Source organism: Vigna umbellata, chromosome 3 (assembly GCF_029865625.1).
Source record: "Vigna umbellata cultivar VRB3 chromosome 3, Vumbellata_1.0, whole genome shotgun sequence".
In the NCBI taxonomy this organism is placed as follows: Eukaryota; Viridiplantae; Streptophyta; class Magnoliopsida; order Fabales; family Fabaceae; genus Vigna; species Vigna umbellata.
The window spans coordinates 33,909,603-33,970,550 of NC_142167.1; the positions used below are offsets into that span (position 1 = coordinate 33,909,603).

General features: G+C 37.6%; 2 protein-coding genes and 1 long non-coding RNA gene across 11 annotated transcripts; 1 reads left to right on the forward strand and 2 right to left on the reverse strand.

Moving 5' to 3' along the window:
* Positions 1 to 27,763: 27,763 nt before the first annotated feature.
* Positions 27,764 to 38,585, forward strand: LOC148202325 (exosome complex component RRP41 homolog). Its single transcript, XM_088109594.1, has 11 exons — positions 27,764 to 28,290; positions 35,397 to 35,443; positions 35,529 to 35,589; positions 35,758 to 35,793; positions 35,884 to 35,951; positions 36,733 to 36,811; positions 36,897 to 36,933; positions 37,053 to 37,169; positions 37,294 to 37,379; positions 38,348 to 38,437; positions 38,538 to 38,585. The coding sequence occupies exons 1-11, from the start codon at positions 28,237 to 28,239 to the stop codon at positions 38,583 to 38,585; spliced, it is 723 nt and encodes a 240-aa protein (XP_087965720.1). The 5' UTR covers positions 27,764 to 28,236.
* Positions 30,581 to 34,870, reverse strand: LOC148202326 (uncharacterized). Its single transcript, XR_015785038.1, has 2 exons — positions 34,035 to 34,870; positions 30,581 to 31,620 (listed from the first exon to the last, which is right to left on the reverse strand). It is a non-coding gene; the product is annotated as an uncharacterized LOC148202326 (long non-coding RNA).
* Positions 38,586 to 50,113: 11,528 nt separating the features above from the next.
* LOC148202327 (putative glucose-6-phosphate 1-epimerase) lies at positions 50,114 to 60,141 on the reverse strand. 9 transcript variants are annotated; one of them, XM_088109984.1, is made up of 11 exons: positions 59,859 to 60,141; positions 59,668 to 59,756; positions 54,036 to 54,131; positions 53,284 to 53,497; positions 53,025 to 53,099; positions 52,503 to 52,559; positions 52,257 to 52,420; positions 51,964 to 52,098; positions 51,244 to 51,346; positions 50,920 to 51,019; positions 50,114 to 50,804 (listed from the first exon to the last, which is right to left on the reverse strand). In XM_088109984.1, exons 4-11 carry the CDS (start codon positions 53,392 to 53,394, stop codon positions 50,596 to 50,598), a joined length of 954 nt encoding a protein of 317 aa, XP_087966110.1. In that variant the 5' UTR covers positions 53,395 to 53,497; positions 54,036 to 54,131; positions 59,668 to 59,756; positions 59,859 to 60,141; the 3' UTR covers positions 50,114 to 50,595. The 9 variants fall into 9 exon arrangements, with proteins under 9 accessions (XP_087966110.1, XP_087966106.1, XP_087966105.1 ...); XM_088109980.1 differs by having other exon boundaries at positions 53,284 to 53,721; XM_088109979.1 differs by having other exon boundaries at positions 53,284 to 53,786.
* Positions 60,142 to 60,948: the final 807 nt, after the last annotated feature.

Consider the following 60,948-nt stretch of genomic DNA (forward strand, 5'->3'; position numbering starts at 1 on the left):
TTAGCTAGGACTTACAAACGAAATATTTAGATTTTAATATGCAAGACAGAAAATAAACATGTATGCATGAATTGATCAATGGCAAAGACAAAAGATAAACACTTTCAAGGAAATATATGAATGAATATGTTGTTGGGGGTCAATTTCATCTCATCCACTCTCATACATTTTAGGAATTCAACATTCAAATCATCATTGTTAATGCCACTCTCTAAAGTACCATTCTAGATGGCTTCTCCCTAATCACGAGTTCATACAATTCCTAGCATTCCTAATGATCAGTTCATAAGTTCAGGAGCTTAACGACAACCAATATAATATTGGGAGAAATTCTAGACTTCCCCGTACGTGCCCGTATCGACAAAACCAATGATCATGCATTGAATGAGTTAAACTATGCATGCATTAAGCAAAGAGGAAAAACCCTAACTAATGATGAAAGAAAGCATAAATCTTAGATTAAGATGCAAGCATAAATTCCATATATGAGAGCTTCAAGAGATTACATTGATTCCCCAACAAACATACAAGGTTTAGTTCACCATATTCATGGTGAACCTAGATGAACAATGAAAGAATGAAAGAATAAACCCTATAAAGGTGAAGAGGTAGCCTGAGCATCCAAGATCCTCCTTCAAAGGGGTGAAAGAGAGAGTGTTTGCCTCGTTTCTGCCAAAGATACCAATCCTAGGACGTTCTAAGGCTTATATACTATTCTAAAATTACAAAAGATTAAAGCCCAAGCCCATAAGTGTGCCGCTCAGCGGTAAAGTACCGCTCAGCGGTGACTGCGCGTCACGTTTCTTCCCCTCAGCGGCCATTTTGCCCCTCAGCGGACCTCCCGTGATCTCCTGAGTGCCGCTCAGCGGTAAATTGCCGCTGAGCGGTGCTTTCGACTTCTCCTTTTGCACTCTTTGCTCCTTTTTCTGATTCCATCTCTCTCCTTCTTCACTTCTTTCACTAAATTCACCTCAAAACCTGCACAAAAACACTGAAATCAAGCATAAACCTGTCCAGCTCTCTTATTTCTGAAAATATGGATAAAAGGCATGATTTCAAGCTAGTTTCTAAGTCTAAAGGTTGCTTTTAGTATCAATTTTAAGCATGAAAATAACAGTTTTTCAACTGTTATCACAACCCCAAACTTAGAACTTTGCTTGTCCTCAAGCAAACAAAATGTAACTCCATCTCCAACCAATTCATATGATGGTTCACTCATTCAAAAATCCTCTTTTTCAAGATAAGTAACAACTTCACTCAAACTTATGACCAAGAGTTCATTCAAGATGTGCACATGCTTTAGTGTTCACAAAGTCATTTAAATTCCAACAAATGCTATTTTTCATGAATGATCAATCAATTAAGCATGGATGTTCATGTGCTCATGGAATATTTCCTCACCAGGTAAAGTGTTTCACTCACACACAAGTGTATAAGAGGTAAAGTGTTTCACTCATTCACTCTACTATCACAATGTCACATGAATCAACTTTGCCTTTCATTTTACCACAATCAAATACATTCACAAGCATGCATCATCACAAGGACTTTTCAATGGCTTATAACGTGGCTGGGCTAACAAGAAAATTGGTTTTTCTGGATCACAAAATCCTTGAGTTAAGAGAATCATAACAACACAATCATCTTATTCATTCCCAACTTTCTTTTGCCTTTGCATTTGCATTGAGCTTTGCTTCTTTTTTCTTTTCTTTTTCTTTTTCTTTACATATTCTTACTTTTTAGCTCTTAGCTCAATGCTTTTCATGTTTTCCCAACAACCCCAAACTTGAACATTTAACAGTACCACAAAAGATCTTCTACTTAACTCAAGGTAAAGATTTTCAATCAAAGGTTTTCAGTGTATGTTCAAGGCTAAGGGTTCAAAGGATAGAACACAAAGTGTTCTCTTTTAGTGGGCTAACTTTATGTATTTGGCCAATAAAAAGGGTTTCAACAACACGGCCTTGATCATATGATGCAAAACAAGCAATTGATTCAATCATGGAAAACCTGGGCAAAATCATTCATGCTTTCAAAGTAATAGCATTCAATCATACCAAAAACTCTGGAGCTCAAAACCTCACATATAAGCTCATTCACATTTGACATGCACATCATGCTTAATTTCACAATCACAATCATGATACCCTGCATTTGTTCACAAAGCTTGTGAATCACCTGTATAAGAATTTTAATATGCACATCATCTCAACATCAATCAATCAATAAGCATCATCAAGCATTACTTATCACACAATCACAGTTAATAGCAAACCATCATAACAAACCAGGTGTTCAATAGAGTACATCAAACCCTAATCTAAAAACAAAAACAAATAAGTTCAGAAAACTTAAACCACAAAAGCATAAGCATATGATAGCATTCATCAGTAAATGCTATCTCAGCTCCTCATCAATCTGAGCTGTCCTCTGTATCTTCCTTCTTCTTGGATCTTATAGTCTTGATTCTTTTTGCCCGATGAGGAGGCCATCCCTGCATCAAACATAATTCACAAAACCAAAAGATACATTGTTAAGCATTAGTAAACCACAATGAAGAAATCAGCCCCTTCAATGATGCTCTCTCCCAACCCCAAACTTAGATGGAAAACTAGTGAGCAAGTGAGTGGAAGGGAGATTTTCTAAAGAGGGATGAGGGAAAAATTGTAGAGAACCTTTGAAAAGGTATGCAGGAGTGTGTGTGCAGAGAAGAGCCTGAAAATAAAAACCAAAATGCAGCTTAGGGGGTATAAAAATACCCTAATGGGCTCGGATCCCGCTAAGGGGAAACTAAAGCCCATCTGCGAGAGTACCGCTCAGCGGTAAGTTGCCGCTCAGCGGCACTTTCGTGATGTGCTCTTCTCCTTCTTTTCTTATCCTACGTGCCTCCTAGACATGCCCCTCACTGGTTCCCTGCAATTCAATGTTTAAAATACTTATGCAAACCCTAACTAAAATAAAACAAACAAAAACAATCAATCAACTGGGTTGCCTCCCAGGTAGCGCTTGTTTAACGTCACGAGCCTGACCCAAAATCCACCAACATCCATCAGTAGGTGTTTCAAACTTACCAACACCCATCAGTAGGTGTTACAGACTTACCAGCACCCATCAGTAGGTGTTACAAACTTAGTAACCTTCAGTAGATACTTAACCACCTAGCATCCTTCAGTAGATGCTATCTCCAACAAAATAGTTACAAAAATAATGTCCACAAATTAAAAGTTACAAAACCAAATCAAAAGTTTTTAAATCCACTGGGTTGCCTCCCAGCAAGCGCTCTTTTAACGTCATTAGCTTGACCCAGTAAGCTCAAGTTCCTTCTTCTTTTTCTTCTTTCTACTGAACTTCTTCAGAAATTTGATCAAACCGGGAACCTGTTGCAGTGTCTCAATCATAGGAACTTTAATCTCCAATTTCTTGAAGATTTCCATAAAGCGCTCAAATTCCTTCTTCCTATGATACTTCTTTGGATGAGGAAGAGGTTTTTCATATGGTTCTTTCTTTTTTTCTCTCGTCCTCTTTTTCTTTTCTCTCACTTTCTTTTTTTCTTTTCTTTTTCTACTCACTTTCTCAATCTTCACACAAATTTTCTCTTCTCTCTCTTTTCTCTCTTCTTTTTCCAACTCAACTTTTTCAACATTTACACTCACTAGCACTTCACACTCTTCCCTGGGGTTAACCTCAGTATTAGCCCCACAATTTCTACTTGACCTTTCTTCCACCTGTTTGGTGATCTGCCCCATCTGAGTCTCCAAATTTTTGATAGCAGCTTCAGTGCTCTTTTGGGTAGACTCAGTTTTCTGTATGAAATTGTTGAGAGTTTCCTCCATCCTCATGGACCTTTCATTAAGCATAGATAATTGTTGCCATAAGGTGGGTTGCTGCTGCTGCTTATTATATTGACCCGCTTGCCCAGTTTGCCCTTGACCAATGCTTGGGTGCGGTTTCCACCCCTGATTGTAGCTCCCTTGACGATATTGATTGGTCATGTAGTTTACATCCTCTATTGCTTCTACTGAAAAGGCACATTGACCATTGATATGGTCGCCTCCACATAATTCGCACAACTGGGATTGTACCTGTGCAGCAGTCTTCAACTCTTTGGGTAGTTGTGCAAGTATCTTTGTGAGATTCTCCAATTGTTGAGTTAGTATCTTGTTCTGAGCTAGCAAGGCATCATTGGATTGCAACTGCAGAACTCCTTTTTGTTGAATAGGAGCTCCTCTTTCACTGTTTAGCTCATTATCATTAGTAGCCATGTTTTCAATTATTTCTGTGGCTTCCTCTGAAGTTTTCCATTTGATATTTCCTCCTGCTGAGGCGTCAAGCATTATCTTGGTTTGTAAACCAAGACCTTCAAGGAAGATTAGGACTACTTCCACTTCGTCAAATCCATGCGTGGGAATCTTTCTTAATAGGCTTTTATATCTGTCCCATGCATGACCTAGTGATTCCTCCATGCCTTGCCTGAAAGATGAGATCTCTTGCTTTCCTTTGTTGACCTTGGAAGAATTGAGTGCCCATATAGTTAAATTCTTGATCGAATTGCATCCTGCATGCATTAGGCACAAAACTCTAGAAAATATTTGTTAGCGAAAAAAGATAGAGGAGAAGATATAGATTCAAAAGATAAAAGATTCAGAAGATAAGATAGAATAAGATAGAATAAAATAAAATCTAACCTAATCTAAAAGATAAAATAAAATCTAACCTAATCTAAAAGATAAAATAAGATAAAATAAAATCTAATCTAATAAAATCAAATCTAATCTAATCTAATCAAATAAGATAAAAAAAAAACAAAAAAAAAATAAAAACATAAATTCAAGATTAAAGTCAAAGATAATCAATAATCACACAAATTAACCAGTTAAACCACGAGTCCCCGGCAACGGCGCCAAAAACTTGATGGACAAATTTATGATCACCAAAATATGATGTCACAAACTTGTTTCACAATCGGCAAGTATGACCGAATCGTTCAAGTAATAAACTTGGTAAGACCAAGTATCGTTCTTCCCAAAGGACTCACGGCCTAGTTTAGTTATGTGATTTGTTGATTAGCTAGGACTTACAAACGAAATATTTAGATTTTAATATGCAAGACAGAAAATAAACATGTATGCATGAATTGATCAATGGCAAAGACAAAAGATAAACACTTTCAAGGAAATATATGAATGAATATGTTGTTGGGGGTCAATTTCATCTCATCCACTCTCATACATTTTAGGAATTCAACATTCAAATCATCATTGTTAATGCCACTCTCTAAAGTACCTTTCTAGAAGGCTTCTCCCTAATCACGAGTTCATACAATTCCTAGCATTCCTAATGATCAGTTCATAAGTTCAGGAGCTTAACGACAACCAACATAATATTGGGAGAAATTCCCCGGATCTAGACTTCCCCGTACGTTCCCGTATCGACAAAACCAATAATCATGCATCGAATGAGTTAAACAATGCAAGCATTAAGCAAAGAGGAAAAACCCTAACTAATGATGAAAGAAAGCATAAGTCTTAATTAAAAGATGCAAGCATAAATTCCATATATGAGAGCTTCAAGAGATTACCTTGATTCCCCAACAAACATACAAGGTTTAGTTCACCATATTCATGGTGAACCTAGATGAACAATGAAAGAATGAAAGAATAAACCCAATAAAGGTGAAGAGGTAGCCTGAGCATCCAAGATCCTCCTTCAAAGGGGTGGAAGAGAGAGTGTTTGCCTCGTTTCTGCCAAAGATACAAACCCTAGGACGTCCTAAAGCTTATATACTATTCTAAAATTACAAAGAATCTAAGCCCAAGCCCATAAGTGTGCCGCTCAGCGGTAAAGTACCGCTCAGCGGTGAGTGCGCGTCTCTTTTCTTCCCCTCAGCGGCCATTTTGCCCCTCAGCGGACCTCCCGTGACCTCCTGAGTGCCGCTCAGCGGTAAAATGCCGCTGAGCGGTGCCTTCGGCTTCTCCTTTTTGCACTCTTTGATTCCTTTTCTGATTCCATCTCTCTCATTCTTCACTTCTTTCACTAAATTCACCTTAAAACCTGTACAAAAACACTGAAATCAAGCATAAACCTGTCCAGCTCTCTTATTTCTGAAAATATGGATAAAAGTATGATTTCAAGCTAGTTTCTAAGTCTAAAGGTTGCTTTTAGTGTCAATTTTAAGCATGAAAATAACAGTTTTTCAACTGTTATCACAACCCCAAACTTAAAACTTTGCTTGTCCTCAAGCAAACAAAATGTAACTCAATCTCCAACCAATTCATATGATGGTTCACTCATTCAAAAGTCCTCTTTTTCAAGATAAGTAATAACTTCACTCAAACTTATGACCAAGAGTTCATTCAAGATGTGCACATGCTTTAGTGTTCACAAAGTCATTTAAATTCCAACAAATGCTATTTTTCATGAATGATCAATCAATTAAGCATGGATGTTCATGTGCTTATGGAATATTTCCTCACTAGATAAAGTGTTTCACTCAACACACAAGTGTATAAGAGGTAAAGTGTTTCACTCATTCACTCTACTATCACAATGTCACATGAATCAACTTTGCCTTTCATTTTACCACAATCAAAAACATTCACAAGCATGCCTCATCACAAGGACTTTTCAATGGCTTATAATGTGGCTGGGCTAACAAGAAAATTGGTTTTTCTGGATCACAAAATCCTTGAGTTAAGAGAATCATAATAACACAATCATCTTATTCATTCCCAACTTTCTTTTGCCTTTGCATTTGCATTGAGCTTTACTTCTTTTTCTTTTCTTTTCTTTTTCTTTGCATATTCTTACTTTTTTAGCTTTTAGCTCAATGCTTTTCCTTTTTCATGTTTTCCCAACAACCCCAAACTTGAACATTTAACAATACCACACAAGATCTTCTACTTAACTCAAGGTAAAGATTTTCAATCAAGGGTTTTCAGTGTATGTTCAAGGCTAAAGGTTCAAAGGATAGAACACAAAGTGTTCTCTTTTAGTGGGCTAACTTTATGAGTTTGGCCAATAAAAAGGGTTCCAACAAACGGCCTTGATCACATGATGCAAAACAAGCAATTGATTCAATCATAGAAAACCTGGGCAAAGTCATTCATGCTTTCAAAGTAATAGCATTCAACAATAACAACTCTGGAGCTCAAAACCTCACATATAAGCTCATTCACATTTGACATACACATCCTGCTTAATTTCACAATCACAATCATGATATCATGCATTTGTTCACAAATCTTGTGAATCACCTGTATAAGCATTTTAATGTGCACATCATCTCAACATCAATCAATCAATAAGCATCATCAAGCATTACTTATCACACAATCACAGTTAATAGCAAACCATCATAACAAACCAGGTGTTCAATAGAGTACATCAACCCTAATCTAAAAACAAAAACAAATAAGTTCAGAAAACTTAAACCACAAAAGCATAATCATATGATAGCATTCATCAGTAAATGCTATCTCAGCTCCTCATCAGTCTGAGCTGTCCTCTGTATCTTCCTCTTCCTCCTCATCTTCTTCATCATCAAATGCATCCTCCTCCTCAGCTTCATCTTCTTCCATATCTCTAGCTGAAGCTTCAGCTGCTCCAGCTCCTCCTCCATGTACTGGTTCTTCTGGCCAAGCTACTACATTATGGAATTCATCCATAGTCCACCTGTGAGCTGGAGGTGTATCATACATCCCCACTATCATCTCAGCAGTGGCCACCTGCCCTCTGTGGATGGACTGCAACTGAGCACCTATAAGAGACATATACATGTCCCTCATCTGGAATGGTTCTGCTTCATGTGTATCAGCAGATGTCTGGCTCTATGCTGGCCCTCTCTCTCTACGAGCTCGGCGTGGTGGAACTGGCTGAGCTACATCCTCACCTCCACAGTACTGTCTGTAATAGGCCTCATCAATAGCTTTTCTTGGCCTCTCAAATGGTGGAGCAGAAGTGTCCACCCCAGCTAGCTTGCAAAGGTGAGTGATCAAAGAAGGATGTCCTAGTGGTGCTTTGTTGTTTGAGGTGTTAGCACATACACTAATTTCATCAGCTATCACCTGTCCAATATTAACATTCAAATTTCTGATAGCACAGTAGATGAATAGTGCCCTGCTGAGAGTAATATCTGACACATGTGAACATGACTGAATGTTGGCATGAGAAAACGCCATCCAATACTTTGCAAGAGGAGTCAAATCTGTCCTCCTAATGTTAACCACTGAGCCAGATCTATTCCTTTGGAAGTGTCCTCCAGGTATACACAGTACTCTCTCCACATCCTCAAAATCAGCACCTTCCTCCATGCAAAGAGCAAACTTGCATTGCTCACCAGCCCACACAGTATCCAGGAAATTGTTGATAGAATCAGGATCATACCTGATAGCATGGCCTCTGACATAGCCCAAATAATTCTCAGCTGGATAATCACCAATCTTCTTTGCATTGGTGTAGAATTCCTTTACCACAGATATGTTGGCAGGTGCAGGATAAGTGGCTAGCTTTCCCCAATCATTCCCTAACACTTGCTCTCCAAATTGAGGAGCAAAGTTAGGTATCATTCCAACCTTTCTCTCCATCAGAAGTCTCCTGTCCTGAACCACCCTAAAGTGCTTCTCATGTTTCCTAGAGAGGAACCTGCTAGAGTGGGGTTGCTCTGGTTCCTTTTCCTTTCTCTTGGTTGCCATGGTTTTCAATCTTTTTCCTGATGAGGATGCCATTCCTACATTCAAAACACAAACAAAACCACAGAACATGATATTAATCATTAGTAGAACACAGAACACAACTCCTTTCGAAGCTAAACCACCGCTGAGGGCCAGAATTTCCCCTCAGCGCCACCAGTGCCACATTCCAACACGCAAAAATTCAGAAAAACCAAATCTGGCAGAGTGCCGCTCAGCGGCAGTTTACCCCTCAGCGGTAACTCTGCAGATTTTTGAAAAACCTGTTTTAAAGCTGTCCTAACTCCACCCAAATGCAATTTTCAGTTTTCCAGTTCATAATCATGCAGTTTAATCGGTTCAAACATCAAATATATCATCAAATCATGCATAGAAATCAAAACCCCTAAATATTCATGCTTTGACAATCACATTCAAATTCAAGAACCCTAGAATGAACAAAATGCATTTTACTTACTTGGGTGGAGATACTAGATGCAATGAGAATGCTTCCAAGCTAGAATGCTCTCTTCCAACCCCAAACTTTGATGGCACACTAGTGAAAAAGTGAGTGGAAGAGATATTTTCTTAAGAGGGAAGAGTGAAAAGATGTGGAAAACCTTGGAGAAGGTATGTGAAAGTGTTTATGCAGAGAAAAGCCTGAAAGTATAAGACTTTGCGCAGCTTAGGGTTTAAAAATACCCTAACGGGCTCGGGTCCCGCTAAGGGGAACTAAAGCCCAATCTGCGAGAGTACCGCTCAGCGGCACTTTCGTGATGTGCTCCTCTCCTTCTTTTCTTAACCTACGTGCCTTCCTAGACATACCCTTCACTGGTTCCCTGCAATTCAATGTTAAAAATGCTTATGCAAACCCTAACTAAAATAAACAAACAGAAACAATCAATCAACTGGGTTGCCTCCCAGGTAGCGCTTGTTTAACGTCACGAGCCTGACCCAAAATCCACCAACACCCATCAGTAGGTGTTAAAAACTTACCAACACCCATCAGTAGGTGCAAAATTTTTCTCACCAACACCCATCAGTGGTGTTACACACTTAGTATCCTTCAGTAGATACTTAACCACCTAGCATCCTTCAGTAGATGCTATATCCAACAAAATATTTACAAAATAATGTCCACAAATTAAAAGTTACAAAACCAAATCAAAAGTTTTTAAATCCACTGGGTTGCCTCCCAGCAAGCGCTCTTTTAACGTCATTAGCTTGACCCAGTAAAGCTCAAGTTCCTTCTTCTTTTTCTTCTTTCTACTGAACTTCTTCAGAAATTTGATCAAACCAGGAACCTGTTGCAGTGTCTCAATCATAGGAACTTTAATCTCCAATTTCTTGAAGATTTCCATAAAGCACTTAAATTTCTTTTCCTTCCTATGATTCTTCTTTAGATGAGGATGGGATTTTTCATACGATTCCTTCTTCTTTCCTCTCATCTTCTTTTTCTTATGCTTCCTCTCCCCAAATTTTCTCTTTTTCTTTTCTCTTATTTTTTTCTTCCCTTCTCTTTTTCTTCTCAACTTCTTTATTTTCACACAAATTTTCTTCCTCTCTTCTCTCTCAACCACTTCTTTTTCTTTTTCATCATCTTTATCTTTCTCACTCAACTCTTCTTTTTCTTTTCTCTCTATCTTTTCCTCATCGCCCCCTATTTTTTTCTCATCAAGAATCTTGTCACTTTCAGTGATAATGGCTTGCCCTTCCTCCTTAGGGTTAACTTCAGTATTAACCTCATCATTCAATCTCTGACTAATGGAATGAAGCTGCATCTCCATCCTTTTACATGATTCTTCAATGCTTTTCTGAGTAGCGTCAGAATTTTTCAAAAATTGTTGAAGGGTGTCATCCAAACTTCCTGATAGAAAGGTTTGTTGCTGTTGCTTGTTAAATTGCCCAGTTTGTCCAACTTGCCCACTTTGTTCCTGACCAATACTTGGGTGTGGTTTCCACCCTTGATTGTAGCTCCCTTGACGGTACTGATTGGTCATGTAGTTTACATCCTCTACGGCTTCAACTGGAAAGGCACATTGACCATTGATATGGTCACCTCCACACAACTCGCACAACTGGGATTGTACCTGTGCAACAGTCTTTAACTCTTGTGGCAATTGTTCAAGTATCTTTGAGAGATTCTCCAATTGTTGAGTTATTAACTTGTTCTGAGCTATCAAGGCATCATTGGATTGCAACTGTAGAACTCCTTTTTGTTGAATAGGAGCTCCTCTTTCACTGTTCCACTTATTGTTATTAGTAGTCATATTTTCAATTATTTCTGTGGCTTCCTCTGGAGTCTTCCATTTGATATTGCCTCCAGCTGAGGCGTCCAGCATCATCTTGGTTTGTGAACCAAGTCCTCCAAGGAAGATTAGGACTACTTCTCCTTCATTAAATCCATGTGTGGGAGTCTTTCGTAATAGGCTTTTATACCTGTCCCATGCATGCCCCAGTGATTCTTCCATGCCTTGTCTAAATGAAGAGATCTCTTGCTTCCCTTTGTTGATTTTAAAGCTTTGTTGCTGCCATTGTTGTTGTGGTTGGTTCTCAAATTGTCCGGCAGCTTGCCAAAATTGGCTTTGATCCATGCTTGAGTGAGGTTCCCACCATTGGTTGAGATTACTTTGGTAGAATTGAGTGCCCATATAGTTAAATTCTTGACCAAATTGCATCCTGCAAACATTAGGCACAAAACCCTAAAAAATATTTGTTAGCACAAAAAGATATAAGAGAAGATATATATTCAGAAGATAAAAGATTCAGAAGATACAATAAAATAAGATAGAATAAAATAAAATAAAATCAAATCTAATCTAATAAAATCAAATCAAATCAAATCTAATCTAATCTAATAAGATAAAATAAAAACAGAAAAAATAAAAACTGAAATTCAAAATTAAAGTCAAAGATAATCAATAATCACACAAATTAACCAGTTAAACCACGAGTCCCCGGCAACGGCGCCAAAAACTTGATGGACAAATTTATGATCACCAAAATATGATGTCACAAACTTGTTTCACAATCGGCAAGTATGACCGAATCGTTCAAGTAATAAACTTGGTAAGACCAAGTATCGTTCTTCCCAAAGGACTTACGGCCTAGTTTAGTTATGTGGTTTGTTGATTAGCTAAGACTTAAGAACGAAATATTTGGAGTTTAATATGCAAGACAGAAAATAAACATGTATGCATGAGTTTTTGATCAATGGCAAAAGCAAAAGATAAACACTTTCAATGAAATATATGAATGAATATGTTGTTGGGGTTTCAATTTCATCTTATCCACTCTCATATATTTTAGGAATTCAACATTCAAATCATCATTGTTAATGCCACTCTCTAAAGTACCTTTCTAGAAGGCTTCTCCCTAATCACGAGTTCATACAATTCCTAGCATTCCTAATGATCAGTTCATAAGTTCAGGAGCTTAACGACAACCAACATAATATTGGGAGAAATTCCCCGGATCTAGACTTCCCCGTACGTTCCCGTATCGACAAAACCAATAATCATGCATCGAATGAGTTAAACAATGCAAGCATTAAGCAAAGAGGAAAAACCCTAACTAATGATGAAAGAAAGCATAAGTCTTAATTAAAAGATGCAAGCATAAATTCCATATATGAGAGCTTCAAGAGATTACCTTGATTCCCCAACAAACATACAAGGTTTAGTTCACCATATTCATGGTGAACCTAGATGAACAATGAAAGAATGAAAGAATAAACCCAATAAAGGTGAAGAGGTAGCCTGAGCATCCAAGATCCTCCTTCAAAGGGGTGGAAGAGAGAGTGTTTGCCTCGTTTCTGCCAAAGATACAAACCCTAGGACGTCCTAAAGCTTATATACTATTCTAAAATTACAAAGAATCTAAGCCCAAGCCCATAAGTGTGCCGCTCAGCGGTGAGTGCGCGTCTCTTTTCTTCCCCTCAGCGGCCATTTTGCCCCTCAGCGGACCTCCCGTGACCTCCTGAGTGCCGCTCAGCGGTAAAATGCCGCTGAGCGGTGCCTTCGGCTTCTCCTTTTTGCACTCTTTGATTCCTTTTCTGATTCCATCTCTCTCATTCTTCACTTCTTTCACTAAATTCACCTTAAAACCTGTACAAAAACACTGAAATCAAGCATAAACCTGTCCAGCTCTCTTATTTCTGAAAATATGGATAAAAGTATGATTTCAAGCTAGTTTCTAAGTCTAAAGGTTGCTTTTAGTGTCAATTTTAAGCATGAAAATAACAGTTTTTCAACTGTTATCACACCTCAATTGACAAATCTTCTCTAACTTGCACATTGTCAACTTCAAGCACATGAGAAGGATCAAACATGTATTTTCTCAGTTGAGATACATGGAATACTGGATGCAAGTTTGCTAACTGAGGTGGCATAGCCATCTCATACGCTACTGGTCCTATACGTCGTAGGATCTGGTAAGGACCAAGATATCTAGGAGATAGTTTCCTAGCACGAATAGCTCTTCCTACTCCGGTAGTAGGAGTCACTCGGAGGAATACATGATCCCCAACTGCAAATTCTAACGGCCGGCGCCTCCGATCAGCATAGGACTTCTGCCTATTCTGTGATGCCCGCATCCTCTCTTGTATAAGCTTCACCTTCTCCGTAGTCTGCTGAACTATCTCTGGTCCCGTGAAAATTGCTTCTCCATCCTGAAACCAGCAAAGAGGTGTCCTGCAGCGCCTTCCATATAACGCTTCAAACGGTGTCATGCCGATACTCGCCTGATAGCTGTTGTTGTAAGTGAACTCAACCAGTGGCAATATCTCATCCCATACCCCTAGGTGATCCAAAATGCAAGTCCTCAACAAATCTTCAAGCGATTGGATCGTCCGCTCAGACTGTCCATCCGTTTGGGGATGATATGCCGAGCTCATCTGGAGTCTGCTTCCCATCTCATTCTGAAGGGTTTGCCAAAACCTGGATGTGAACCTCGGATCTCTATCTGATACAATACTCGAAGGCACTCCATGTAACCTCACTATCTCCTTAACATACAGTTGCGCCAACTTTGCCATAGACATTCTCAAATCAATTGCCAAGAAGTGGGCACTCTTGGTCAATCGGTCCACTATTACCCATATTGCATCATGTCTTCGGACAATGCGTGGCAAATGGGTAACAAAGTCCATAGCGATGCTATCCCATTTCCATTCTGGAATTTCCAATGGCTGCAACAAACCCCCCGGTCTCTGATGCTCTATCTTCGCTTTCTGACAAGTTAAACAAGAGGCGACGAACTGAGCTACATCTCTCTTCATACCAGACCACCAAAAAGACTCCTTGAGGTCTTGATACATTTTAGTCATGCCAGGATGCATGCTAAAACGGCTTTTATGACCCTCCTCAAGGATTAACCTCTTCATTTCTGAATTGCTAGGGATACATACTCTGCCTTTGAACCTTAAGATACCATCAGTCCCCAATGCAAAATCTTTTCCTTGTTCCGTCCCAATCAAACTGGATGACGTTTGGAGCTCAACATCCTTCGACTGCTCTTCTTTAATACGCTTCAATAAGTCATTGGACACCACCAAATTACTGCATCTGATGCTGTCAGCTTCAAATTCTACCTGCAACCTCAAATCTCTGAAGCTTTTTACTAACTCAAGCTCTCTGATCATTAAGGCTGAAATATGCACTGACTTCCTGCTCAAAGCATCCGCCACCACATTTGCCTTCCCAGGGTGATAAAGGAGATCAAAGTCATAATCTTTAAGAAACTCCATCCATCGCCTTTGCCTCATATTAAGCTCCTTCTGATCAAAGAGGTATTTCAGACTCTTATGATCACTAAACACCTGAAATTTCGCGCCATACAGGTAGTGTCTCCAAATCTTCAAAGCAAATACCACAGTTGCCAACTCCAAATCATGAGTGGGATAATTCTTCTCATGAACCTTGAGTTTTCTTGATGCATATGCCACTACCTTCTTCTCCTGCATCAGTACACACCCTAATCCCTGATGAGAGGCATCACAAAAAACTTCAAAAGGTTTACCCGTGTCAGGGATAACCAAAACTGGTGCACTAGTCAACCTGTTCTTTAACTCTTGGAAGCTAGTCTCACAGCGATCTGTCCAAACAAAAGGTTGATCCTTCCTAGTCAGTTGTGTCAACGGCGCCACAATCCGTGAAAAGCTTTCAATAAAACGGCGATAGTAGCCCGCTAGGCCCACAAAGCTCCTGACTTCTGTAACAGTCTTAGGTCTCTCCCACTGAAGTACTGCTTGCACCTTAGTGGGATCAACAACAATTCCTCCAGCTGAAATCACATGTCCAAGAAAAGGAACTTCTTTCATCCAAAACTCACACTTGGACAGCTTGGCATACAATCTTCTTTCTCTCAGCACTTCAAGTACTGCCCTAAGGTGATCTTCATGTTCTTCCCGAGTTTTAGAATAGACAAGTATGTCATCTATAAAAACTACCACGAACTTGTCCAAGAAGGGTCTGAAAATTCGATTCATATAGTCCATGAATATAGCTGGAGCATTAGTCACACCAAAAGGCATAACGACATACTCATAGTGGCCATATCTGGACCTGAATGCCGTCTTCTGCACATCATCGGCCTTTACTAAAATTTGATGGTAACCCGACCTCAAATCAATCTTGGAGAATACTGTAGCTCCGTGTAATTGATCCATCAGATCATCGATCCTCGGCAATGGATACTTGTTCTTGATCGTCAACTTATTCAACTGTCGATAGTCAACGCACAACCTTGAGCTACCATCCTTTTTCTTTACTAGTAACACGGGCGCACCCCACGGCGAAGCACTTGGCCGAATAAACTGTTTCTCTAACAATTCTTCAATCTGTTTCTTCAACTCAGCCAGCTCAGCTGGAGCCATCCAATAAGGAGCCATGGATACTGGTCCTACTCCCGCGACCAGATCAATAGAGAACTCCACCTCTCGCGGAGGAGGTAAACCAGGAACTTCTTCAGGGAAAACATCCATGAAGTCATTCACAACCAGAAGGTCTACACTTTGGTTCCCAAGTGCTGAAGAGTTTAAATTAGAATTCCCGACCATATGAAACATGATTAGGAAGCAATTGGCACTCTCGAAGATGTCTTGCTTCAATACACCGAGCGATAACGACAAGTCTTCATCTTCTTTGGGAAATATTAGCTTCTTACCACAACAATCTAAAAGAATACGATTGGCTGCTAACCAATCCATTCCCAGAATTACCTCTAGCCCCTGCAGAGGTAAGCAAATAAGGTTCACTCTGAACCTGCGTCCCTCCACCTCAATAGGACATCTGGAGCACACATCAGATGTTCTAACTAACCCAGCTGCTGGTGTAGACACCACCAGATCACACGGAAGCTCTCTAACAACTAAACCAAGCCTCTCCACACAAGCCTTAGACACAAAAGAATGTGTCGCCCCCGAATCAAACAACGTTACACACGAAGCTCCAAATAACAAGCAACTGCTGACAATTAAATTACCTGTACTGGTTGCCTCAGCCCCAGTCAATGCATAAACTCTCCCGGCTGCCTGAGGTCTGTGTCCACCCCTCTGAATAGATGTGCCAGCTTGGCGTGGCTGTGGTCCTACCCTCCTAGTAGTAGGACAGTCTCTGGCATAGTGTCCCTCTTGCCTGCAGATATTACACCTCCTGTACCCTTCTAACTGAGGGCAAGAACTCTGGAGGTGTGGTCCACCACACTTGAAGCATCTAACAGAACTGGCAAAGCTGGATTGCCCCGATGACTGCGAGGAAGAACTCCTAGACCTGAAGGAAGGAGGTCTAGAGAAAGGGGTCCTTCTAGAACTGGAGTCTCCCCGGGATATCACAGGTCCACCAACCCTAAGTGGTTGGCTTTGTTGTCTCTGAGGTCCCTCTGGTTCTCCCTTAGTCTTTTCCATATCACGGGCCATCTCTACCAAGGCGGAGAATTCTCTGATGCGCAATCCTTTCACCAGTAACTTTATATCCTTCCTCAAGCCATTCTCAAACTTGCGACACTGCCATTCTTCATCTATTGACATAGTGTTGAAGCGAAGCAAGTGTTTAAAACGATTTGCATACTCCGATACTAATCTGTTGCCCTGAGTCAACTCGAGAAACTCTACCTCTTTAGCAAACCTGACACTATCTGGGAAATATTTGTTGGAACAATCGGTACCGTTATAGAGTTGCGCAGCGGAATAAAATATTCGGAAAGCGTGTTACGGTCACAAATCAAGTTTTGATGGTTCGTTTTAGAAAAACAATTTTCTTAGAGAAAATTAATCAAACAGTTAACATGCGTAAAAGGTAAAGAGTATAGAGAGTAGAAAAATTGATACACTGGATTTTTATCCTGGTTCGAATCAAAAGATTCTACGTCCAGTCGTTAATCACTATAAATAGTGATTAACCTTTTTCACTAAAAATGGTTTCACAGATTACAACAAATAGTGAATAAAGCAGATAAATAAACCTTCCTTCGACGAACGAACAGGAAGAAGAACACTCTGCCAACTCAAAGAGAAACGCTCCGAATATCGACAAACGAAACGCGAGCTTCTCCTATTCACGAGACCAGGCAGAGCACCTTGCTAACTCGAAGAGAGCTTGCTCCGACTATCGACACACGACACACGAGCCTCTCCTGTTCACGAGACCAAGCAAGGGAACTTGAACTATAGCTTCTGAGAACTTCCTCTGACAAACAGTATTCTACAAGAGCTTCTGTTCAACAACGTTACCTTCTGATTTCTCCAAATCAAAATATATAGCCAAGTACACTGAATGCCAAAGGACAGCTCCCAACTGCCATGAATAATCGATTATTGTAAGTGATAATCGATTATTCAAGTCCGTTACAGGTTTTCAAAAATGTGATAATCGATTATATGAAGTGATAATCGATTATTCAAGTATGACTTGTGATAATCGATTATTGCTTAATCATAATCGATTATTGCAGGTTAAAAATGCAAGTTTTACAAGGTTTACAAGAATTTCCTACTACATTTAATTTCTACAACTTGCTTTTAACTAATTCTAATATCTTCTTCAACTAAAACTTCTTGTAGCATCATCAAAACAAATTTCTTCAAGATTTACCAATACTCCTTATTGGTAACAAGTTGAATATATGAAGTTGAACAAATTGGGATATGAGAGTGCATGAAACATAGTTGGTGCTTGATAAGTTGAAATTTGTGTTGTCAAAATTAGTTTTTGAACTGATTGTGCTAGCTGAAATGCTTTCTTGTTAAACCTGGAGATAGATTTTTTGAGCTTAGAAGAGAGTTAGGAGTGTCAGACATATCTTAGAATCAAAATCTATGCAAATTTTTGCATTTTTCGTAAACTTAACGCTTCATAATCGATTATCACTAAGTTATAATCGATTATTCATGCATCAAATTCAATTCTGGAAAATCTTGAGCAGATAATCGATTATCATTATGCATAATCGATTATCATGCAATTCTGGGCAGTAATTATTGAACTGATAATCGATTATCTCGAGCCATAATCGATTATCACGCTGACAGTTTCAAAAATAGAGTCGTTGGAGCATCCCATAACGGCCATAAACGACCATAAACGGCTAGTTTGTCCATTTTTCTTATAAAAAGCCCCCCATAATCGATTATTAGACACTCCTTTGCACCCAATTACTGCTGAAATCAAATCTAGAGCTCACATCTTCTTCATTTCCCTTCACCTTCTCAAAATCTCATTTTCCCATTCTTCCTCCATGGCTGACTCAAGAAGGCACCGTCGCAGAACAGCTGGAGCCTCCTCTTCTTCTCAACCACGTCTTGCAAACATAGATGGATGGATTTCAGATCAAGGGAAACACGCAGACTTTGTTAATTCTTGGCAAGAAAGGAAGATCATGGCGGTAAAGTTTATTCGTCTTGACTTTTTCCGCTTCTACGGCTTTCAATTTCCAAACACTTTTGCTGAGCAGGGGTTAACGCATCTCACACACCAAATATTTCATTAATAATATAAACATCGTACATTGTTACAATCATCCATTTATGAGTAAAATGGTTCACACTGAAAATACATTATATTTTTACACAAATAAAAACACTCTTAATTTTTTTTTCTTCTTAAAATTATCTTCATTTTTCTGCTGCTTCCTCCTTCACTTGAATTGGTTCAGATGTCGTTCCCTCATCTGCTCCCGTATAACAAAAACATTATACGATCATCGCAAAAATAAGATTTTTCCGGCACAAACAAACAAGTAAGGGTGAGCTACCATGCACAATTCAAAGAAAAGCATGACACTATTAATATACATAATACATTCACCATAAATTCTTGTAAGATGCAATTATTATACTAGACTCTATTATCCGGATATAATGTTGATGGAAGTCTCGGGTGGTCATGCACTTGTGGTGACATCTACAACACAGTTATGGCCAAAAATATAATATATCACATCACCCACAAGGTTAGTCCATTAACGTCTATGAACATAGACTAGGACCTCCTACTACTCTCACCACATAATACATCCTTCTCTAATTGAGATTGGAAAATTATTAGAGTTTTAGGATCACCACCAACAACAGGACCCTCAACATCAACATATACACTAATACCATGCCAATTTAGAGTCTCTCCCCGAGACTCATACTATATTTCAAATGCATAATTTCATATCAATCATCACAATAAACATTCATAATAAAATTCATACAAGATAATTATAAACAATTAACAATAATAAAATATTACTGTAAATGGTCATATAAGAATACAATATTTGACAATCATAAAAATAATCCTAATATAAAAATTCATGGGGAAACAAGAAGTTGAATCTGGCAGAGCCGGTTAGACAACTTCTAATCCATCCAAAAATACAATATAATTAAATAACAAGAACAATAACATGTATGGGGAAATAAGAAGTTGAATCTGGCAGAGCCGGTTAGACAACTTCTAATCCTTCCAAAAATGCAATAAAATAAATAAGTAAAGCAATAAATAGTTTGGGGAAACAAGAAGTTGAATCTGGCAGAGCCGGTTAGACAACTTCTAATCCTTCCAAAATGCAATAAAATAAATAAGTAAAGAAATAAAACGTTTGGGGAAACAAGAAGTTGAATCTGGCAGAGCCGGTTAGACAACTTCTAATCCTTCCAAAATACGATAAAAATAAACAAGGAAAGCAATAAAATGTTTGGGGAAACAATAAATTGAATCTGGCAGAGCCGGTTAGACAATTTCTAATCCTTCCAAAATACAAAAATAAACAACTAATAACATACAAATGGCATAACATAATCAATATCACGTTTTACAACTATCACACTTGGATATCAACACAAAAGCATACTCTCATTTAAATTCAAAATCATACAGAAACAAAATACTCCATATTCAAGATTTAAGATCAGACAAAAGCAAAATATAGCATATTCAAGACTCAAGATAATACAAAAGGAGATACTCAAGGTTAGCTCCCCTTACCTCTATTCCAGACTTAGTTTCCTCTTCTCAAACCGTTCTCCGGAAACTTCCAGAATTTCCCCTCTTCAACTAGAATTTCCTCCAACTCTCTTCTCTCACAATTTCTCTAGAATTTTGGTGCAAATCTTCAGCCTCCCCCCCTTGGCTATTTATAGCCAAAAAGTTTTTTTACTATTCATTTTTACTATTCATTTTTACTATTCACTTTCACTATTCATTTTTACTATTCAAATATTATTTTTTATTCACCATTCTTATCTCTGAATGATTAATTCTACGTGGAGTGTTCTCTTCCACAATTTATTTTAATATTTTTTTTTTAACTATTCACTATTCACTATTTACTATTTACTATTTACTATTCACTATTCACTTTTCTTAAAAAAAATCCTAAATAAGTTATCAAAAATTTGAAACTCTCCCTCTAGAATTACTATAATTTTATATCCAAAAATTTACATTTTTCTATCCATTAAAATTATTATTACTAATAAAATGCTAAAATTTACTATTATAAATATTTTTTCATGGGTCTTACAAATTAAGCTACCAAAATTTCTTATTAATCTTTCCACATTTTATAAACTTATATATTTTCCATTCACAAAGAAATTTATTACTACTAGTAATAAAATTATTATTATTAAAGTAAATATTTTTCATGGGTCTTACACTTTCCTTTACCATAGAAATAATCCTAAAATTCTCTTGATCATTAACTTTCAGGTTAACTTTTTCTGTGAAATTTTTTTCCCAGAAAAATTAACATTTTTCCATACAATATTATTACTTCAAATACTTTTTTTTCTTCTAAATCTGTATTAGTGATGTTTCAAACTTACTCTATTCAACTCTACAAAAAAACTTCAGTATTCCGCTCTAGCATACGTATTTAAAAGAAATAAAAAAATGTTAACTTAATTAAACTACTTTATATTTACCAGGATTTAGAAATTACTATAAATTATTTACTTTTTATATTTACATAATTAATCAGTTTAACTCGCTATATCAAGACTTTAACTGCAATACAAACATTTAACACCAAAGCTGTCTTTATCAAACTGTATCGTACCCAAAAAGGAAATTTAGGAAACTAACCATTGAAATTAGTTAGCATTTAAATTGTCAATACTGATGTCATTGCTTTTTCTGAGGATGCAATCACCATGTACACACACTCCACCAACCCACTGATTATTTTGATTCTAACTTCAATCATTAATTCTTCATTCGTTGAAGTGTCAGATCATTAGTTCCATTCTACACGTCTTATTTTGGGGGATTGGTGGAAATTCAGAAAGTGGTCCCAAAATAAATCATAATTTTGCTACCTTTTATTCATAGTGATAAGGTGACAGAAATGAGAAACGAATTCTACAACAATTTTCCGTTTTATTCAGCACCGTATGCTAAAAACAAAATTGTTCCACGTAAATACAAGAGAATTCTCCTCCATAACCAAAAAAAAGCACAAATGCTGAAAGAACGGACCTACAAATCTGGAAAACCGTGACCACAGGTAATAATAATCATAGCATCATTTCTGCTATAAAAACTATACACCTCGTCGATACTCCAGTTGCTTTGTGTTCTCCAGCAAAATCTGCCAGCCAACAAAGAAACAGGATTTAAGCAGTGAAATTAATGTAAAACTTGTTTGGACTCCTCTTAGTATAATCACAAAAGTGTCAGCAGGTTCTTACTTCTCGAATGTAGTTTGCTATTGCTTTGCAGCCTTCGATTGCCAGTTGCATAACATTTTCCAAAATGTCAATTGGTAGTTTAGAATCCATCTATAGACAGTAACAACAGAAATTAGTGCAAATAAAATTAAACTAGGAGCTTTTCCATTCTAAACTACGGAATATGGCAGGGAGTGAACGAATGAAATAAGCTGGATGAGAAAAGAAAAGCATTGCATGCTTTTCATAATAATGATAGTAGTAAATTTCTGATTAAAACTTTGAAGGTTCACAATCTCAACCAGCCTTTACATAGTGGCACGTGTTCGAAACAAATTTAACTCCATAATATCAATCTAAGAATGGGAGCAATAAACTGACTGATAAACTGTCATTGGAAAAAATCTATGCCAGCCCCACCAAATGAAGTTACCCTCCCTCTCTGTTTTGTGGACCATACATGAATTTCATCCTATAATAAGGTGGCGGAAAGAATATATCAACTATATTTCTTCAGTCAAAATTTAAAGTATCAACAAAAGATCTGCAACTAAAAAAGTAAAAGATGCTGAACTGGAATTCCAAATAAAGAGTTACCAAGTATGATACTAGTGAAAATTAAGTTACACTTGATCAAACATTAACTCAGACTAAAAAGAAGATTTGTCATGACATAACTCCATCAAAGGGTACAACAGCAAATCACTCTATCAGGAACCTTCGTAAGAAGTATCTGTTGATTAAAAAACAACTTATATTTGAAAAAAGATTCATGTGTACAACAAACTATTAAGTTGTTAAATCTGAGGCGAGCTTAGATAAGCTTCTTTTGGGGATTTCCGAACATGCACCTATTCCCTCGAGTAATCAAGGGTTAAAACTCTACTGTTCTCTCCAAAATCTCTAATAACAAGAACAGTTTTTGAAGGAAGAGGAATTACAGCTTCAACACCACCAGACTCTTTACTACGTGAGTACCAATGACTGAGAGAGCAATAAAAAGTTTTCCTTTCTGTTGAACTAATTTACCTGGTTGACTACACAATAGATACAGAGAAAATAACAAGACATGAATTAACCTGAAGCAGTGTTACTTTATCCAACTTTGGCAGAATTCCTAGGGTTACATCAGGACCTCCAGCACTGTCTTCTACATAGTTCAAATCTGTACACATTCAGAAACCTTTAATAATTAGGGCAGCCCGTGCATCAGAAGTAGACAGAAACAAAACAGACATACCACACTTGTATTTAGCCAGTTCAAATTTAGAGTAAAAACAGATATATACCAAGCAGACTTGTGCTGTTAAGGTATCCGGCACTGCAGGATGTTACAAGATCACGCATAGGGATCCCAGCATCGGCAAGGGCCAAAGTTACAGCATTTATACAAGCAGATCTAGTTCCTATAAAAGACATGTCAACATCACCCAAAATTAATGTACATATTAAATGAGTAAAGAGAGAAAATAAAATGGCAATGACAGAAGAGAATCACAAGATCCCATTATCAAGTCTTAGTTACCTCCATCTGCTTGGAGAACTTGGACATATATATCTATCTGCAAATTTAATAAGTAAAACATTAGGGAGGACTAGGGGAAAGCAAAGCACATGACAAAATAAGTTCTTAATGTGTAATAAAACCTGAGATCGAGGCAATAGATGTGTCAATATAGATGCTTCCATGGTTTGCCGAATAACCAGGGAAATTTCAGTTGATCTCCTGTAGAATGAGAACTTCAAATCACGTAGTAAAAAATAAGAAGTGATCCTATTATCCTTCTGTAAGAGAACCTTACAATGAGAACCATATTAAAACTATGAAGGAAAAGCAAAACAGGATAACATTTATATCTGCAAACATTGATGGTTAAGCCATTCAAAACTATTCAGTGAGTTTTGGCCAAAGATTACTCAAAAAAGTCAAAGCTTGCAAAAAAGATTAAAAATGAGAAAAGGCAGTAAAAGGGTGCATGGGGTTAAGCTTTTCATTGTTTTATGATACATAACCCATTGCTGAGCCTGTAGTCAGCTATATCAAAGGCATGGAGCAGCCAGCCCCAAAAACACTACAATACGTTAGTGGATAGCAAGATAGTTGTTACATAGAAAATTATGAATGCAAGATTAAAAAAAAATTACACTGTATCACATGAACAAATGCAATATATATATATATATATATATATATATATATATATATATATATATATATTACTAATTAATAATCAAAATTTATACTCTAAAAGTCTAAACATGCATTACCACCATTGCTATTAAATTCTTACCTCAGTAAAAAGATCAAAAAGTCCAATTTACAAATTACAAGGCACTCTTAAGATAGATTCTACTAATGCAACATTCATTATCATCCTAGTAGTCTATGCTCCAATACCATTTTGATAAGTATAAAACTACGAATATATAAAAAATAAGTGAAAGGTCAAAAAGAATAGGAAGTTAAACAAAAGCAAGTAAATGAGCAAAACCTGTCACCCTTTGATTTCCTCATGCGATCTCCAGTGCTAAAATTAGCCATGCTGTACTCACACCGAACCTATAGACATACATTGCACATAAGCAACAATTAAGTTTTTGTTACAATTCATATAAATACAGACAACATAACTTAGAAAAAAAAAACTACCAGAGCATGGTTGGTTATTTGGCTTCTATTTTGCACCTGAAATGCAGAGAAGTTACTAAAGAAAAACAGCAAATCATCTAAAGCTCAACTACAACATCAAAGTTTTTTAAATGTCTAAACCAACTAACACTGAAAAAGGATAGTTAACAATCCTTAAATTACATAGACAAATTTTCATTAGCGTTCGTTCAGTTGATGGTTTAATTAGCGTTCGGTCAGAGGTTGAATTAGTAGCGAACGTCCATAAGTAATAGCGAGCGTTCATGTTGGTGGCATTCGGCCTTGGTTTAGTTGCGATTGTGAGTGTTCGGCCTTAAGTTTGTATTCTTAGGGTTGAATCTTAAGCGTCCGGTCTTGATATTGGTTAGTGATCGCTAGCGCTCGGTCTTCATGTTTGATCGTTGAGCGTTCGTCCAAACAAAGTCCGCCCAAGGGATTTTGACGTTCGTTCAAACAGTGTCCGACCAATGGGTTTTGGACGTTCGTTCAAACAGTGTCCTCCCAAGGGCTCTTGGCGCTCGTCCAAATAGTGTTCGTCCAGTGGTGATATTTTCTGTTATGTTTTCTCTCATTCCAATAAGTTATGTTATTTAAATATTTCGGTTACAATTTATGAATGCATCTTCATGTGATCCAGATTGGTTGAAAGTGTATGGTTATAAGTGGTTTATGATGTACATTGTTGATCCAAAAGGAATATCATAAGATTTAAAATGGTAGGATTGAATCAGAAATTTAGATCTCTCGGTGGGATCAGTTAGTGTATTGAATGAATGTAAGAGGCTTCCATATGGGGGTTATCCCTAACACTCCAACGGTCTTTCATTCTCACTTAGAGAGGATTGACGCGTGTGGTGGGAGTAGTGGGAGGTCCTAGGGTAGACGCTATCACTGGAGGTCTATTCCGCGGTAACGGACTAGCCTTGTGTATGGTCGGGTGGAACCCCTCGGCAATGGCTTTGCAAAGCAGTAGAGGCCATCACAAGTGCACAACCCGCCCCAGCTCTACATACATTCTATGTCCGGACGTGTCTAGAGTCTTAACATGATAGGATGCTTGTCTTGATGAGTTTTATGAAATGAATGCTTATGTTTATGATGACTAAGGTGTTTATATGTGTATGGATATTCTGGTAACTGCTAGATTGATTGAAAATGAATTGTATGTGTTGCATGTGTTTGCCTTTCCCCTTGCGATGATCATCCAATCCTTTGGATGTGAGCAGTAGGTGATGATGTACCTTTGGAGCAAGCTTTGGAAGTTGAGGAAGACCCAGCCCCTAGTGCTTAGGATTTCTACTAGCTAAACAACTCTTTATTTTGAAAGACTTCTAGCCTTCATTTTAGCATGATCTGTGTTTTGGAGAATTATGAACTTGTACTTAAGTTTTAAAGTTTCCCAGCCAGACTTGGATAACTGTACTCCTTAATTCTATCTATTGTGTACTCTTAACTGCTTTCTATTATTATAATCGCTGCATTCTACATATATACATTGTTATATATTTTGGGATGTCAGCATGTGACACCCGGGCACTGATGAGAGTGCGGGGAGTGACGCCGGTGCAGGTAGCATGGTGCAGGGGGCACAGACAAGGAGCGGCTCCTGGCAAGGCTTCCGGTGGAAGGGGTACATGGATGAATCGAACATACACCGGAATGAGAAAGATCTGGAGACTATATAGGTATGGGACTATACGATTGAAGGATAGCTTAAAGGAATTGATTTGACTACTCATATCACCAAATGCATTTGCTTTTCGGTTGCCCGACTCATAAGAACTCCATGGTTAAGCGTGCTTAGCCTAGAGTAATTCTAGGAAGGGTGACCTTCTGGGAAGTTTTCCCGGAAAGTGTGCGAGTGAGGACAAAGCACACTAGAAAGCCTAGTGGTGATCTGTGGGGGCAGTCGACGGTCCCTGTGACGTTACAATCTACCGGTGTCCCTACCCTTTTAAACATTTAAGTTTGCTCTTAATCTTACTGCAAGCAAAGAAAAAGAGGAAAGTACACCACGGACAGAAAGATATTGTAAAGGGGTGGTTCTCGAAACAAATTCAATCTGCATACTGTTATTATTTTTATTTTATTCTAGCACTCCCCGAATTTCAACAAATTTCTAAAGGAGAATGAGCAGGCTTTTAGTTTAATAGTTACAGAGGAAAGATTTGGGTCAATTATATATGAGAAGGACAGTGTTCCCTTCCCACTTAATAAACTAACAACACAGAGCAATGATTTTAGTGACTCGGTTATGCTATAGATCAATTTTATGGTTGAGTGGTATGCAAGTTCAAGATGCAGGATTTTTAAGAAGAGTTTTTGTGAGATCGATACAAAGGGCAAGGAAGGGTTATAAGTTTGATTGAGAGAACGATATAGTATAGGAGTAATTGGTTATCAAGATGTTCAATGTTTGAAGCTTATACAAAGCTGTCGTAAACTCCATTTTTCTTGGTTGTAAATGTTGAATTGATTAAATTAGAAAAGCATAGCAACTTTTACGAGTTTAACAGAAAATAGGGATTGGGTGGTGAGTGGTGACACTACAAGGCACTACACATGACAACGCAAACATTGAAAGGGTTTGAACTTTGATGACCAGAGAGAGAGAAAAGGAAAAGTACCTGACTGACGGCGAGATTTGCCGGTGGCTGTTACACTCTGTGTGGCGACGGCGAGAACGGAAGTTGGTCCGCGCACTGCAAACGAGCCTAGTCTAGGCAGGGTTCCGCTGTTCGGTGTTTAAATTTGATTTTTCTAGAAAAAAAAATAGGACCTATTAAACCTATTTAGTGACCTATTTAAAATCAAACATTTGCAGAATACTATTTGGACGAGCACTGTTCACCGAGCACAGTGGACGAACGTTACTGAACGAACACTACCTTCCAACCACTAGGCCGAACACTATTTGGACGTACGTTCGTTATCAATCAACAGGCCGAACGCTGTTGGACGAACGTTATCAAATCCTACACTATCAGGCCGAACGCTAAACCATCGAACACCAGTACTAAATTCAATACTTGGACGAACGCGCAACGCTTGGAACCTAAGAATACTACTCAAGGTCGAACGCTCAACATTGCTATCCGAACAGGTTTAAACAAGTGACCTATTAAACCTATTTAGTGACCTATTTAAACACCGAACAGCGGAACCCTGCCTAGACTAGGCTCGTTTGCAGTGCGCGGACCAACTTCCGTTCTCGCCGTCGCCACACAGAGCGTAACAGCCACCGTCAAATCTCGCCGTCAGTCAGGTACTTTTCCTTTTCTCTCTCTCTGGTCATCAAAGTTCAAACCCTTTCTTCAAATGCGTTGTTATTTTAGTTGTTTGCTGATTTCTAATATTTATTTCTGCAATATTATTTACCTAGTGCCCCACTTATTGGGTAAATGTTTGTTGTTGTCAATATGATATTCATTCAAAGTTCAGATTGCTTGATTTTTTGTAACCTTGTTTTCATCCTAATCTTTACAGAGCAACTGGAGTTTGTTCGGTATGTTTTCAATTGAGCAGTGTTATTAATTCGAACTGCTCTCTCACTCATCTCACTGCATGACCCACAAACTACTTGAGCCAACACAAACTTTTAAATGGCTCAGATTCATCAAAATCTCACCATTTTGTTTTAATAACTTTAGTAGAAAATATCATTTTTTTTGGAAGCCAAGAATATAAAGCAAATAAAAACAAAATCCAGCTGCTTATGTCTCATCTTTGTCTCCCTTTTGTCTCTGCCATAGATTGACCTGAGGATGGAATACGTCAGGCCAGAAGGACTTCGACTGGATGGTCGCAGACCCATGGAGGTACAGCTATTATTTTTTTCTTGGGCTTTTTTTTTCCTCCTTTTTTCTTCACTTAATATTCATTCCAAAAAAGGTTCCTTTAGATCTTTCAAGAATACTCATGAAGCGTATGAAATGCGGAGTATTAATAAATAATAATATCCTACATGAATTCTTACATAGTCATGAATTACTGAAGCTTTATGTTAATTAGTATATATAAGATCTACAGATAGTTCTGCATATGGGTTATACATAGATGAGCCATGCCATGGGTAATGGAAATGTGTAAGAGCACATTTTGAACTGCAAAAAAGCATATAAACAGATTAGAAGCAGTCAATAACCTTAGTTCTGATAAACATTAAAACCTATCATGATGGACGAATGCTCGAGGAGAGGTCGATTGAAGCTGCGCGAATACAAACCGGACCTCCTCGAAGCTTCTCCGACGAAGAATACGCAACAGAAAATGACAAAAACAGAGGGTTAAACTCGATAGAAACCCTAGAAATGGAAGGAAACCCAATATGAACCGATTAATCGGTTCAAAATGAAGATTGAACGGTGGAAAAGGTTTGGAACGAATCAAAAGTAATTTTAATCGGCTAAAATCAGAGAAAATGATGAAGGATGAAGAAACCCTAGACAAATGTGCAGATGATTTGGTGACAGTGGAAGAAAGATGAAGAAACTTGTGAATCTGATACTTACGGAGGAGAAGAGATGGATTTGTGATGAAGAATGGCTGGCGACGAGGAAACTCTTGAGTGGAAGAACGAGATGTGGTTCTGCGAGATGGAGAAAAAGCTCTCACGAAAGAGAGAATGTGGTTGTGCGTGTCTGATGTGTGAGAAGAAAAGCAAATGATGTGGAATGAGGGAGCGGACACGTGGCTGAAGAAGGAATTGAAAAACGCTGACGCATGCGAGGTGGCAGCGAAGAAGAGGTGGCATGGAGGAATGAGTAGCACCATGGAATTTTGGAGAAATGGAAAAATGAGAGTGTGCTTGGAAGGTGGCTAGAGGGAGTCTTTGGACTCTCTAGCCTATGACTTTCAAGAGAGAATTATTCTGATTTCAGAAATATAATTCTCATTCAGCTCAAAAGTGACAATACAATAGAGCTGGGTATTTATCTTAAGTTAATTGTTTTCTTAAAGATAAGAATAACTCAAGATTTGAATTGTCATATTTTGAAAATGTTTTCATAACAATTGGTTTGAAAGAGAAGTCAAAAATTGAAAAGTAATCAATTATTGGAAAAGAAGTAAAGATTTGGAAACCTTCCCTTTTTTGTTCCACAGTCTTTGAAAGAATAGGATTTGTCATCAGTAACAATTTCTCCTTTTCTTTCTTCTCTCTTTCTTGCATTTCTCTCTTTTCTTCTTCTTTTCTCTCTTCTTCTCTTCTTAATTCCTCTCTTCTTCTCTCTTTTCTTTTCTCTATTTCTTCTCTTCTTAATTTCTCTCTTTTTCTCTCTTCTCTTTTCACTATTTCTTCTCTCTCTCTCTTCTCTTCTTCTTTCCTTTCTTCCTTTTCTTTTCTCTCAATCTCTCTTTCTCTTTTCTTATCCTTGATCTCCTTATGTCTTGCCCCAAATTCTAATTCTCTACGAAGAAACCCATGATCATTTAAACTCTCAAGAAATAATTTTCCATCATTAATGCAATCCCTAATTAGTTCTAGGTTTCTTCACAAACTTTCTTCTCATGCAAGCTTTTAAATCATGCCAATCATGGAGGACTTTCTACCTTTCCTAACATGATATTGTCTTTCATCCCACCACTCACTTGCATTTTCTTCTAACTTAGAGAGATATATACTAAGAACATAATATTCACTCTCTTCACAAAACCAAGGATTTATTTTATCAATTTCTTTTTCCCAAGCTAGGTATGTTAATGCACCTATATCTTTACCAAAGGATGGAAGATTCCTAGCTTGTTTAAACATTTCATCAACTTTATCTAACCTAGAAGACCTATATGAACCATAAGAAGACATCTTTGTTTTTAAAAGTTTTCTTAATCTAAAGGGTTCAAAACTTTCACTTAGACAAGTCCCAGGTAAGAGAGGTGAGCTAAAGAGCTGCTTAAGTACCAAATCTTGCCTTGCCAGAAATGTCTTAGGCTACTAACTAATTACCCCTTAAACTAAAATCACCTTTAGAAACAAAGTACACAACTCAAACAATTAAGCACAAATAAAAGACTAGACTCTCGGACTCTAATGTGAAAAGGCTTAGAGTTTAATCCCTTTTAGCCTAATCAACCCTAAACGTGAACACAAAATCAAAGAAACAAAAACACTAAAGAAACCAGCGGACTCTAATGACCCCTACGAGATACACAAATTAAGTCAATATTAAAGTCTACTCCTATGGTGAAGCTTGTAGCTTTGGCTAACAAGACACATTCACCTGTCTAGCTATGCTAAAAATAAAAGCAAATAAAGTTGCCAAGAGTTTGAAAGAGCACCAAGGACTCTTCCTAAACACTTGGACTTTATAAAAGGCCCTTTTACAAAACAAAAGCTAAAGCTAACAGTAGGCTAACACAAGCCTATTACAAACAAATTGAAGAAAATAATTACAAAAGAAAAACTATACTAGGCTGCTACGGTCCTGGTCCTGGTCCACTTCATTCATTTTGATGCCAAGTCCTTGTGCCAAAAAAAAATGTACACTCCTGTTGCTGGTTCGGCTAGCTTTGGCCCCTTTTCTAGCTTCTGGTTTATCCTATAATCACAAATCACAATTGGAATCAATGTGCCTTATCTACACACAGATATCAAAAGGATTAAATTCACACAATATAAAAGATTCTTCCCTTTTCTCCTAGTCTCGTACACTTGATGCAGCTATATAAATTTCTGTTGCTCTCAAATGACAAACTGCAATCAAAGATTCACAATCAATTCAGCAGAGTAACCATCAATGCTATCAATTTCCAGCTAAGACAGAAACAATTAAGTAATCCAGAGGCAACAAAATTAAACAACTCCCCTAATTAAATGGTTGGTCTATCTTGCTGTAAACTCTACTGATATTCTGCTACTGCTTAAAATTCTTGACTCCAAATGTTTATCAACTCTGCACACAACAACATCAAACCAGATTCCAATTCAGCAAATCACATCATCCAACAAATTGCAAGCTATAACACAAACAGTTAAACAAATAGAAGTAATATAGCTAAGAAACTTCCCTGATTAATGTTATTTCTAGTTGTTGGTTTTAGTGGACTTTGTTGTAGGTTCTTCCTTGTGCTCAACAAATCAGCAGATTCATTCTTCACTTTTTCCCCTGCACTGATTCGTTTCAGATCTGCTCACAGAAATTGCACCAACTCTAGCAAAAATACACAAGGACATAGATATTAAACCAGATGCAATGGGTGTAATTCAAAGCTGAACTAAACTGATTTAAACAACCATTCAATTCTAATTTAAATTCTGATCAATCCAATGGGTAAAAGAATTATGTGCTTAATTCAACCACAACGTCAGAATTGGAAAGTAAGTGCTTTAGTCACTTCTTCAAATGGAATGATGCTTTGGCAGTTAAAACAAGTTCATGCACAAGACTAATTACTCCATGCAAATCAATTCATGCATAAATCAGTCCATGAATAACTAACTAGGTGGCATGCAAGGTATTCAATCAATCAATCTGAATAAAACTGAAATCTGCATGTGATTAATACCAGGAAAATATTTTCTATATGCATTTGGAAAAATTGATCTCAACAACGAAAGAATGATGGTGCTAATAAGTATTCAACAGATTTCAACAATTGTAAGCAAACCATGAAATCAGTAATCACATTCAGACATATAATATCTCAATGATTTCAGCAAGCAGTTTATAATCCAAAATGAATGCAATGTCAGTTTAAGCAAACCACAACTGATCCAATCTAATTGATCCAATTTCTTTTCCTGCACAATGAACAATCACAAAACAGTTAGATTAACAATGAATTCTCTATTTCAAAGTGCCAAGGAATTAGGCCAAATCAGCCTTACAAAACTCACAACACTCAGACTTCTTTTTAAAAGCTTAAAGCACTCAAAATGTAAAGGTTTGGAAGGGAGATTCTCCCTTGGCAGTACACAGCTGGAGAGTATTCCAGACCACCACCACCTAAAATGCTACCAAGCACACAAACCTTCTTTCAATTTCCAGAAATCCAGAGTGAAAAAGCTTCTCAAGTAGTAAAGAAATGGCTAGGCAAAGATCAAAGTAATGGACAGACAGGTAGAACAGAACAGGACAACCACTAAAGCAAAAGAATTTACAGCACAACAGAGAAACTGACTCAAGATCAGATTATGAAAGCAAACAAAGCTCAAATTAGAACAGCTGAACAGATTTTACATGTAATGTAGACAAAACTAAGACATTCAACAATGACAAGCAAGAAACAAAGCTTTTGATCACAGTAAGCACTCAAACAGGATCCTAAGATCAGTTCTAGAGTAGATTTCAAAAGCAATAAAAGATCAAGAACAAATTGCAGAATTTTTGTAAACAAATGTTCAAACTGATTCACTTTATTTCAAACTTGTAGTGCAGCAAATAACATTGTTAATTTCAGCCTTATGCATTGTTTTACAATGAAATCAGTAGAATCAACTCCAATTACAAGTGTTACTGCTAGGTTCAAATTCAAATCACAGATTTAGTGGTTGTTTTGTACAAGATTACAAGTACTGCTGATGTGATGCAGATTTTTGTGGACTTAATCATCAACCACTTACAAATTTTAAGCCAGAACAACTTTGACACAAAGGTGCAGTAACACAAGTCAAATCAAATTTAATTCTGCAGAAAAGAAATTAAAGCACTCAGACACAATGACTCTAGGATGTACTGATGTTAGAACTTAGTAATGATCTAATACTAAGTAGAACAAACACACACTCAAAACATTAACACAGACTTCAAAGAAAAACCAGTTCGGTGTAGCTGGCCAAATGAAAGACTGATGCTGCTGTAAGCATCTTGCACCCAAGCTCAATGCAACATTTCATAGCTTAATTGGTGTGCATTTGCTATCCACAAGCAGATTCAACTTTCAGCTCACAGAATTTCAAAAGTGCAATACAAATTACATGTAATGGTCAGCATCAAAAACTCAAGACAGCTTCAGATAAATGAAATGAAATTAAACTGCTGTTGAAGTCTGCATCAAGCTCATTCAATTGAATGTCACTGCTTATGATGATGAACAGATCTTACTCAAAGCAAAAAAAACTCAATTGAATCACAGTTAAACTCAGATTTAATTGACAATTAAAACAAAATAACATGACATAGACAAAACAGAAATGGATTTAGAAATTAAAATACTCAAACAAAGACTTGCACCGAAATAAAATGAAATAATACTCATATAATGACTCAAAGGCACAGAACAAGAAAGCTTAAACAAATAAGTAACACTCAACTTGAAAACCTAAACGCAGAAATTGAGATCCAAGAACGAACAAACATATTTGAATCTCATACAGAAAAAACAACACATACTGAAACTGAATCAAGGCAAAACACTTTGAGAATTCCATGACGAACAAAAGTTAAACACAAGACAGTAAAGAAATTAACTAAGAACGCGAAAATGGAAGAATAAACTCAGAATCAAGACAGAATCAAAACACAAAACTAGAACAAAGACAGAGACACGAATCAAACTGAAACAAGAATCGAAACAACTCAATAATGGAAGAAAACTCAGAACAGAGACGAACCGAGATACTTACCTCTGAAGCGTGTTCGAACCTGGCTCTGATACCACTTGATGGACGAACGCCCGAGGAGAGGTCGATTGAAGCTGCGCGAATACAAACCGGACCTCCTCGAAGCTTCTCCGACAAAGAATACGCAGCGGAAAATGACAAAAACAGAGGGTTAAACTCGATAGAAACCCTAGAAATGGAAGGAAACCCAATATGAACCGATTAATCGGTTCAAAATGAAGATTGAACGGTGGAAAAGGTTTGGAACGAATCAAAAGTAATTTTAATCGGCTAAAATCAGAGAAAATGATGAAGGATGAAGAAACCCTAGACAAATGTGCAGATGATTTGGTGACAGTGGAAGAAAGATGAAGAAACTTGTGAATCTGATACTTACGGAGGAGAAGAGATGGATTTGTGATGAAGAATGGCTGGCGACGAGGAAACTCTTGAGTGGAAGAACGAGATGTGGTTCTGCGAGATGGAGAAAAAGCTCTCACGAAAGAGAGAATGTGGCGGTGCGTGTCTGATGTGTGAGAAGAAAAGCAAATGATGTGGAATGAGGGAGCGGACGCGTGGCTGAAGAAGGAATTGAAAAACGCTGACGCATGCGAGGTGGCAGCGAAGGAGAGGTGGCGTGGAGGAATGAGTAGCACCGTGGAATTTTGGAGAAATGGAAAAATAGAGTGTGCTTGGAAGGTGGCTAGAGGAAGTCTTTGGACTCTCTAGCCTATGACTTTCAAGAGAGAATTATTCTGATTTCAGAAATATAATTCTCATTCAGCTCAAAAGTGACAATACAATAGAGGAGCTGGGTATTTATAGTAACCCATGCTCCTTAAGAGCTAAACTATAAAAAGTAAAAAAATACAAAAAGAGGACTACGTCAAGTACGATTCCATCATATCACTTAAAAGCTACAAATGTTGTAGTTTGCCAAATGATAAAAGTAAGAAAATGGAGGGTTCTAACCCTAAGGATGTCTAACCAACCTTTTTTAGTGAGATATATGAACTTGGTCCTATGACAAAATGAGCTAATTGAAAGCAGCATTTTAAGGTCTGTCCTATGGAATTCAGTCCTATTTAACAGCTGTGATTTGGACATGATTTTGGGATTCGACTATTTAAAATGAAGAGATGCACTTTAGAGGATAAGGTGAAGTTATTACTATTTATTAAAAATTTAGTATTTAAGAGTGTGATAAAATATATGTACATGTATAAGAAACTATGAAGTTATTAAAATCTCAATGACTATTACTGCAGTTTATCCTCTAAAGTGTTATTCCTTCACTGCAGAGGATCTAAATCTATGATTTTATATTTCTTTCTCTACTGATCTTTTGCCTTTAACTTTTTCTCCTCTCTTTATGGTATATTGTAGATGCGACAAATTGGTGCAGAAATTGGTGCTGTATCCAAAGCAGATGGGTAAATGAATTTTAGCTTTTTAGAAAATTAAGTTGTGATATCATTTGAAGCATTTGACCATAAAGTTTTTTTATTTTGAAAACAGTTCTGCCATGTTTGAGATGGGTAATACAAAAGTTATTGCTGCCGTCTATGGCCCTAGAGAGGTACTGTTTAATTATTTACCTTGCTAATGAAAATTTGTCTATGTAATTTAAGGATTGTTAACTATCCTTTTTCAGTGTTAGTTGGTTTAGACATTTAAAAAACTTTGATGTTGTAGTTGAGCTTTAGATGATTTGCTGTTTTTCTTTAGTAACTTCTCTGCATTTCAGGTGCAAAATAGAAGCCAAATAACCAACCATGCTCTGGTAGTTTTTTTTTTCTAAGTTATGTTGTCTGTATTTATATGAATTGTAACAAAAACTTAATTGTTGCTTATGTGCAATGTATGTCTATAGGTTCGGTGTGAGTACAGCATGGCTAATTTTAGCACTGGAGATCGCATGAGGAAATCAAAGGGTGACAGGTTTTGCTCATTTACTTGCTTTTGTTTAACTTCCTATTCTTTTTGACCTTTCACTTATTTTTTATATATTCGTAGTTTTATACTTATCAAAATGGTATTGGAGCATAGACTACTAGGATGATAGTGAATGTTGCATTAGTAGAATCTATCTTAAGAGTGCCTTGTAATTTGTAAATTGGACTTTTTGATCTTTTTACTGAGGTAAGAATTTAATAGCAATGGTGGTAATGCATGTTTAGACTTTTAGAGTATAAATTTTGATTATTAATTAGTAATATATATATTATTAATTAGTAATATATATATATATATATATATATATATATATATATATATATTGCATTTGTTCATGTGATACAGTATAATTTTTTTTTTAATCTTGCATTCATAATTTTCTATGTAACAACTATCTTGCTATCCACTAACGTATTGTAGTGTTTTTGGGGCTGGCTGCTCCATGCCTTTGATATAGCTGACTACAGGCTCAGCAATGGGTTATGTATCATAAAACAATGAAAAGCTTAACCCCATGCACCCTTTTACTGCCTTTTCTCACTTTTAATCTTTTTTGCAAGCTTTGACTTTTTTGAGTAATCTTTGGCCAAAACTCACTGAATAGTTTTGAATGGCTTAACCATCAATGTTTGCAGATATAAATGTTATCCTGTTTTGCTTTTCCTTCATAGTTTTAATATGGTTCTCATTGTAAGGTTCTCTTACAGAAGGATAATAGGATCACTTCTTATTTTTTACTACGTGATTTGAAGTTCTCATTCTACAGGAGATCAACTGAAATTTCCCTGGTTATTCGGCAAACCATGGAAGCATCTATATTGACACATCTATTGCCTCGATCTCAGGTTTTATTACACATTAAGAACTTATTTTGTCATGTGCTTTGCTTTCCCCTAGTCCTCCCTAATGTTTTATTTATTAAATTTGCAGATAGATATATATGTCCAAGTTCTCCAAGCAGATGGAGGTAACTAAGACTTGATAATGGGATCTTGTGATTCTTTTCTGTCATTGCCATTTTATTTTCTCTCTTTACTCATTTAATATGTACATTAATTTTGGGTGATGTTGACATGTCTTTTATAGGAACTAGATCTGCTTGTATAAATGCTGCAACTTTGGCCCTTGCCGATGCTGGGATCCCTATGCGTGATCTTGTAACATCCTGCAGTGTCGGATACCTTAACAGCACAAGTCTGCTTGGTATATATCTGTTTTTACTCTAAATTTGAACTGGCTAAATACAAGTGTGGTATGTCTGTTTTGTTTCTGTCTACTTCTGATGCACGGGCTGCCCTAATTATTAAAGGTTTCTGAATGTGTACAGATTTGAACTATGTAGAAGACAGTGCTGGAGGTCCTGATGTAACCCTAGGAATTCTGCCAAAGTTGGATAAAGTAACACTGCTTCAGGTTAATTCATGTCTTGTTATTTTCTCTGTATCTATTGTGTAGTCAACCAGGTAAATTAGTTCAACAGAAAGGAAAACTTTTTATTGCTCTCTCAGTCATTGGTACTCACGTAGTAAAGAGTCTGGTGGTGTTGAAGCTGTAATTCCTCTTCCTTCAAAAACTGTTCTTGTTATTAGAGATTTTGGAGAGAACAGTAGAGTTTTAACCCTTGATTACTCGAGGGAATAGGTGCATGTTCGGAAATCCCCAAAAGAAGCTTATTTAAGCTCGCCTCAGATTTAACAACTTAATAGTTTGCTGTACACATGAATCTTTTTTCAAATATCAGTTGTTTTTTAATCAACAGATACTTCTTACGAAGGTTCCTGATAGAGTGATTTGCTGTTGTACCCTTTGATGGAGTTATGTTATGACAAATCTTCTTTTTAGTCTGAGTTAATGTTTGATCAAGTGTAACTTAATTTTCACTAGTATCATACTTGGTAACTCTTTATTTGGAATTCCAGTTCAGCATCTTTTACTTTTTTAGTTGCAGATCTTTTGTTGATACTTTAAATTTTGACTGAAGAAATATAGTTGATATATTCTTTCCGCCACCTTATTATAGGATGAAATTCATGTATGGTCCACAAAACAGAGAGGGAGGGTAACTTCATTTGGTGGGGCTGGCATAGATTTTTTCCAATGACAGTTTATCAGTCAGTTTATTGCTCCCATTCTTAGATTGATATTATGGAGTTAAATTTGTTTCGAACACGTGCCACTATGTAAAGGCTGGTTGAGATTGTGAACCTTCAAAGTTTTAATCAGAAATTTACTACTATCATTATTATGAAAAGCATGCAATGCTTTTCTTTTCTCATCCAGCTTATTTCATTCGTTCACTCCCTGCCATATTCCGTAGTTTAGAATGGAAAAGCTCCTAGTTTAATTTTATTTGCACTAATTACTGTTGTTACTGTCTATAGATGGATTCTAAACTACCAATTGACATTTTGGAAAATGTTATGCAACTGGCAATCGAAGGCTGCAAAGCAATAGCAAACTACATTCGAGAAGTAAGAACCTGCTGACACTTTTGTGATTATACTAAGAGGAGTCCAAACAAGTTTTACATTAATTTCACTGCTTAAATCCTGTTTCTTTGATGGCTGACAGATTTTGCTGGAGAACACAAAGCAACTGGAGTATCGACGAGGTGTATAGTTTTTATAGCAGAAATGATGCTATGATTATTATTACCTATGGTCACGGTTTTCCAGATTTGTAGGTCCGTTCTTTCAGCATTTGTGCTTTTTTTTGGTTATGGAGGAGAATTCTCTTGTATTTACGTGGAACAATTTTGTTTTTAGCATACGGTGCTGAATAAAACGGAAAATTGTTGTAGAATTCGTTTCTCATTTCTGTCACCTTATCACTATGAATAAAAGGTAGCAAAATTATGATTTATTTTGGGACCACTTTCTGAATTTCCACCAATCCCCCAAAATAAGACGTGTAGAATGGAACTAATGATCTGACACTTCAACGAATGAAGAATTAATGATTGAAGTTAGAATCGAAATAATCATTGGGTTGGTGGAGTGTGTGTACATGGTGATTGCATCCTCAGAAAAAGCAATGACATCAGTATTGACAATTTAATTGCTAACTAATTTCAATGGTTAGTTTCCTAAATTTCCTTTTTGGGTACGATACAGTTTGATAAAGACAGCTTTTGTGAGAACCTGATAAATTAATACACACTAATTCATTCTCTGATCATCAATTAATGCACTGTGCCACGTCAAAACTCCACTCACCTTCACACTGCATGCGCCTGCCATGTGTCACGGTTAGAGCACTCTGAGATTGTTAGTGGAAGACAAGTGGTGTGTGGAGAATGGGAGTTAGTTTCTGTGAAGGAAGGAAGTGAATTTTCAGGAAAACTCTTCCCATTCTCTGCATGCAATCACCTTCTTCCTTACGAAACTCTAGCCTTTCTTCATCTCTGACTTCTCTCTAAACCGTTCCATCTTCTCTCTAAGATAACTCACTATCAATTCCTCCAATCCTATTTCAGACACCGTAGAAACCTCCTCAGCACTGTGAGCATCATTTTGATCCGAACAGAACTGAGAACTGATCTGGTAAGTTCTCGTCCCTGCACTTGGTCTGTTTTAGTTCATGCGAACCAAATCCTGGTTGCATGCATGGGTTATAGGTTTGAATCTGATGTCCTTTTTGGTATCTCTGATTTAGTGAAAGTCGTGGAGTGATTCATTGGGTAGAAAGCTGTTATTGATCGAGAGAAAACCTTAAGCATTTGGAAGTGCACTGCTAGACCAGGTAAGGGAAGCTTTAGTAATTTAATTTAATACTTGTTTGATTTGTATGAAAGCAATGAAATATATTGGATGTCTGAACTGCATGAAACAATTGATGTATAAGTATGCGCGAATAAGCATGGTTGCACTGGATGTATATTATTAATGTTGTTTGAACTGTATGCAGAGAATGAAATGTGTGAGGTTGAATATGATTGAATTTCTGTATGGTTTGGAATGAAAGTGTTTTGAACTGTATTGAGGATATGTTTGAACTGGAAAATGGAAAATTCTGTATTGATGAGATGATGATATGAATTCTGTAATGTATGAGAATTATGTTGGAGATAAATCCTAAGTTATGGTTCGTATGAAAACTGTGAAGTTAATATGAATGAAAAATCTGGAAATCTTATCTTCTCTGATTGATCATGTACGCTCGTTATCGAACGGTCTTATACCGTTCGGTTTCCCTGGAACATCACTTAGAATAAGGATTCTTTCATTTGGAAAGGACTCTGATTAAGAACGAGCGTTATTGGTGTCAAGAGTTAGGTGTGAGCGTTCGGCTTAGCCTAGTGTGTCCAACAATTGAAAATAAAGTGAAGTGTAGTTAGGACGCTCGGTTTTGTTTACCAGCGTTCGTCATAAGCAGCGCTTAGTATTATACTGAGCGTTCGTCCAAATGAACTCTCGATCTTAGATTGAGCGTTCGTCATCGTTAGCGTTCGGTCTGATACCGAACGATCGTTCAAATGCGCGTTCGTTCTATTTGGTGCCCGGTCATTGACCTAGCGTTCGTCCTAAGGAGAGTTCGGTTTATACTGAACGCTCGTCCTTATCATTGCTTCGTGAGCGAACGTCAATAGTGTTCGTTCAATTTATTAATTAACGTTCGGTCTTTGACTGGCAGTGCTTGTTTCCGAATTTATTAATACTCTGATTATTTATTTGGATTCACTTAAACCGTGATGGTCCTTTTCATTTAACCTCAAGTCCTTATACTTAGAATTTTCCTAAGTATTATTCTGATATTTTAAACTCAATCTCAGTTACATTACTCCTTTGTCTTAACGTCCGTGAATGGGTAATGGTTCGTTTCTTTTGTTCAGAAACGTGACATCAGAGTACTGTAATACATTCGTCTGGATCGATTAAACGATAAACATGGTTTAAATTAAGAGAGTGGAACATAGAATGGAAATCTGAATAAGAGGAATGTTAACAATGTGCGAATGATAGTGTGAATGGAATTATTGGATTGGATTGTGAATGAGCGTTTCAAGGAGGAACGTCTCCATGATGTGAATATGAGAAGTAGTGTAGTATGACCATGGTAAAATCGCTGATGGCTGTTCATCCTGATATTCCGTGATTGCTCATCCTCCTGTAGAGGAGAGTAGTTCATGCGTGGGAATGGCAGGAGGCACTAGTCCTACATAGTACTTTGGGCTGATAAGGGTTAACCTCGGGTGGCAGCTGATGCGAATTCCAGTTACTACATCACCCGGGTGCACGAACGCCTGCGGTTACATGGATCATACAGTCCGGACAGTCTTTAATTATGAGAATTTGCATGAGTTACTGTATGCGTGGATATATGTATCTAATGATGTATGAATGGTATGATTGATTTACTATGTTAAAAATTATGATGATTGTATTGAATTAAATTACCTAAGCTTACCCTTGCAATTTTCCTTGTGTTGTCTACTGTATCTGGATGTCCGTCTTGTCAATGCAATGATCATCCGTTGTGGATGTGAGCAGATGGAGAGGTACTCCTGGAATCAATGCTAGAAGAAGAAAATTTGGAGGATGCCAACTTGGTAGAAGTTGAAGTCAAAGCTGAGCAGTAGAGGCTCGTTCCGTAGTAGATATTAGATTTTGTGCTGTATTTTGGCAGTTTTGTATATAGTTTTGCAGAATAGATTATTCAGCACTGGCTTTGAATTGATCATGAATTCTGAACGCTGTAATTTGCTGTACGTGCTGTTTTCTTTTGGAGCAGCTGTTATAAATATTAAGACTGCACTGTATTTACTGTAAATGTGATTAGTTCTGATTAATGGTAATTACTATTTATTGGGATGTTACATTTATTGGTATCAGAGCAGTTTTGTTCTATTAAAGGACACTGTAGGGTTATGAGTGCACTGTGTTTTTGCTGTGTGCTTATTGCATGTTTAATGAGTTATTATTGTTTTAACTCTTGGACATAACTAATGCTCGTTTGTTTTTCTCTGCATCCAGAGAACAAATGGCACCTAGACTTCCTCCTCCTCCTCAACCGAATGAGTCCGATACGTCCAGCAACACTAGGTTGTTGGAAACCGTGGTGGAAAGACTGCATCAACAGAATACCACGTTACTGGAGCAGAATGCTACCTTGATGCAGCAAAACCAAGCTGCTATGCAAGGTTTGGAGGCCTCGCGTGTTAATTCTGAAAACACGCAAAGGCAATTGATGGAGATACTGGCTGCAACTAGAGGTGCGCCTGGAGCATCTTCTTCTAACGCTGCCCCACCTGCAGCGGAATGGAGTTTGGAGAGTTTCCTCCAACATCATCCGGCTAAATTCAGTGGGAAATGCCTTCCTGATGAGGCAGACCAGTGGCTAAGGGATATGGAGAGGATCTATGATGCGAAGAGGTGTCCAAATGACAATCGGTTGGCATTCACAGAATACTTATTGACTGGTGAAGCTAGTCACTGGTGGACAAGCATGAAAGCTATCCTGGCAGACGCGCATAACCCCATTAATTGGGAGGTTTTTAGAGCAAAATTTTATGAAGAATACTTTCCGGACAGTGTGCGGTTTGCTAAGGAAGTGGAGTTCCTTCAATTGGTGCAAGGTAGTATGTCTGTCTCGGAATATACAAACAAATTCAAACATCTTGTCCGTTTCAATACCATGGCTACAAGTGAAGAATGGCAATGCAGGAAATTTGAAAATGGGCTGAGGAGTGATTTAAAAGTGTTAATATCCTGCTTGTGCATCAGATCTTTTCCTGCCATGGTTGAGAGAGCAAAAGTACTGGAGAAGAATGTTGCTGAGGCCGAGCAACAGAAGAAGCAGCAATTGAATAGGGGGCAGGTTGCATCCAGAAACAATACGAACGTAAGAAGGCCCCCATACGTTCGTCCAACTCAATCATCTGGTGGATCACAGGCCTTAGTCACTGTTGGCCAAACTGGACAGCCAAGGAATTTGACGTGCTATCAGTGTGGAGGACCACATTTGAGATGGGCTTGTCCTCAACTTGCTGGAGGGAAACATTGCAACAAATGTGGGAGGAATGGGCACTCGGATCGGGAGTGCAATATGGGAGGTCGTGCAGTAATGAGACCACCGAATGCTGGAAGAGCTTCACAAGGGAGAGGTGGACGTGCACAAGCCACAGGAAGGGTGTATGCTATTACTGGTGCTGAAGCTGCTCGTTCAGGTACACTCATCACCAGCACTTGCTTACTGTTTGGAAAGCCTTGTGATGTGTTGTATGATTCGGGGGCAACTCATTCCTTCATCTCGAAGGCGTGTGTTGAGAAGTTGGGGCTAGTGGAGAGCGAGTTACAGTTCGATCTGGTGGTGTCAACCCCAGCGGCTGGTGGGATTAAGACATCTACAGTTTGTGTAAGATGTCCTATAGAAGTTGAGGGACGTAGATATAAGGTCAATCTCATTTGCCTACCCCTTCAAGACTTAGAAGTAATTTTGGGGATGGATTGGTTGAATACCAATCGGATCCTCATTGATTGTGGGAAGAAGGAGCTAGTGTTTCCAGATGTAGAAGAAGAAGAACTGTCAATTACTCTTGGACAGTTTAAGGAGGATATCATGGAGGGAGCAAGCTGTTTTCTTATCATGACGTATGGAGACAATGAGATAGAACGTTCATCCAATATTGATAACAGTGGAGGACGAACAGTAGTGGATGAGTTTCCGGATGTCTTTCCGGATGAAGTACCTGGTCTACCTCCCATCCGTGAGGTAGAATTCACAATTGATTTGGTAACCACTGCTGCACCCATCTCGGTTCAGCCATATAGAATGGCACCAGCTGAGTTAGCCGAACTCAAGAAACAGATTGAAGAATTGATGGATAAGAGATTCATCCGTCCAAGTGCTTCACCATGGGGAGCACCTGTGTTGTTGGTTAAGAAGAAGGATGGCAGCTCACGGCTATGCATTGATTATAGGCAACTCAATAAGCTGACCATCAAGAACAAGTATCCACTGCCAAGGATAGACGATCTTCTAGATCAGTTGCATGGTGCGTGTGTGTTTTCTAAGATTGACTTACGTTCGGGCTATCATCAAATTAGAGTGAAAGAGGAGGATATTCAGAAGACTGCATTCCGGTCTAGATATGGTCATTATGAGTATGTGGTGATGCCCTTTGGAGTGACAAACGCACCTGCAATCTTCATGGATTACATGAACAGAATTTTCAGGCCGTACCTTGATAAATTTGTAGTAGTGTTTATTGATGACATCCTCATTTATTCCAAGAGCTTTGAAGAGCATGAAGACCATTTGAGAATTGTCTTGAGCGTGTTGAGGGAGAAAGAGCTGTATGCCAAGCGTTCAAAGTGCGAATTCTGGATGAAGGAGATCCAATTTTTGGGGCACGTTGTTTCTGCTGGTGGTATTGCAGTAGATCCAGCCAAGGTGAAAGCAGTGCTGGATTGGGAGAGTCCACGTTCTGTCACGGAGGTTAGGAGCTTTGTGGGACTCGCGGGCTACTACAGGCGGTTTATTGAAGGATTTTCTAAGATAGTAGCCCCTCTGACTTACCTCACCAGGAAGGACCAGCCGTTTGCTTGGACAGATAAATGTGAGGAGAGCTTTCAGGAATTGAAGAAGAAATTAACAAGCGCTCCTGTGTTGGTCATTCCAGATACAGCCAAACCTTTTGAAGTGTATTGTGATGCATCATATCAATGTTTGGGCTGTGTACTGATGCAGGAAAGGAGGGCAGTGGCTTATGCTTCCAGGCAGCTGAAAATCCATGAGAAGAATTACCCCACACACGACTTGGAGCTAGCAGCAGTCGTGTTTGCATTAAAGATCTGGAGGCATTATCTGTATGGTGCAACGTTTCAAGTGTTTAGTGATCATAAGAGTCTCAAGTACCTCTTTGATCAAAAGGAATTGAATATGAGGCAAAGGAGGTGGCTTGAATTCTTGAAGGACTATGAATTTGAACTGTTGTATCATCCTGGAAAAGCAAATGTGGTGGCTGATGCCTTGAGTAGGAAGGCCGTAAGAATTTCTGCAATGATGGTGAAGGAGCTGAATTTGGTGGAGAGTTTTAGAGATCTAAGATTACAATTTGATTTAGGAACGAACGCAATAACGTGCTGTAATCTTAGAATTTCCAGTGATGTATTTGACAGAATTTGGATGAAGCAACGTGAGGATGAAGATCTGGTGAAGATTTTGAGCGTGCTTGGTTCGGATCAAGCCAAAGAATTCAATGTTGGAACGGACGGCCTATTGCGTTACATGGATAGGACGTGCATTCCAAATGACAGTGAGCTGAAGCGGATTATAATGGAGGAGGGACATCACAGCCGTCTTAGCATGCATCCTGGCATGACTAAGATGTATCAAGACCTTCGTTTATCCTTCTGGTGGCCTGGTATGAAGAGTGACATCGCACGTTTTGTGTCCTCTTGCTTAACTTGTCAAAGAGCCAAAGCTGAACATCAAAGACCAGGAGGATTGCTGCAGCCATTGGAGATTCCAGAATGGAAGTGGGATAGCATCTCCATGGATTTCGTGACTCATCTCACGTACAGTCCGAAACCATGATTCAATTTGGGTGATTGTGGATAGATTGACTAAGAGTGCTCACTTCCTGGCTGTTAATTTAAGGATGTCTATGACAAACTTGGCCAAGCTGTACGTTAAGGAGATTGTTAGACTGCATGGAGTTCCTCAAGCATTATTTCAGATCGAGACACGAGATTCACATCTCGTTTTTGGCAGTCGTTGCAAGGAGAACTGGGAAGCAAACTGCAAATGAGTTCTGCTTATCACCCTCAGACGGATGGCCAATCTGAGCGAACCATCCAAACTCTTGAAGACTTGTTGAGGACGTGTGTTATAGATCATATGGGAGTATGGGATGAAGTTCTGCCGCTTGTTGAATTCACATACAATAACAGTTATCAAGCAAGCATAGGAATGGCACCGTTTGAAGCTCTTTATGGAAGAAAGTGTAGAACTCCATTGTGTTGGTTCCAAGAAGGCGAGACTGCTTTAACCGGACCAGAATTAATCCAGCAAACAACAGAGAAAGTGAAACTGATCCAGGAGCGATTGAAGACGTCTCAAAGCAGGCAGAAATCTTATGCTGATAAGAGAAGAAGACCCTTAGAGTTTGCTGCTGGAGATCACGTTTTTCTAAGGTTGAATCCAATCACTGGTGTGGGAAGAGTTCTTCGTCCAAAGAAGCTATCACCTAAGTACGTTGGACCTTATCAAATTTTAAAGAAGATTGGAGCAGTGGCGTATGAATTGGCTTTACCACCTCAACTGTCCAACCTTCATCCAGTCTTTCATGTTTCTCAACTCCGAAAATATATAGCTGATCCATCACACGTACTGGAGTTAGAAGATATCCAAATTCGCCCAGACCGGACACTGGAGATGCAACCTGTTTGTGTGGAAGACAGCCGCACCAGACTCTACAAAGGAAAGGATGTTCGTCTCGTGAAAGTGGTGTGGAATGCAAAGACTGGCGATTCAACATGGGAGGTGGAAGAGGCTGTGAAGGAATTGTACCCTCACCTATTCCCTGGTAAGTTTTATAATTTTCGAGGACGAAAATTTTTGTAGTTAGGGGGAATGTGAGAACCTGATAAATTAATACACACTAATTCATTCTCTGATCATCAATTAATGCACTGTGCCACGTCAAAACTCCACTCACCTTCACACTGCATGCGCCTGCCATGTGTCACGGTTAGAGCACTCTGAGATTGTTAGTGGAAGACAAGTGGTGTGTGGAGAATGGGAGTTAGTTTCTGTGAAGGAAGGAAGTGAATTTTCAGGAAAACTCTTCCCATTCTCTGCATGCAATCACCTTCTTCCTTACGAAACTCTAGCCTTTCTTCATCTCTGACTTCTCTCTAAACCGTTCCATCTTCTCTCTAAGATAACTCACTATCAATTCCTCCAATCCTATTTCAGACACCGTAGAAACCTCCTCAGCACTGTGAGCATCATTTTGATCCGAACAGAACTGAGAACTGATCTGGTAAGTTCTCGTCCCTGCACTTGGTCTGTTTTAGTTCATGCGAACCAAATCCTGGTTGCATGCATGGGTTATAGGTTTGAATCTGATGTCCTTTTTGGTATCTCTGATTTAGTGAAAGTCGTGGAGTGATTCATTGGGTAGAAAGCTGTTATTGATCGAGAGAAAACCTTAAGCATTTGGAAGTGCACTGCTAGACCAGGTAAGGGAAGCTTTAGTAATTTAATTTAATACTTGTTTGATTTGTATGAAAGCAATGAAATATATTGGATGTCTGAACTACATGAAACAATTGATGTATAAGTATGCGTGAATAAGCATGGTTGCACTGGATGTATATTATTAATGTTGTTTGAACTGTATGCAGAGAATGAAATGTGTGAGGTTGAATATGATTGAATTTCTGTATGGTTTGGAATGAAAGTGTTTTGAACTGTATTGAGGATATGTTTGAACTGGAAAATGGAAAATTCTGTATTGATGAGATGATGATATGAATTCTGTAATGTATGAGAATTATGTTGGAGATAAATCCTAAGTTATGGTTCGTATGAAAACTGTGAAGTTAATATGAATGAAAAATCTGGAAATCTTATCTTCTCTGATTGATCATGTACGCTCGTTATCGAACGGTCTTATACCGTTCGGTTTCCCTGGAACATCACTTAGAATAAGGATTCTTTCATTTGGAAAGGACTCTGATTAAGAACGAGCGTTATTGGTGTCAAGAGTTAGGTGTGAGCGTTCGGCTTAGCCTAGTGTGTCCAACAATTGAAAATAAAGTGAAGTGTAGTTAGGACGCTCGGTTTTGTTTACCAGCGTTCGTCATAAGCAGCGCTTAGTATTATACTGAGCGTTCGTCCAAATGAACTCTCGATCTTAGATTGAGCGTTCGTCATCGTTAGCGTTCGGTCTGATACCGAACGATCGTTCAAATGCGCGTTCGTTCTATTTGGTGCCCGGTCATTGACCTAGCGTTCGTCCTAAGGAGAGTTCGGTTTATACTGAACGCTCGTCCTTATCATTGCTTCGTGAGCGAACGTCAATAGTGTTCGTTCAATTTATTAATTAACGTTCGGTCTTTGACTGGCAGTGCTTGTTTCCGAATTTATTAATACTCTGATTATTTATTTGGATTCACTTAAACCGTGATGGTCCTTTTCATTTAACCTCAAGTCCTTATACTTAGAATTTTCCTAAGTATTATTCTGATATTTTAAACTCAATCTCAGTTACATTACTCCTTTGTCTTAACGTCCGTGAATGGGTAATGGTTCGTTTCTTTTGTTCAGAAACGTGACATCAGAGTACTGTAATACATTCGTCTGGATCGATTAAACGATAAACATGGTTTAAATTAAGAGAGTGGAACATAGAATGGAAATCTGAATAAGAGGAATGTTAACAATGTGCGAATGATAGTGTGAATGGAATTATTGGATTGGATTGTGAATGAGCGTTTCAAGGAGGAACGTCTCCATGATGTGAATATGAGAAGTAGTGTAGTATGACCATGGTAAAATCGCTGATGGCTGTTCATCCTGATATTCCGTGATTGCTCATCCTCCTGTAGAGGAGAGTAGTTCATGCGTGGGAATGGCAGGAGGCACTAGTCCTACATAGTACTTTGGGCTGATAAGGGTTAACCTCGGGTGGCAGCTGATGCGAATTCCAGTTACTACATCACCCGGGTGCACGAACGCCTGCGGTTACATGGATCATACAGTCCGGACAGTCTTTAATTATGAGAATTTGCATGAGTTACTGTATGCGTGGATATATGTATCTAATGATGTATGAATGGTATGATTGATTTACTATGTTAAAAATTATGATGATTGTATTGAATTAAATTACCTAAGCTTACCCTTGCAATTTTCCTTGTGTTGTCTACTGTATCTGGATGTCCGTCTTGTCAATGCAATGATCATCCGTTGTGGATGTGAGCAGATGGAGAGGTACTCCTGGAATCAATGCTAGAAGAAGAAAATTTGGAGGATGCCAACTTGGTAGAAGTTGAAGTCAAAGCTGAGCAGTAGAGGCTCGTTCCGTAGTAGATATTAGATTTTGTGCTGTATTTTGGCAGTTCTGTATATAGTTTTGCAGAATAGATTATTCAGCACTGGCTTTGAATTGATCATGAATTCTGAACGCTGTAATTTGCTGTACGTGCTGTTTTCTTTTGGAGCAGCTGTTATAAATATTAAGACTGCACTGTATTTACTGTAAATGTGATTAGTTCTGATTAATGGTAATTACTATTTATTGGGATGTTACAGCTTTGGTGTTAAATGTTTGTATTGCAGTTAAAGTCTTGATATAACGAGTTAAACTGATTAATTATGTAAATATAAAAAGTAAATAATTTATAGTAATTTCTAAATCCTGGTAAATATAAAGTAATTTAATTAAGTTAACATTTTTTTATTTCTTTTAAATACGTATGCTAGAGCGGAATACTGAAGTTTTTTGGTAGAGTTGAATACTGTAAGTTTGAAACATCACTAATACAGATTTAGAAGAAAAAAAAGTATTTGAAGTAATAATATTGTATGGAAAAATGTTAATTTTTCTGGGAAAAAAATTTCACAGAAAAAGTTAACCTGAAAGTTAATGATCAAGAGAATTTTAGGATTATTTCTATGGTAAAGGAAAGTATTTTGATGGTTGAGTTTGTTTTCAACTAATACCAGACTTCATTAAAAAATATATTATAATACTAACTATTTATAAAAATAAGTTTGAAGTTATGAGAATTATGAATGGAGAGTGATATAACGAGAATATAATTGAACACAAAAATTTTACCTCTTAAAAGAAACCACTGGTAAATGATGAAAAAATTAAGATAATTATAAGTGCAGATGAACATATGAAGCTCAGTTGGAAAAAAGTAAATACCGATTCATAGTTTGAATAACCAACCGCAATGTCTCGAATCTCAAGCAGGAGAAGTGCTATTGCTTTTTGACGCACCACTTTTGACCCACTTTATTGAATACAGACATGAATTCAATTACATCACAGTCAACATCAGAATTCTTGACAATGTCATTCAATTGTAAACATCATTTATAATAAAAATATTGACTTCTAGATTACTTTAAAAGCCATTTATAGCATAATTCAGCCAACTAACCATGAAATAAAAACAGTGAGAGTATACAAAATTTATGTGAAGGTTATTGAATTATGCACGTATCACTGTAAAATGGAAAATGCCAAAAAAAGATGCATGATCACATTGTCCACTAATCACTCGTTTTATCTCTGTCATGAGAGGCAGATCATAGCCGTAACCATCCAATATAAGCAAATTGGAACACCAAAGCTAAATTATCCATGCCGTGGAACATATCATCAAATCCATGGAGAGAATAAACTCGGCACCAACTCAACAAATCTAATGCTTAAAGAAGGAGCATCCATAGCAGAACGGAAGGAACCAACTGACTAATGACCTGGTAACACTTGAAAGCCATTCTCACAAAAAACATAGGCCTCTATAAAGCACTATTTCTAGCCTAAGATCATAACAACATAAAACCTGACACTCCTACTGAACAGCACTATTTCTACAACTAGATGCTGCTACATTGCTGGATGTAGTAGCAGCATTAACTCAGACCCATTTTGTACAATTCCTCAAAGACCACTTCTGTCAAGACCAAGACGGTCACTGCAAAAACTTGATGGCACAACTGATAGCTGCAGCCGACCGGTCCATTCCTCTCCCGGCTTCAAGCTCACCAGTTTCTCTATCACCGCCCCGTCAACACAAAGCATCTGTTTGTACTCTTCATCACCAAAATCTACCATGGATTTTGATTTCTTTTCCCATGGATTCCACACAGCTGAACACACCATAAAAGTTAAGATGAAAAGGACTGATTTTATATTTTCTACAACTCGAAACCTTATCTACGTTTGTATTTTGTTTGTGGAAAAAATTTGCTACTTAGAGCTTACCAACATCAGGGAGACCTTCCTTCCTTATAACAAATGTTCGCTTCTTCTCATGATCTAGCACTGCAATTATGTTTGGAGAGCTAAGATAAACTCGATCCGCCTGCCATGAAGGAAGTATGGATATTAAAAACATCTTCATTAGCCTTCATTGTGTCAAAACCAAAAGACTTTAGTAGTGGATACTGTGTGTTATTGACAAAACTGCAGCATAGGCCAGGAATATAGTGCTCTATTTATCTCAACCTGAAGTAATAGCTTAAATTGCAGCATGGAACTATAAATGTCTACATTTTGTTAACATCAATATAACCTAGAAGGGTTTACCTCAGATTCAAATGTTATTGCATCTCCTTGTTCAGTAAATCGTTCTTTTTTGAAAAGGTTGTCTAGGTAGTCCAGTGTCTCCAGACCTTCAATCCTTATCTCACTATAAAAATTGTTAATGTGACGTTAATAATGATCGTCAATCTTAAAATAAAATTTCCTGTTCTAAAACAATCAAAAGAGAGGTAGTTCAAGTAAAAATATGTAAACAAGAATCTATATAGGTAACAAGCATTGCAAACAGTAGTTTGCTTCAAATGCTTACAAATTCTATAGGCTGTGTAAGAACTTTGTACTTTCATTACGACTGATCACTTGTTTACATATTTCCCGATAACTGACATGAATAAAACTCATAATTCCAGTATTCGGAGAAGAATCCACCTAATATATAGAGTATCCATGCTAGTTTCAAATGATTAGAGTGTAAGTTGTTATTAGTTTCTAAAGAAGAGAAACAGTCCTCTAAGATCTGCTTGAATGTTAAAATCCCACAATTTAAAGCATTCAGCAAATGCAGAAACTACACGTTTCAGAACAAAAACCAAATATATTTGTCTACTATAAATATTGAACAAGGAAGTACCATTAGTGCTAATAAAACTCCCATCAAGTGTTCAGCAATCAATTTACTATGGAAAAGAAAAATGATGGTTGGACATCATCCCACACACTCAGAAAAGGGAATGCAGACCAAGTACAACAAAGAATTATCCATACCTAATGTCAGAAACCAATAAGTATGTGTGATCCGCGAATGAGAAACTAAATGGCTTGCCATTTATATTCCTGACTCTAGATATCAAAGTCAGGTCCCCATCTGCTGCAAGAGACACCCGAAGACGGAATTCAAAACTGGTACAATTATTAAACAATCGTTAGATTACTACTGCTTGAAATTTACTGCCAAACACAGGAAAAAGTAATATCGAGTGCATATATGCCAGATTCAAATTATCAAACACATGGAGAGTGGATATCCCTGTTATACTGTCACATCATGCTATTCATACCTGTGTGGCCAGCACTTCATATCTTCTTCAGATGATTTTAGCACCAGGTCAATGAAGGATTTCCCACTGGAGTCATTCCCAGGAAGAGGAGGAGGGTTTTCATCAATTGCCCACATTCTATTTCTTGCAAAACCATGCTGCTCCAGCGATCCACAGTTTCCAAACTGTGAAACAAATTCAGCTCAAGATATGTAAGTATGCATGTTACAAGTTATATAAAATGAACGTGAAAAGGAATAAGCTTGCCTGTGGAAAACACATGGGAATTCCTCCTCGAATTGCTTTTGGAGCCTTGAAAATTGCCTACAGATAATGGAAAAGGAAACAAAACAGTTAGTTATTACTACTTGCCTCTTTAAAAAGTATAATTGATTAAAGTTCTGTGTTCCTACAAAAGCATCAGTTAAGAAGTTGGTTTTGCCGTCAAAGTTTTTCATTATACCAGTATTCAACCCCAGTGGTTCCAAAGGACAAAAGCACTACAATGCACCATTCTTCCCTGTTTTTCTCTTGCATCGATGTGATTGATGGACAGCATAGAATACTATGATTCATCAAAATCCAAACTCTTCTTAAATTTATTGATTATTTGGGCCAATGCCCTTCACATGCCAGTTGCAATATAATGCAGATTATCCTAAAATGAAAATGTTCAGAAAGCAAGATTATGAAATATTGACATGTTTTCCTTATCAGCGCTGACAACTAACAAAATTCATATAATTTAAAATGTACAAATTGATTTTCAATCAAAATTGAAAGACATACCTTGCTGCTTGTGAATAGAAGTTCTTCCCCGTGCTCATTCCGCCATGAAGTGACCTGCGCCCCATGTAAGCTTACCTAATTTCGAGAAAAAACAGTTAATCTAAGTAATCGTAGTAATTAAATTACTCAAACTACAAATATCTTTACAGACCAAGTTATCCACATCAAGAATTCGCATTGGATGTCATAGTAAATTTTAAAATCATAACTTTACCAAATGTTAAAACCGACACCAGTTTTGCAATGAACAATTTCTCACCCGTGCCGAAGAACCCCTTGGAGTCCGAAGCAGAACTTGATCAATTCCATTCCAGTCCTTTGTAATTTCAGTTGCTGCTCTATAGTCCCATACGGCTGCAGAATGCCCCATTCAAATTAATGCAGATCCTAAATTTCTTCAGCAAAATCCTATTAAGCTTCTCAAATTCAGAACATGCAAATGTCAGAGGATTGAAGGGGTCTCCACCTCACACCTATACCGTAACAAACACGTGAATTAGCCTCCTCGTCAGTTAAATCCAAAATCCCAACACCCAATTTCACTGAAAATTTCTTCTCACTGGTATGATTCAGATCTACGGAACAATAGACCTATTTAAACAAGAATCTGGAATGTGTGATAGAATTCCACGAAAACTCCAGAAAGCCAAGAGCAGAAACATTACACTGAACATTTAGCAATTGAATACCAATCTACCTGATACACATCCAAACATGTCCTTAAAACTTGTCAGATTCACAGCAGAAAAAGACAATTAAACACTGAAAAAACATAATAACTATCAGTAAATAAATAAATCACGCACGCATACATACATATACATACACACACATACATATATTACAGCTGTAATAAAATTAAAATTTTCTTTAATATAAGCAGAATACAATAACCATAATTTCTTCAGGAAAATTCAAATTAAGGAAGAAAAACCAAACACTAATAAATCTCAAGAGAATACTGAATAATAAATCTCCCATTAACCAAACACTGGTAATAAGTTTACTTACTTCAACAATCCGGAATCAGGAATTCTAAGTCTAAACCGACACCAGGTCTTGGATGCAGAGAGAAGCAGCAGTAGGAGCCAGAATAATGCATGACCTCTGTGAAATGAGTTAAGAAAATTCACACATCCAATGACACGAGGCAGCACATGCTCATCAAGTACATAGATACATACATGACGAAGAAGAAGCGTTCAAAAAGTTGAAAGGTACCCTTTTCTTAGAAGTATGCATTCAAGACCATACTTGCAATTGAATCAAGAAAGTTCAAAACTTTCAACAACCCCAAGATTTGAAAAACCAAAAAAACTACAGCAAATGGTAGGTGGCAATGTTGTGTGAAGGCGAGATAAAACTTTTACAGAAGCTTAAGATAAGGAGCAAAAACCGGTCTTGTAAATTCTGTGTCTGTTGGCTGCTGAAGAGATCTAGTTCTTGGACGTGGAGATACGAAAAGTAAATGTACACATGTACAAACCGTTAAAAAATTTAAACATTTTTTAATGACAATTAAACTACATTAATTTTGTGTACAAGATTTAAAACCAGAATAAAATATACACCATTCTAGTACAGGGTTGAAAGCTACTTTTTCTTTGGGGGTGTTGCTCCCTCCACCACCACACCTTTCTTCCTCCACCTCCCCTTTACTATTTTGCCCTTAAATAAAATTTTATTTTTAGGGTAATTTTTTTAATTTTACCCATTCACAACCTATTCCACTAATAACCTATTTTAGTTCCTCCTACATGAGTAAAATATTTTTCTTTTATTTTAACATTATTTTTCTTCATCTCTTTCTTTTGTCGCGGTGAGATACTACAAGTTGTAAAGGTTGGTGGTAGTGGAAAGAATTATCAAGTAGTCTCCCTCTCGTGGTGCAGTGTCGCTCTCGTGATGCAGTGTCGCTCTCGTGGTGCAGTGTGTGGAGTGGTGCAGTGCGTGTGTTGCTTCCTTAAGGTGTGTTTTCGAATAAACCTTCAAATAAAACCCTAAAATAAAAAAACGTAACTAAACGGTGACATCCTTCAACGGATGTCAACATCCGTTTAAGGAAAGAACGGATGTCAACATCCGTTTAAGGAAAGAACGGATGTCAACATCCGTTTAAGGAAAAAAACGAATGTCAACATCCGTTTAAGGAAAAAACGGATGTCGACATCCGTTTTTTCCTTAAACGGATGTTGACATCCGTTCTTTTCCTTAAACGGATGTTGACATCCGTTCTTTCCTTAAACGGATGTTGACATCCGTTCTTTCCATAAACGGATGTTGACATCAGTTCTTTCCTTAAACGGACTCCGAGTTACGTTTTTAATTTTAGGATTTATTTTATTAGTTTATTCTTTATTTTGGAAATATTTTAATAATTTAATTTAAATGTTTTGATTTATTATTTTTTAATATATTTTTAATGTATTTTAATAATGTAAGGAAAATGAAGAAGAAAGAATCGTATGAGGAGAAGTGAAACGGAGAAGACAAATGGAGTTGTAAAGTAAAACAGAAGACAAATTGTTAAACGAAATTGAGAGATGGAAAGATTGAGTGCAGGGAGTAAAGTAGGAGAACTAGGTTTGGAATAAATTAAAATAATAAAAATAAAAAATTTTAATTTGAGGATATAATTGGAATTAAAAAAAATTGGGGAGGTGGAGGGAGAAAGGTGTGGTGGTGGAGGGAGCAACACCCTTTCTTTGGACTGTGGTGGACAGAATCAAGAGTCACATACACAACACACAGCACAACACAATCGAAGGTGATGGATGAATCCATCTCAAGATGTAAACCAATAGAAAAAACAAAAAAAAACATTTATGTCTTAAACACAGAACACACAACACAGAGACATCACATCACTTCAGCATACTATTATAAGGGCATGCGTAGATGTTCGGTATTTCTTCCAATGAGGTGTGCAAAATGGATTTGTCACCGCAATCCCGGGCTTATCTTTCAATTTCTCTTTCTTTTTTCTTTTAGCACGGTGTAACATCCCAAAATACAGTAATCACCATAAATTAGAATTAATTACAATTAACAGTAATTAAGCAGTCTTTACAAATAACCGAGTTCCAAAATCCAAACGGCTTAAGAGGCAGCGTTTCAATATACAGCTCAAAACAACGAGCGCTAATAACGAACGGTTTTACCAAAACATATAACCGAACGTCCAAAAATAAACTAAACATTTACAATCTAATCTAACGAGCGCTCTAAGGCTCGGCCTTTACTTCTACTTCCACCAGATTAGCTTCATCCAAATTTTCTTCTTCCAGCATTTCTTCAAGGGACGCACCACCATCTGCTCACATCCACAACGGATGATCATTGCAAGACAGGACGAACGTACAAGGACAATTGACAACACAAGGAAAACGAAAGGGTAAGCTTATAATATTTAATTCATACATTCAACATACTCATTCAACATTTCAAATGCACACGCACAACATACAATTCAACATAATGTAACATAGTAAATTTATATATATTCTAGACGACCGTCCGGACTGTATGAACCGTGTAGCTACAGGCGTCCTTGCACCCGAGTGGTGTATTAGCCGGGATATACCTAATCAGCTACCACTCGAGGTTAATCCCTCGCCCATAACTAAGCGATGAACGAAGAACCTCCTGCCATTCCCACGCATGACTACCCCCTTCTACATGAAGATGAGTATCACGGACAGTCATACTTTACCAATTCAATATTCAATCATATATGAGACATTCCTCCCTGGAACGCTCGTCCAAAATCCAACATCATAAATTCGCTCCATATGGCGTTCACACTTTAATTTATCATATTTCATCATCTTTTTCATCTTTAGATTTAGAAGTAAAAAAATGACGAACGCTCAGTCCACTGAAAACTTAGGACGAACGTCCAAATGAAGTTCTTGTAGAATACTGTTTGTCAGAGGAAGTTCTCAGAAGCTATAATTCAAGTTCCCTTGCTTGGTCTCGTGAACAGGAGAGGCTCGTGTGTCGTGTGTCGATAGTCGGAGCAAGCTCTCTTCGAGTTAGCAAGGTGCTCTGCCTGGTCTCGTGAATAGGAGAAGCTCGCGTTTCGTTTGTCGATATTCGGAGCGTTTCTCTTCGAGTTGGCAGAGTGTTCTTCTTCCTGTTCGTTCGTCGAAGGAAGGTTTATTTATCTGCTTTATTCACTATTTGTTGTAATCTGTGAAACCATTTTTAGTGAAAAAGGTTAATCACTATTTATAGTGATTAACGACTGGAAGTAGAATCTTTTGATTCGAACCAGGATAAAAATCCAGTGTATCAATTTTTCTACTCTCTATACTCTTTACCTTTTACGCATGTTAACTGTTTGATTAATTTTCTCTAAGAAAATTGTTTTTCTAAAACGAACCATCAAAACTTGATTTGTGACCGTAACACGCTTTCCGAATATTTTATTCCGCTGCGCAACTCTATAACGGTACCGATTGTTCCAACAATTGATTCTAGGGATGGAAGATGATTCACATGTTGTCTTAGATCCCAGCTCTTTAATGCGGGTTTTGCTTGTTAGATTGTCCAAGGGATTGGAGTTTGATAAGGAAAACCTAGGCTCTTTCACCTAAGGGATTAGGGCTAGAGTGTTTTAGTGGATTGACTTTAGTAAATTGATAGAGAGGAGATGAAATTGGTCATACACAAGAGTGCATTGGTGAAAACTAACCTTAACAATGTCATTTCATACCATTTTTAGTCTTTTCCATTTCCAAGTGCCTTCAATACCAAAGTCCAACCTTGTAATTACTTGTGAAGTTATGTTTCTGCACTTGTTTTGTAAATTGATGTTATGTTATTGAGTCTATATGAGTTGTTAATCGCACAATTCTTTAGTATTACGAGTCTCTTATGAAAACGATACCCGGTCTTACCGGTTTATTACTTGAACGATTCATAACGAACGGTTTTACCAAAACATATAACCGAACGTCCAAAAATAAACTAAACATTTACAATCTAATCTAACGAGCGCTCTAAGGCTTGGCCTTTACTTCTACTTCCACCAGATTAGCTTCATCCAAATTTTCTTCTTCCAGCATTTCTTCAAGGGACGCACCACCATCTGCTCACATCCACAACGGATGATCATTGCAAGACAGGACGAACGTACAAGGACAATTGACAACACAAGGAAAACGAAAGGGTAAGCTTATAATATTTAATTCATACATTCAACATACTCATTCAACATTTCAAATGCACACGCACAACATACAATTCAACATAATGTAACATAGTAAATTTATATATATTCTAGACGACCGTCCGGACTGTATGAACCGTGTAGCTACAGGCGTCCTTGCACCCGAGTGGTGTATTAGCCGGGATATACCTAATCAGCTACCACTCGAGGTTAATCCCTCGCCCATAACTAAGCGATGAACGAAGAACCTCCTGCCATTCCCACGCATGACTACCCCCTTCTACATGAAGATGAGTATCACGGACAGTCATACTTTACCAATTCAATATTCAATCATATATGAGACATTCCTCCCTGGAACGCTCGTCCAAAATCCAACATCATAAATTCGCTCCATATGGCGTTCACACTTTAATTTATCATATTTCATCATCTTTTTCATCTTTAGATTTAGAAGTAAAAAAATGACGAACGCTCAGTCCACTGAAAACTTAGGACGAACGTCCAAATGAAGTTACTGGATACTCAGGAAAATATATGTAACGAACGTAATTTCTGTTTGGCCAGTTAAATGAACTGACTCGACTTGAAGTGTACGGGTACTTAGAAAATAATAGTGATAAAAACTTGGTCCAGATTTAATGCACAATGGAGGGTCAAGAACACTTAGAATTTTATTTGAAGAGATTTGCATATGAAAACTAATGCCAGGAATTGAACGAACGTAAAGAAAATAAATACTTAATACTTTGAACGAACGCTATTTTATCAGACATTTATCCAATTAGTACGAGCGCTTGGTATGAGACCTAGCGAGATTTAGAACGGACGCTCGTTATAAGACCGAGCGCTATTTAGGACGAACGTTCGACATAAGGCCGAACGATACTAAGGACGAACGCTCGACATAAGGCCGAACGCTATTAAGGACGAACGCTTCGGTTAAAGACCGAGCGTTACGTATTCATAAAGTTTCAAATATTTATATACAGCTGAGCTGAACCGAACGCTCAGACATTCAATTGGGGACGCTCGTTCTCGAGCAGAATTCTTTCCAAATGAAAGAAATTCCATTCTAAGTTATTTTAAGGGAAACCGAACGGTCTATGACCGTACGATGACGAGCGTCATTTATCAAGGGGATGATTTAAGTTTCAGATTTCTCAAACTTAACAAATTTCCAGATTTTCAACCTTTAAATTTATACTTTATAATTCATAGGATTTTCAATTTATAAACTTTATAACATGCATTCCAGTAACTTCATATTCAACATCAAAATACAGATTTACTTCATACAACATAACATCCATTTTTCATACGTATCAAACCAACATGCAGATCAATCAAAATCAGAAATCATATTCCATAACAGTGGTCGTCCATACAGCTCAAACATCATACTTTTCATACATGCAATCCAGATTACACAACATACAAGTATAAATTAAACATATAAGCTTCCCTTACCTGGTTAGCAGTGTTCGCCCTAATGCAAGGTTATGGTGCTTCCTCTAATAGCTTTCTACTCCAGGTTCACTTACTAACTCCACTTAAATCTATACACAAAAATCAAAATAACTCAGATCTTACTCATGCATGAACCCAGAAACTGGTTCGCATGAAACCTAAGGGACGAATGACGGGAAGAGAGGACTTACCAGTTTAGATCCTACTTCTATTCGGTCCAAAATAACGCCCACGTCTCAGAGAGCGTTCCTATGGTTCTGAAACTGTGATTGGAGAATAAACGTGAGATTTTTCGTAGAGAGAAGTTGGAAGCTTTAGAGAGAAGATGGAGAAAATGGAGGTTTGGGTTCAGAGGTAGAAGATGAATGGTGCAGGTGAGTGGAAGGGTTTTCGAAAAACCACTTTTGTTCCTTCCAATTCCAGACGAACGAGCGTCTCATTTTCGGACACCTGCACCCCCACTCTGACTTCAGAAACTTCTAACGTGACAAGTGGCATGCGTGCATGCAGCGCTTGGTGCGTTTTTAATGCACTGAGCGTGTGACGTGGCGTGAAATGATGATTTTGGACAGATAATTAGCAGAGTAATATTTCTGGGCCTCACACACGGAAACACTGACCATTTTCTTTCTTTTTAATATACTGAGACAGAGCGCACAAAAAAAGAAATTGAAATTCCCACAATAAAAAATTTTAGTCTAATAAATTATCATTATCCTCCCTATATTATTAGTATGACAATAATATTAATAATAATAATTATTATTATACTATCATTTCGTCACGGCTGTTCAATTGAGACGATAAGGGCAAAGAGACGTCCATGGAATTCTAGACTCTGCATCACCGTTAGTATTTTGAACATTAAATTTACATTTATTCATACAATATGTTGTTTACTAATATTATCTTCATTATCTTTTTCACTGTGCACATTTATTTCTTTCCTGTCTCTTTCAATCATGATTACATACACATTTTTTGCATTTTGTTGTACTGAAATTATTTTTTCTTTTTAAACTTTTCAATCTTTTCATTCTACAGTAAACCATTGTATTAATGGCTAAGGTTTAATATTTTTAAAAACAAAAACCTTGAACTGATTAATTTTTTAGTTGGAGTCTTAAATTAGAAATTATAATTTTGATCTTCTGCAACTTATAAGGAGTACCTGAAATTATTTAAATCGATACAAAATATTGTTTTTCTTTGACTTCGAACCAGTAAATTAACTTGAACTCGCTTATAAAATTCGCAAACTATAAACGGCATAACTAATTA

Excerpts from the sequence above, each read along its gene's own strand:
- LOC148202325 (XM_088109594.1), top strand. The coding sequence starts at position 28,237 with ATGGAATACGTCAGGCCAGAAGGACTTCGACTGGATGGTCGCAGACCC. Across the intron at positions 35,590-35,757 it reads CCGTCTATGGCCCTAGAGAG|GTGCAAAATAGAAGCCAAAT; the intron begins GTACTGTTTAAT and ends TCTGCATTTCAG. Across the intron at positions 37,380-38,347 it reads ATAAAGTAACACTGCTTCAG|ATGGATTCTAAACTACCAAT; the intron begins GTTAATTCATGT and ends TACTGTCTATAG.
- LOC148202327 (XM_088109985.1), bottom strand. The coding sequence starts at position 53,394 with ATGGGGCATTCTGCAGCCGTATGGGACTATAGAGCAGCAACTGAAATT. Across the intron at positions 52,099-52,256 it reads ATGAAGTGCTGGCCACACAG|TTTTGAATTCCGTCTTCGGG; the intron begins GTATGAATAGCA and ends TAATTGTACCAG. Across the intron at positions 50,805-50,919 it reads GGAAGGTCTCCCTGATGTTG|CTGTGTGGAATCCATGGGAA; the intron begins GTAAGCTCTAAG and ends TGGTGTGTTCAG.